At 35.3% G+C, this 72,089-nt stretch overlaps 2 protein-coding genes across 2 annotated transcripts; both read left to right on the top strand.

The window, feature by feature from the left end:
• Positions 1 to 58,573: 58,573 nt before the first annotated feature.
• Positions 58,574 to 63,521, top strand: LOC141692502 (wee1-like protein kinase). The gene is made up of 10 exons (XM_074497369.1): positions 58,574 to 58,999; positions 59,425 to 59,485; positions 59,582 to 59,645; positions 60,499 to 60,765; positions 61,167 to 61,234; positions 61,330 to 61,439; positions 61,537 to 61,577; positions 61,653 to 61,801; positions 62,336 to 62,689; positions 63,112 to 63,521. The coding sequence occupies exons 1-10, from the start codon at positions 58,689 to 58,691 to the stop codon at positions 63,208 to 63,210; spliced, it is 1,524 nt and encodes a 507-aa protein (XP_074353470.1). The 5' UTR covers positions 58,574 to 58,688; the 3' UTR covers positions 63,211 to 63,521.
• Positions 63,522 to 66,722: 3,201 nt separating this feature from the next.
• LOC141691689 (nuclear transcription factor Y subunit B-5-like) lies at positions 66,723 to 67,160 on the top strand. The gene has a single exon (XM_074496451.1). The coding sequence runs from the start codon at positions 66,723 to 66,725 to the stop codon at positions 67,158 to 67,160; it is 438 nt and encodes a 145-aa protein (XP_074352552.1).
• Positions 67,161 to 72,089: the final 4,929 nt, after the last annotated feature.

Raw genomic sequence — 72,089 nt, 5'->3', positions numbered from 1 at the left:
CCTTCATTTTGCTTAAAACCCTCAGCTACCAGTCTAGATTTGTACTTATCTATTGAGCCGTCAGGGTTCAACTTCCTTTTAAAGACCCATTTGTACCCGATAGTAGAACACCCAGAAGGGAGATCAACCAACTCCCATGTTCCATTAGAAATAATAGAGTCAATTTCACTCTTCACAGCGCCCTTCCAATGCCTAGACTCCGAAGAATCCTTAGCTTTTAGGAAAGTTAAAGGTTCATCCTCAACATTGTAAGTGATAAAATCACTTCCAAAATCCTTAACTACCTTTGCACGCTTACTTCTCCTTGGTTACTCTACTTCCTTAGGAATAGAGCTACTACTAGGTCCCGCCCCCATATTTGTCATCTTTTCCACATGATCAGGAATAGAACTCGATATGTAAGTAGGATCTTCCTCAGAAGTCGTTTAAGGTATTCCAGTCTTCATAGGGTAGACATCCTCAAAGAATGTAGCATCTCGAAATTCAACTATCGTGTTTTCCACTATACCATCTATGTCAGATTTTAATACCAAAAATCTCATAGCAGTATTGGTTTCAAGATAGCCCAGAAAGATACAGTCAACAGTTTTCAGACCTAGTTTCTTTCTCTTGTGTTTAGGAATAAGCACCTTAGCAAGGCACCCCCACACACAAAGATACTTAAGACTAGTCATCCTGCCTTTCCATAACTCCAAGGGTGTCTTATCCATGTGTTTCTGAGGGACTCTATTCAAAATATGGCACACCGTATTTAGAGCCTCTCCTCACATGTATTTAGGCAACCCAGAGTTAATAAACATACTATTAATTATATCTTTAAATGTTCTGTTCTTTCGCTCAGCAACCCCATTGGACTCAGGTGTGTATGGTGGAGTAACTTCATGAACTATACCATTGTTTGCACAAAATTCATTAAAAGCGTTACTCGTATACTCACCACCTCTATCAGATCTCAATCATTTAAGTACCTTACTAGTTTATTTTTCTACTTCAATTTTATATATAATGAATTTACTAAGTGCTTCATCCTTATGTCTAAGTAAATAAACATAACAATATCTACTACTATCATCTATAAAAGTAATAAAGTATCTAAATTGGTCATTGGTCAACACACCACCAAATTCACAAATATCAGTGTGTACTAAATCTAACAAGTCTGAATCCCCAACAATGTTATGAAAAGGTTTCCTTATTTGTTTAGTAGACACACATACTTGATATTTAGAATTCTTTTCTATGGTATGTTTTGGAATCAACTCTAAGTTAATCATATTCTTAAGAGCACCAAAGTTTAAGTGACCTAGTCTAGCATGCCATATATTCGAGGATTCAATACAGTTAACAGAAGGAATAATATTATTATTCAAATTCCCCAAAACGGGTTCAGCATTAATAACAAATAAACCATTTGACTAGTAACCCTTGCCAAAAAATGTACAAGTATGAATAAGAACTACTTTATTATATTTCAAAACCACTAGAAACTAAATAGCTTCCACTTATTATATTTCTACGCATGTCGGGAACATGATGCACTCTAGTCAGATATAGTATATGTCCTGAAGGGAACTTCAGATCCACGTTTCCTACTCCAAGTACTTGAGCAGCACTAATACTCCCCATCTTTACAGTCGAGCTATGACTCTGTTGGTAAGATACAAATAAACTAATATCAGCACAAATATGCACATTAGCTCTAGTATCTATCAACCGTTCATTTGACATATAGGTAGAAAATATTACAGGGTTGTAGGATATATACTGGTCACGTCGATTTTAGAAGCCGAAGCCTCACCAACGACCCTATTCGCTATGGGCCCACTTACAGTTCCAAGCACAACATTCGCTTGTGCTACCACCTCGGTTTTTTTTTGCTTTCTTTGTAGGGTAGCCCTTACTCCAGTGCCCAACCTGCCCACAAGACAAACATGGTTTATTTGCCTTGGGCTTCTTGGCCTTATCCTTGTCACTCTTAGGTTTATTACTATTAACTTTCATAACAACAGCCTTCCTTTTCTGTCCTACAGTTGTTACGTTTACCTTCGAGGTATCGTGCTCAGTTGGCATCACATGTCCCTGTTTGGACTTGTGTTATTCTTGGACCGATATGTCAATCATAAGGTTGGTCCAGGTGATCTCTCATTTTCGTCTTTTCAGGGAGAGAGAGAACTCTTCCCAAGACTTCAGGAGCTTTTCAATCACGCTCATAACCTTGAACTTCTCAGGGAGGTCCATTCCAGACTCCTTCAAAGTATGCACTATCATCTCGAACTCATGCACTTGCTCAGTCATGGACTTATTGTCCACCGGCTTGAATTCAAGGAATAGAAAGTTGACTTATTTTCATATAATGACTTTTTTTTATATGTTAAATATTGATCAAAGTTATTATCTTAATTGCAACTTTAATTATTTAAAAATATATAGATAACTAAATCAATATATACATAAGAAAAAACATGACAAAAAGTGTTATTTCATAAAGTGTAATAGAAAGTTGAAATTTTATTTTTTAGCAACACATACATATATTAAGTGTTTGATTAGAAACATAAAAGACATATAGTAGCATAGTGGTATTGTAGTGTGAGAACTAATTGGTAAACTATGGTTCGATTCCCACCAACTAGCATGATAATCCATGCAAGGCACGAGTTAGTTTCTAGATTTTTTATGTACCTTACAATTACTATATTCTTATTGATTAATATTATGCACCGTCTCATGCTTATCAAATACAAGTTGATTATTTATAAATGTGTATGATTTTCTGTCGGGTAATCTGTATTTATTGAAGAAAAAAAGAAGCAGAGTCAAGAAACATAAATTGCCTTATTTTATTATGTTTTATTTTCAATTTCATGACTGTAAGATAGTTTTATGGTGTATTGTTTTCAATGTCATGGCTATAAAATAAGTTTTTATTGCTACTCTATTACTGCTAGCTTATATAATTAAATTAAGGGAAAAAATTTCAGAAGCGATCCTAGGTGAAATTTATTCACTGGCTCCGCCCTTGGATATTATTGTTGGAAATATTAACTATTACAGCAATATAGAGGCAGTTATATATCATATTTAACAAGCCAAGGCCAATATAGCAATTAACGAAATAAAACATGTAGGTAAACAACATGCATATCAGTAACTGTAAGAACGAATAAAGAAAAGAAAGCTTACTAGTAACCATAGCTTAAACTGAATGGAAAAAACAGAAAGCAGTGGTAGCCAACAGGTACAATGCAACAAAAAAATAATCAGCAGAGTTGCCTGGCCTTGCTCGAAGCCCTAACCGCTCTTAAAGAGATAATTTCCCCCACCTGTTGTGTTGGGATGCTTGCAATGCATGCTCCAGGATAAAACAGCTTCGAGCTTAGTGTTCACAGCAACAACAAACTCCACTTCGACTAGCACCTTAGTCACCGAAAAAATAGCACTTCAGAATTGTGTTTGGGAGAGAAAAGAATGTAGGGTGTGGTGTATAAAACTCAGCACCTTAGTCCTCTATTTATACTAGAGGCTAAGTATAAATGATCACCCCTTTAATTACAAAATTAAACTGCACAATTATTAAAAAAATCAAAATTGATGATTTTGACTTTAAATAAAATTGTAACAATGGCTTATTCATTATCTCTCACATTATGGTCAGCACTAATGTTTTAATTTGAATTATAAAATCAGTTACAAGTTCTTTTCTTATGTCCAGGTTCATTGAATCTGACTCAACCCATTTGCAAAGTGACTCAGCCCAATTCAGAAACCAAACCCAGACCAATAGTAATAACCCAGTCCAAACTGATAAATAAATTCTAATTAAAATATTAAATCACAAATAAATAAAATCCTCGCCCAGGTCACCTCGCGTACGCGAGATGCCGAGACATTCCCCCAAATTGCCCTTCAACCCGACCCGGTTCGGTCCGGTGCGGTGCGGTGAAATGCGGTGCGGTCCGTGGCGGGGCGGCGGGGTGTGCGTGTGTGTGTGTCTGTGTGCGCGTAAAGTACACAAGAATACAATGAACCATCACACACCTTAGTAGTTGTACACTACCCATGTGTGTGATATAATATAAAGCCTACACCCCCTTTATTTATTTCCAATGTGGGATAAAACACATTCTCCATTTTTTCACTCTTTCAAGCTAACTTCAACTTTAACTCAATATGGATTTCATTAAGAAAAATTCTTTAAACCATACATGAAACTTTAAGTTCACATATCATGGAACAACTTCCAATCATTAGATTTTAGGATTATCATCAAGAACATAATAAAAATTATGATCTAAAATCTATTTTTCTAACAATTATATCATTGTCAATGTCATGATTTTTAACTAAAATTGACACACCATCCTTAATTTTTACTATATCGAATAAAGTTTATCCATAATTTTATAAAGCTAATTTTATAATTGTCAATGTTATAATTTATCAATTAAAATTGGCCTAATTCACCTAATTTTTAACACATTTAATCTGAAAATTGGTATAATCCACCTAATTTCTACCACATTGAATCTCATATTCAATAGACCATTTGCACTTTCACAACATATAAAACTTGTGTTGTTATTTTTTAATGTATCGAAGAATCCAAATACTACATTAACATTTATTTTTTTATAGTTAGTAAAGATAAAGTAATGTGTGTGTGTACGTATGTAAATTATTCTTCGTTATATTTTTCAGTAAATTACGTTGATCTCTTTTTTAGTTATGTGATATCTTACTCGTGCATATGTTTAATGTGACGCCCCCAAATCTGGGGTCGGGGATTTAGGAGGACACGCCATCTTGAATCCTGAACACTTATCTTTGCACAACATTATAAATATTCACGCATCTACAACCACACACACACACTTACAAGTTATTATCTTGGAAACGAAAAAAATATTACTAGAGTTATTAAATCCACAAGGTGATAGTTATTACAGACCAAAAGTAATTATGTCTTACCACGGGTGTAACCTTAACTTAAGGTTAGACCGGCGGCCAAATATATATTTCTTCATTACTACCTTACATAAGTCTTACTTGTATATAAGCCGAACTAAAAATAACTGAAAACTAATACAGCTCATGTGGTCTACCTGTGGCACTGCACCAAACAACCTACGGAAAAGCTGGACATTTCCCACTCACTTCCGGGCTGTTAAATTTCTGACCGGCATCTTGGTTCACTATTGTGTTGTGTCATTTTAAAAAAATAAGTGTGAGCTATATTGTCCAGCATAATAATTGACAGTATGAAAAGACTGTACAAGAATTTATATCTGAATCCGTATATGGGTAAAAGTTTAATTAAAGTAATTTTTCTTGGTGATACACACCTCTTTCAAAATAATTATTTGATTGACTTTGCAAATACCTTGCAGGTAAACCCAACACCTAAGCTTGAGTTACGGTATTGCATCTCAATTCCAATTGGAAGAATATGACATTTATCGGAGCCCCCGAGATACGATGATCAGTCGTATAACTGTAAATATTTATTATTCTCTACATGTAGAAGGACGACTCCCATACATCCAGTTGTTACCCTTGCCGCATTCGGGCATATTATGTGTGGCCCATACATCCAGACTTTCCACACACTTCACATGTTTACATGTGGCACACGAGTAGTCGCTCTAATACATAAAGTACTAAAGTTTACCCCTCCTTGTCCTTTGAAGAATCCTGTTATATCCCAAGAACTCGAACTGCATCGAAATTCCCCAAGAGTACTAAGATAATATGAGTTGACTGTTGTCAACAGATAAATAAATAAGGGGAGTTTCTTTTGACACTATAGTCAAAATATTTAAAATACGTCGAGATGATATTTTTTGACAATCCGAAAGTATTAGAATGATTTTATGGAATTCAGAAAATATTTTAAAATAGGTTTTATGATTTTTTAAATCATATTAAATTATTTAGTAAATATTAATAATTAAATAATAATTATTAAATAATTAAATCTCGAATAATTCTATTTTAAAAAAATATTTTGAATAATATTTCTCAACTACTTTATGTTTAAAAAAATAACTTAATCTTTAATAAATACTAAATAATTGAATTTAAAGTAAAATAATCATCGGAGCATACTTCTCTTTTTTAAATGAATATCTGAAATAATATTCATCGTTCGAATAATTAAATATAAGTTGAGGTAGTATGAGATTTGAAAATTGTTTTAAATAAATTCGAGGTAAATGATACTTCGCAAAAGGACATCGAGTCCCTTGTAGCAGTTTACTCTCTGTAAAATTTACTCTCTGTAAAATTTTCATGATTTTTCAGTAATTTACTCTCTGTAAAATTTACTCTCTGTAAAATTTTCATGATTTTTCAGTAATTTTTAGTCGATCAATTTAAACTTCCAAAATTAATAATTTGTAGCAGTTTTTGTTTAGTAAATTATTTTTACTAAAACGGACCTAACTTTTGAACCATAAATCGAAATTAAGCGATTCAAGCGCATAAATGATCTTTACAACAAGATCAATCATTATCAAGTCTTATTTTTCAATAAAACTGTTGCCCAGTGAAGATGCAATTGTTTAAGGGGGGTTGGATATAATTGTATAAATGTTTCAAACAAGTAATAAAATATAACAACTTTTTATATATCTGATAAAAACTATTACAAAACTCTCTCAAGAAATACTGATGTTCTTGAGAGCTGCTATGTCGAATGATACTCAAGATCGATACACTACGTGATGACCTAAACTGTGTTTATATACTACATAGCTACAACAAATCAATCTAAGATATGCATTATCAAAAGCTAACCGAAACTGATACATATCTTCAACTGAATAGATAAAGTCCTATAACTCAGACGTAAAAGATATCTACTCCACAATACAAGGAACAGAACAAATCTTCTAAGCTGACTGTCTTCAAATACTGATGACATCCAAATGCCGATGATGTGTCAAATCCTGACGACACATCAAATATTGATGACACCAAACAGCCGGATCCTGAGCTCCTTCTGATCATTGAGAATTCAATATGTAACAATCTCTCCCAATTTATGCTTAATGTAATGAAGCACAAATTCCATTCTCAATGATGCCAAAACCAATCTACAAAATGTACAAGGAGTAAAGCTTACTTCAGTATCTTCAGATAACTGACAATTATTTCCAGAAAGTTTTTCAGTCTTTCTTCCTCCTTGTCTCGTAGGATTTTAACAAGCTTTTTCTTCAACTCTCTCTTCACTTTAGTGTCTTCTCCAAGCTGATAGATAGCTGATCTCAACTTAAAAATTGAGTTTTTGCGTATCTAAAGATCACCAATCAACATGTAGCTTAAACTGACATCTTCATGATCAGGACTGAAGGATAACTGAGGACTATTGAGAAAAACTTGTAGCACTGCAGCTCCCTTTTTCATCTTCATTTCTTGACCAATATAAGTTCTGTACTCAGGAACATAATCACCATTATATTTATCATCTTTTGTCATGACTCTTCTTCTGATGACTTCAAGTATTATAGAAGACCAATTTCTGGTGATACTGTTCTCAACTCTAAGAAGATAGTGAATGTATTTCAATTCTGACACAGTCTTCATTAAGAGTTGCTGCAACGTAAAACTCTTTACTTTACCATCTCTGAAAAAGTACAAAATCTCTTCTCTAACATCATTATCATTTATCTTTCTATAGACGATCTTCACAGCTTCAACTTTCTCAAGATGTGAAGGAGAAACTCTTTCATCAAGATTCTCTGTTAGAGTATTTGTATCTAGCATATCAGGTCTTAGAATCTCCATATCAGAATGACCAATGCCTCCTCTGGTTCGAGATTTGACAAGTTTCAGTTTTTCATTGTATTGCACCCAAGAAGGTTTCTTGATGGACTTATCAACATCTTCCTGTTCTGGAATAGAATCTCTTAACCCTGTTAACACAAATTCAACATGCTTGAACCCTTTAGGATAATCAAATGTATAAATATCTTTCCATCTTCTATCCTTCTTGCTGAGAAGAGCATAACTTGTAGACAGATCATGAATCTTCCCTTTTGTTTTATGCCATAGATCCCTCTTTGATTTTAAAACTCTCTGCAAATATTCTTTACATGCTTGATCAGCTTTCCTTCTATCAACCTTTTCTTTTTCATTAACCTCTGAAATATGAGAAGTGACTAATGGAGTAAGGGCTGAATCATTTAATACTTCGATCACTTTTTCATCAGAGTCAAAATCAGCTATCAGGTTCTTAGCATCAAGTTTTTCTTTTACCTCAGGATTTGTGTCTACATCAGGAGTTACATTCTGATTTGATGTATCAGCCTGATCAATATCAGTGGTTGATCTTTTCTTCCTTGGTATAATCAACTCTTCCGGCTTCTGAACTTCTTCATCTCCTTCATGTCCTTCATGTCCTTGTACAGGAACATACCCTTCTCTGGATAGAAAATTCAGAAAAGTAGAGTTAAATGCAGTCATTTGACTTGATTTAGAAGTTCTTCCTCCTCTTCCTCTTCCTCTAACTCTTGTAGATCTTCCACCTCTTTTTCCTCTTCATTTAGAAGTGTTAGCTTCAGCTTCAATTTGAGCCATTAGCTCCTTTTGTTGCATAACTGCTTCTTCAGGTGTTAGATCAGGAAATTCTTCAGTTATATACCCAAGAGCACTCCTAGCATTCTTTTGCTCAAACCTCTTGTCTTTGTAGTACAAGACAATCTTTTCACTTGTTTCCTTATGCCTGTAAGGAAAGAATAATCCCTTAACATCTGCTAAATTAGAGATTGTAACATCATCATCCTCAGGAGCACCAGCAGTAGTCTTGTGCTTGGCTTTGTGAGCACCAGTAGACTTCATTTGTCCTGAAGGATGAGTCTTCTTGGAATGTTGAGGCTGTTGAGCAGTAGAAGCAATTTGAACATCTGTAACTTGATTATTCTTATCATCATCATCATCAATATCTTTATCCTTTGTCTGGATAGAATCTGGTGTACATTTAGTAGCAACTATCTTCTCCCCCTTTTTGGCATCAGTATTTGAAAGAAGAGAAAACAGAGCATCAAGTTTGTCACCTATAGAAGAGACCTTATCTTTTAAGGAGGAAATTCGAGAGGTCATGCTGTGTTGAGATTCAACAACATCTATGATAGTATTTTTCACACTTTTGAATTTAGCTGAGGTAGGTTTGTGAAGCAAAAATCCATCAATTTTCTCCTTGACAGCAGCATGAGACTTCTTCATTTCATCAGGGTTAGAGTGAATGCCTTTAACAGAAATAGTGGAGGCCTTAAGATGCAACTTCAGATCAGGAGTTTGAATTTCATCATAGGCACGATGAATATGTTGCATGCCAACAACAGATGAGATAGAATATTTGCAAGTTTCCATTTATAATCCCATTCTGTCTATCAAAATGTTCAGCATCAGCATTGTAATAAGAAGGATTTTCATTGAATTGCGAAGAAGAACCAACATTGGACTTCTTAGATGCATCAATTACAGACTTAAGATGAGCTGTGTCAGAAGTATCCTTATCACTTTCATTATCGGAATTAGATAACCCACTAGGAGAATTTGCAGAATCAGACATAATTTCCTTGCCTTTATCCAAATACTTTGCAAGAGATGCTTGTGGCTAATGAAATCCTGAAACAGATACATGGTAATACCTAAATCTCTCTGTTCTTTTCAAGTGATCTCATCACTTCTCACACAATATATTACTTTTAAGAGTAATATTGTTCTCACAGAAGAAACTTTACAAGTGAAAAGAAAACTTATAAAATTCTTGTCTCAAAGCTACCTCTCCTTTTGCCAGTACAGGAGACTGCCACTCCAAAAAAATTTTATTTTATTTATATGATATTTTCACACAGTCTCACAGAAAGGCTCAATCACACATTTAGCAAAGAAATAAGAGATGGCTGAGAAGAGTTGTATGCTTGTCATATAAATAGAGGTAACCTCAAAGAAGAGACTATTTATAATCATACAAACATGAAAATATATGAGGAAGTTAGCAATACCTGAAGGTGAGTCCTCAAGTGGAAGTGAGGATAGTGGAGGAATAAACAGCACATCAGGATGCTTTTGCAAACTAGCAATCAGTAGGGGATCATCAATAGTAGCTAGTTCAGTTGAAGGATAAGTCTGAGTAGGAACTATTGTAACATCAGGATTTGATCTGTCAGGAGAATGTGAGAGACCAGCATCAGTAATTTGAACTGATGGTTCTTGTGGAGTCTGAGAAATGTGAGCTGCTTCAGCAATGCTTGGTGAAGGTTCTTGTGTGCTCTTCTCAAAAATAGGATCATTTATGATTGCATCCACCTTTGACAGTATTTCCTGATGAGTTTGTTTTTCCTGTAGTAGTTGAACAGAGTCATCAAGAAGATCACTCTGAGCAATATTAACAATGATTTGCGCAGCCTCGGTGTCTGCATCTTCCCTTTGAGAAGATGGTTCTTGTGTGACTGGATGTGTTGCAGTTGCTAAATCCCATTGAGACTTAGGTTCTTGTGTACTGATATCCTTGGCAAGAGGCTGAGTCTTTTTTTCTTTCTAATGTATCCAACTACTTCTTCACTTTTTCTTTTCAACTGGCTCTTTGCAGTTTTCTTGTGTTCAGTAGTTGCTTCAATTACTAGAAGCTTGTCGAGCAGAGCACTAGCATCAGTAGTTGGCTCCTTGGTTCTAGTAGTGTCAACAGAGTCAGCAGGATGTTGATCAATGGATTTCTTGATTTTTTTTGATAAAGACCCTATTGGCATCTGATCATCTGAGTCAGAATCATCTTGTATGATCAGTCTTCTTTTCCTGACTGGAAAACAGTTTTTTTTCTTCTCACTCTCACTCAGTGAGGCTTGTTTAGCTTTCTGTCCAGATGTGACAGGTTTCTTAAACAGCCTTTTCTTTGTTACAACTGATGTCTTTTGAGAGACAGCAGAGGAGGCTAATTTAGAAGCTGGGTGTGTTTGCTGTTTGGAAGAAGAAGTGCTTGGGTTAGAAACAAGATGGGTGGTTTCTTGATTCTCAGCATCAGAAACTGTGACGGAGGTGCCAGTATCAGGATTTACAGGCACCTGTGTAGGAGTATGTCTATTTTTTAACAGAAATTGCCTGACCTCTCTAGGAAGAAAGGGAGGTCCTGAAAATTTATTCTTTTCATCCCTTTTAATATGATCAGTAATAGCCTTTTCAAAAATTTGAAAAATAGGGAGTAATTCATCATCATCAAAAATAACATTAGGGCATAGAAAATTTAAAATCAGTTGTAGAAATATAGTAATTACTCCTGAAGTATCTGCTCTCCGAGCAATTATGAATAGTTGTATAGTATTACCATAATCAAAATTACCAGAGTAAAGAAGAGAGTACCCAATTTTCAGAGAAGTGGATGGAAGAGCATCAAAATTTGTTATCTTATTCAAGAAACATCTACTGATGTAATCAAAGAAAAAGTTTCATTCTCTTTTCAGTTTATTCCTTGCCAGTTTTCCAATGGTTGTGATTTCTCCTTGATATCCTAAAGTCCTTAGTATATCAAACAGCTGCTCAGTGGTATGAGTATCAGGAGCACCATCAAGGGCAGGCAATCTCAAGGCTTGAAATAGAATATCAGCATCAACTTCATATCTTTGGCCCTCTTGTTCAAAAGAAAAACCTGTGTTTTTTTAATTTACCAAAGTTGTATTCCATACATGCATGACAGCCCTGTATGACACCTTGAAAGGATTCGTAAGAGCATACCCGATTGGATATTGAAGTAGAAAATCATGAATATCATGAAAAGATGATGGTAGTTGCTGATGTGTAAGCAGAGCTAAGTAATTGTTAGTACCAATTGTATTTCCATGAATGATTATGGTTTGGCTGAAAAGTGGTGAAACTTCAGATGGTGTCATGATGTGTATAGTTTATGAGAGAGAGTATAAGTGAGATGTACACAATGAAACTATGTGTATGATGAATTGTGTCACAGAATTTCTTCTGGTTTTATAACTTTACTACTCTAGAGTATAACACATTCATATGAAGAAGGTAATTTTGTGAATTTGACTTCGGACAGGTAACAATTACTGAGTAATAGAATTTGACGGTGGAGTAATTTGTGGAAGTAAAGACAAAATACATACAGATATGTCAAGACACAACTGTAGAAATTTGTTTATCAGATAATCCACCATTAAGCAATAATTAAGTGAGACACTTAATTACAGCAAGAAAACTACTCAGAAATTAATTAAGACTAATAATATGAATTAGAACGTGTTGACCTATCGTCAGTATTTGAGACCTCGTTTCTTTCAGGATTTGACAAACTCTGGATATATCGATTCGAATTCAACAGTTGTTTGTCAAAGCATTACCAATTATTAGCAAACCACAATTTTAATCAAAACAATCATCAAGATATACATTTTAAGTGGATGATGTAAAGATTAACAGGCTTCAATAAGAACATTCACATGCATACATAGCAAAAGAATCATAGACTAAATCTTGCAATCAAATTTTTATTTAATTAATATATCAAAAGAGTACATTTCATGAAATTTGTAGATTACATGCAAAAAGATTACAAGATAGTCCTAGTCTAAGAAGATGAACATCAACAGTCTTAATCAAAGAACTAAGGTTGTTGATGTTGATTAGTTCCTCCTACTATTGACAAATAGCACGGCAAGACGGATGATCCATTCTTGCTGAAGAAGAGCCTCTCGCCGTGCTTCTTCCAAGCGATCAAGATGGAGATGATAGTACATCTTAAAGAACAGGAGATTTGTCTGAATCTCTTGTGGAACCAAGTTCCACACCTCATCGGGAATGGCAGTGATGTGCCATTCCTGCTCTCAGTCATCACAACTGAACTCTACGTTAAAGTTTTCAAAGTTCATGAACATGTTTACAAGAACCATTTTTGTGATATGAGAAATTAGTGAGAAATAAGAGAGAGAAGATCATTTTGTGTGAGAATAGGAGATGATATGACTGAGCTGAAATGACGGTTAAATAGCTAAAGGAATATCAAGGGACTAGGATACTAACCAATTATTAAGTGAAGAGTTAACTTAATGAATTAACCAAAAGATGTCTTGTTAAGGCGCGTCTCCCTAGACTGATTTGTAATGATGACAATGATATATTTATTCATACATGCACATTTAGCAAATAAATTCACTTAATTTCTTATACATAAAATAAAATACATCACATATTCCTGGCTTAATATTTAAAAACAACATTTAGGACATATCAGGATTTGATCAATATACATCAGGATTTGACCAAATATAAATTGAAATGAATTAATTTGTTCCAACTAACCATACCAAGTTCATTTACAAGCTTTGTAAACGTTGCTTCAGGTAATGGCTTTGTGAAGATATCAGCCAGCTACTGATCCAGTAGGAACAAAATGAAGTTCTATGGTTCCTTCCATGACATGCTCTCTTATGAAGTGATATCTGATACTGATGTGTTTTGTAAGAGAGCGTTGCACCGGATTTCCTGTCATAGCAATAGCACTTTGATTATCACAATAAATAGGAATTTTTGAAAATGATAATCCATAGTCCATGAGCTGATTTCTCATCCATAATAACTGAGCACAGCAACTCCCAGCTGTAATGTATTCAGCCTCAGCAGTTGAAATAGAAATAGATTTCTACTTCTTGCTGAACCATGAGACTGATCTGCCTCCCAAAAACTGTCAGCTTCCTGATGTACTCTTCCTGTCTATTTTGTATCCAGCAAAATCAGCATCTGAATAACCACATAATGCAAAATCAGCTTCCCTTGCATACTAAAGTCCAAGTGAAACAGTACCCTTGAGGTATCTGAAAATTCTCTTTACTGCAATTAGATGTGGCTCCCTTGGATTTTCCTGAAATCTTGCACACAAACAAGTGGCAAACATAATGTCTGGCCTACTAGCAGTTAGGTATAAAAGAGAACCAATCATACCTCTGTAGGTTGTGACATCAATTGTTATACCTTCATGAGGATCAAGTTTTGTAGCGGTTGTCATAGGAGTACTTGCAGTTACACTTTCTTGCATATTAAACATCTTCAGTAGATTCCTTGTGTACTTGGACTGATTAATATAGATGCCATTATCAGTCTGTTTAATTTGCAAGCCTAGGAAATATCTCATCTCTCCCATCATACTCATTTGATATCTTGATTGCATCAACTTTAAAAACTTATCACGCAGTGTTTGATTAGTTGATCCAAAAATGATATCATCCACATAAATTTGAACTAAAAACAAATCTTTACCTTTATTCAGATAAAATAAAGTTTTATCTATTGTACCTCTTTTGAATCCACTTTCAAGTAGAAACTGAGAAAGGGTTTCATACCATGCTCTAGGTGCTTGCTTCAGTCCATAGAGTGCTTTATCAAGTCTGTAAACATAGTCAGGATGTTTAGGATCCACAAATCCTGGTGGTTGTTCAACATAGACTTCCTCTTCAAGTTCTCCATTGAGAAATGCACTCTTGATATCCATCTGGAAGACTTTAAACTTCTTGTGAGAAGCATATGCCAAGAAGATTATGATTGCTTCCAGCCTAGCAATAGGAGCAAATATCTCATTATAGTCAATACCTTCATGTTGGGAGTAACCTTTAGCCACCAATCTTGCCTTGTTTCTGATGATTGTTCCATTAGAATCAGTCTTATTTCTAAAGACCCACTTTGTGCCTAAAATTGACATGTTCTTAGGTCTAGGCACCAGCTTCCATACTTCATTTCTTTCAAACTCATTCAATTCTTTTTGCATAGCCATGACCTAATATGCATCCTTAAGTGCATCTTCTACTTTCTTTGGCTCTTCTTTTGAAAGTAGATTATGATATAAACATTCATTCTGAGTTGCACTTCTTGTTTTTACACCATCATCAGGATTTCCAATGATCAGATCAAGAGTATGATCTTTAGTCCATTTTCTGGCACTAGGAAGTGTCCTTCTAGAGCTAGATGCTACCCCTGAATTGTATGCCTCATCAAATGCATTTGAGGCTCCCCCTGAATCTGTTATGCTATCTCCTGATGAGATATGGGACTTGACTCATGTTCATCTGATGTTGAATCAGCATTGGATTCTGAGAGATTAGATTGAGAAGAACCTTAAGATGATGTTGTGGATATGTTGTGAACTTGATGATTTCATTAACAAAACACCTTAGTAGATTTTACTTAGTGAAAAATGTAGCACTCGATGGATAAGGAATATAGTCCCAATAGATGACTCAATATAGTCCCGACGGATGATGATTTATTATCCATCAAGTGAGTAGCTTGTGTAATAATGAGTCTGTAGCACATTTCTGCATACACCTTGTTTAGATTCTGTAGTAGCACTCAAGTAATGTTGACTTTAATTAGATATGCAAAATAGGTTGATTAATTGTACATAGATGATGTCTTGTAATTATGCATAAATGAAATGAAGTCAAGTGTCAGATAGCTACCCGACGGATAAACAACAGTGCCACTCGACAGATGATCAACAAGGCAACCCGACGGATGATCATGTACCCGACGGATAATCAATTCAAACATCTATTGAGAGTGAAAACACAGTCACATGCGTCGAGTGTATGCAAAAGGAATGTGGAAACCTATTCAACTGGGTTTTAGAGAACAAAGAAGCATTGCCATTTCCATGCTATTATGAATATATTCAAAGATGCTGGAATAGAGTAATGAAGCAGCATAGTATTAGACTTGATAGATTTTGTTTTATTATCTTGTCTTATTACTTTGTAATCTTGGTGATATATAAACCAAGAAGTAGCAAATAGAACAAGAACAAGACTAAGAACATTATCTCAGAGAAACAATTGTAAGCTGCATCCTTAGCATTTCTCTGTAAACTTAGTTGTTCATATTTGTAAGCAGCTGTGAGCTAATCTTGCTACACAGAGTTCTCTTGATATAATATATATCTCTGGTGGATACATTCAAATCCACCAGAAAGTTTTTAAAGACTTGTGTTTTGATTTTACTAACTTCTTATTCCGCACTTTGCAAATCAAACACATATATATTATTAAGATAGAACATTATAATTATTTTTTTTTGAAAAAGGTTCAAGAATTCTATTCAACCCCCCTTCTGTAATTCTTGTTGCATTGTTAGGGACTAACAATTGGTATCAGAGCAAGCTCTTGAAGAACAAAGAGTTTAAAGATCACAACAAATAACAAGATGAACAAGAAGGATGTAGGAGTCAAGATTCCTTTTCTGGACAAAGTTAATTACCATCACTCGAAGGTAAAAATGCATCTTCACTTACTTTCTCAAGATGAGGCTTATGTAGATTGCATAGAGAGAGGCCCTCATGTACCAATCAGAGCTGCAACTGGAAATGAGCCATCAGTTCCCAAGCCAAGACATGAATGGTCAGATCCTGATATTGAACAAGTCAAGAAGGATAAGAAGGCCATGAATATTCTGTTCAATGGAGTTGATGGTGACATGTTTGACAACATCATCAATTACAAAATTGCCAAGGAAGTTTGGGATATAATACAGATTATCTGTGATGGCACTGAACAATTCAGGGAAAATAAGATGCAGCTATTAATTCAGCAATATGAGCACTTTCATAGTGAAGATAGTGAGTCTCTCACTGACATTTTTAGTAGATTTCAAAAACTACTAAATGCTGTGAAGTTGCATGGAAGGGTCTATCAGACAAAAGACTCCAATCTTAAGTTCCTTAGATCTCTTCCAAAGGAATGGAAACCTATGACAGTCTCATTGAGAAACTCTCAAGATTACAAGGAGTTTACTTTGGAGAGACTGTATGGCATCCTGAAAACATATGAGCTTGACATAGAGCAAGATGAGAGGATGGAGAGAGGAAAGAAGAAAGGAGGATCCATTGCACTAGTTGCTGAGTTAGAGAAAGAGAAGGAGATGAAGATGAAAGCTGTTGAATCAACTTCAAAGGTCTGTGAAAACAAGGGCAAGGGGCTGGTAGCAGAAAATGAAGATTCTTTGAGCCAAGATGATATGGAGGATATTGATGAACATCTTGCATTTCTTTCCAGAAGATATGCCAAGCTCAAGTTCAAGAAGAACTTTGGAGCAGCTAAGCCAAATAGAAACATGATGGATAAATCAAAATTCAAATGTTTCAAATATGGCTTACCAAGGCACTTTGCCAGTGAATGTAGAAAGTCAGATTCCAGGAAAAAGAAGTTTGAGCCTGTGGATTATAAACAGAAATACTTTGAGTTTCTCAAACAAAAGGAAAGGGCTTTCATTTCACAGGAAAATGACTGGGCAACAGATGGTCTGGATGAAGATGAAGATGTCAGCTATGTCAATCTAGCCCTAATGGCCAAGTCTGATAAAACAGAGACAAGTTCTTCAAGTAATCAGGTAATCACTATAAACCTTGCACATTTATCTAAAGCTGAGTGTAATGATGCTATAAATGACATGTCTACAGAGTTATATCATTTGCGTGTTACACTTAAGTCTCTTACTAAAGAAAATGCTAAAATCAAATAAAACAATTTGTTTTTAAGTGAGAGGAATAATGTGCTAGAGTCTCAGTTCATTGATTTTGAAAATTAAGAATTGAGTGTAAGATTGCCAAAGAGGAATTAAATGAGTCCTTGAAGAAAGAAGAAATTTTAAAGAAGCAGCTTGATCGTGAACAGGAAGTGATTAAGGCATGGAAAACATCTAGAGATGTTCATGCTCGAATCACCAAAGTTTAAGGGATCGAGTCCTTTTGTGATGCAGCCTGGAAGAAGAACAAGGAGAAGCTAGATTCAAATTTGGTGGAAGGAGTGCTAACATATGTAGACTCGACGGATGATGAGGGTCATCCGTCGAATAAAAAAAAGGGTTATCCGTCGAGTGATGTAAATCCTCATCCGTCGACTGTGAGCAAGCCTATCAGTAAAGCCAAACTCGTTAGGTTAAATGAAAAGTATGGATCAGTTTCCAAGAATTTTGTTACAGGAGAATCGAGTCATGTTAAGAAAGGGAAAAAGGCTAATGTTGGTCATATGGCTATCAAGCAATTGAGCGACAGACTTGAAAAGATTGAGGTTAAAACAGAGGCTAAAAAGAAGAATAATAGAAATGGTAAAGTAGGGATTAACAAACACAATAACTACACACCTGATAAATATGTTCCAAGAAAAATCTGTGTCAAGTGTGGTAGTGTAAATCATTTGTCTGTTAATTGCAAATCTGCCATGCCTACTTCCATATCTGTGCCACCTCACTTTCCCAACATGAATGCCATGCCTCCTATGCCTATGAATGTTATGTCTACACAGAATATGAATGCACAGTTTGCTAATATGCCATTTGTACCTAATCCCTATTATGCTGCATTTAGTATGCCACAAATGCCATTTAGCATGCCTTACTGGAATAACATGTTCACTAATAGCATGCCATTCCCTGTTAATCAAAGTATGCATGATATTCTGTTATGATGAATGGTTTTAAAGGCCCAACTCAAATGACTAAGGATGAATATGATATCCCCAAGTCAAATGAGATAAAGCTTAAAAAACAGAAAAAGAAAGCTAACAAGGCAGGACCCAAGGAAACTTGGGTACCAAAATCAACTTGATTTGATTTTGATGTGTGCAGGGAAACAGAAAGAATCTATGGTACTTGGATAGTGGTTGTTCAAGACACATGACTGGTGATTCTACCCTGCTCACAGAGTTCAAGGAGAGAGCTGGCCCAAGTATTACTTTTGGAGATGACAGCAAGGGTTATACTGTGGGATATGGCTTGATTTCAAAAGACAATGTCATCATTGAGTAGGTTGCCTTAGTGGATGGTCTCAAGCATAATTTGTTGAGTATCAGCCATCTATGTGATAAAGGCAATTCAGTAAACTTCAACTCTGAAGCCTGTGTTGTGACAAACAAAAGGAGCAACAAAGTGGTTCTCACTGGAGTGAGAAAAGGAAATGTGTACCTAGCTGACTTCAACTCATCAAATGCAGAATCTGTTACTTGTCTTCTCAGCAAAGCAAGTCAGGATGAAAGTTGGTTATGGCACAAGAAGCTATCCCATTTAAACTTCAAGACCATGAATGAACTTGTAAAGAAAGAACTGGTTAGAGGTATTCCTCAAGTTGAGTTTTCTAAGGATGGATAGTGTGATGCCTGCCAAAAAGGAAAGCAGATCAAAGCATCATTCAGAAAGAAGCTTGATTCAACAATTGAAAAACCTTTGCAACTGCTACACATGGATTTGTTTGGACCAGTCAATGTGTTGTCCATCTCAAGGAAAAGATTTTGCCTAGTAATTGTAGATGATTTCTCAAAGTTCTCCTGGACATATTTCCTAAAGTCTAAAGATGAGGCTAGTGAAATCATCATCAATCACATAAGGCAGGTAATAATCATCCTAATTTCAAAGTTAGAAGAATCAGGAGTGACAATGGAACTGAGTTTAAGAATTCTGTCATGAGAGCATTTTATGAAGAAAATGGGATTTTGCATGATTATTCAGCAATAAGAACTCCACAACAAAATGGAGTAGTAGAAAGGAAGAACAGATCACTTATTGAAGCTGCAAGGACAATGCTTGAAGAGTCTAAGTTACCAACATATTTATGGGCTGAAGCTGTAAATACTGCATGCTACACTCAGAATATTTCTCTGGTTAATCAAGCAAAATGCATGACTCCCTATCAATTGTTCAAGAACAAGAAGCCAACTCTAAATTTTCTTCATATCTTTGGCTGCAAATGTTATATCTTGAGAAATCAAACTGATCAGAATGGGAAGTTTGATGCTAAAGCAGATGAAGGAATTTTTGTTGGATATGCTATTGGTAAAGCATATAGAGTCTACAATCTAAGAACCAACATTGTTGTGGAATTAATACATGTTGTGTTTGATGATAAAAAGATTGAAGGACTGCAAGATGGAGATTACCATGGGAGCCTCAAATTTGACAATATGGAGATGGTTAGTGATGACAGTGATGATGAAAGTGATCAAGAAACAGTATCAAAGGATAATGCAGAAAAATCCACTACCAATGAAGCACGAAATTCAACATCTGTCGAGTTGCATAATGCTTCATCTGTCGGGAGACAATCTGCTTTATCCGTTGGGAGACAACCAGCTTTATCCGTCGGTACTCAAAATTCACCATCCGTCGGGTCATCAAAAGAAGCTGGAGGTCGAAATATATCACTTACAGAAAGTTCCCCTTTCTCAAATTAAAGATCCATTAACTCAGGGGGGTTTCTAATAATCTAAACTCAATCACACATCAAGACAACAATGAGGCCTCTTCATCTAGAGCTAATCTACCTCAATAAAGGAAATGGACAAAGGATCATCCCTTTGAGCTCATCATTGGTGATGTATCTTCTAGAGTTCAAACAAGGAGAGCAACTCAAGAAGAATGTCTATATAGCAGCTTTCTTTCTAAGGAAGAACCAAAGAAGGTAGAAGAAGCTTTGTTGGATCTTGATTGGATTTTAGCTATGCAGGAGGAGCTAAACCAATTTGAGAGGAATAAGGTAAGGAAGCTGGTGCCCAAGCCTAAAGGAAAGAATCCAATAGACACCAAATGGGTATTCAGAAACAAGATGGATGAAAATGGCATAGTAGTCAGGAACAAAGCTAGATTGGTTGCTAAGGGCTATTGTCAACAAGAAGGAATAGATTTTGATGAAACATTTGCTCCTGTTGCAAGACTTGAAGCCATCAGAATCTTCTTAGCCTATGCAGCCCATGCCAATTTCAAAGTCTATCAAATGGATGTCAAAAGTGCCTTTCTGAATGGAGATTTGGAGGAGGAAGTCTATGTCAGTCAGCCTCCTGGCTTTGAAGATCCAAACTTTCCAGAATATGTTTACTATCTTTTGAAAGCACTTTATGGACTGAAGCAAGCACCTAGAGCCTGGTATGACACTTTGTCAAAGTTTCTTTTAGAGAATCACTTCACTAGAGGTACTGTAGACAAAACTCTTTTTTTAGAAATGTTAATGGCACTAGTATACTTGTTCAAATTTATGTAGATGACATTATTTTTGTCTCTACAGATGAAAAACTTTGCAAAAAGTTTGCCAAATTAATGCAAAGTAAGTATGAAATGAGTATGATGGGAGAACTAACTTACTTTCTGGTTTGCAAGTTAAGCAAGTTAGTGATGGAATATTCATTAGTCAAACTAAATACATTTATGATCTTTTAAAGAAGTTTGATCTAATGTATTGCACATCTGCAAAAACATCTCCCCCTAAGTTCATGCTTCCATCCAAAGAAATAGAGTCATCATCATTAGAGTTTACTTCAAATTCTTCAGATGGCTCACCAGCTTGAGAAGGAATCCTATTAACAGCAGCTTTATCTCTTTGAATAGATTCTGAAGTGTGCACTATGTTCAAAGTCTGCTCTGCCTAGATCAGAGAATTCCTTGATGTCACATATGTACATGATATCTTCCTTGTTGACTTTGGTTTGAGCTTTGGTTAGGGATTTGGATCTGAGAGTTGAGGGCTTCACTTTGTTGACTGCTCTGGTCTTTATTTTCTTTGGCTTCATGAAATGAGGTAGATTGAGTTCAGGAATTGGTAGACTATCCCAGTCTATTGGCTCATCCTTTGGAATGATAGGTTCACCGTGGAAATTCTTGGATGGATCTATCTTGAATTCTTCATGTGCCATAGAGGGTATGGATGTTTGAGTTGTTGTAGAAGTAGACTCTTTGGGAAAGTAGTCTTCCATCTCCTCATCAATGAAATCCAATTTTCTCTTGATTCTTTGCTTGTACCTTGGTTTCTTTGTCTGTAGAGGTTCATCTTGCACTACTTGATCTTGATATTCAGCAATTATAGATGGTTGTGCAGAAATTTGTTGTGTGGATTTCACAGCTTGCAACTTGGCCAAGATAGCAGCTTGCTCCTTCTTTTGTTTGAGCTTTTTAGCATCTAGAGCATCTTGCTTCTTTTCTTACTTCAATCTTGCCTTTTCTTCCCTTTTTGCTTCAACAAATTGAGGGTGTCCAGCCACCACACAAATTTTCTTTCCATTTCTCCTTTTTAGAGATGAATTGCAGGATCTTTGTAGAGTGCTATATACCTGGCCAACAGCTTCTTCCCATCAGGTTTTGGTGTCTCATACACTGTGTCCAAAGGGTTCTTGAGTGAATACTTTGGGTAGTTCACCTTTGACTTCATGATTAGATCTGCCTTTGGGGATTTGATGCAGGATGTATGGCCCCTCTCCAGATAGTTCATGCTCATATCATTCACAGAAATTTGCCTGACTTGAGAGTGATGAATGACTGATTTTTCCGGCTTCTTTGCTAGACCAAATTTCTTTTGAATATCCTCATCAATTTTCTCCCAGTTGATTGGACTTCTCAGCTGCTCTCAAAGTGGCTGCTGCTTCATTTATCAGATCAATGCTATCTTTAGCTGGTGGCTTTGTGAAAGCAATTGTTGGCACAATTGCTTTACTTACTTGAATGTTAAGCACTTTTTGCTCCCCCTCACTCCTAGAACTCTCTTTTGCCCCCTTTTTGTTATCAGCAAGTTGAGTAGAAGTGGAGGTTTGTGCTGCCACTAGCCTTTAAAGCAAGTCTTTTTGTTGTGCTTGGGGGAGATGAATTGCTGTTAGAGAGGCTTCCATTGCTGTCATTCTTGTATCCAAGGCATCTATCTTTGTGGTAAGATCAGAATTCTTCCTGAGTTGTCTCTTAATGTCAATCATTGTAGCTTCTGGAAGTTTAGAATCCAATATTTCAGAAATGTCCCTTTTCATTTGATCAATTTCACATTTGATAGTAGTGACATCCTGAGTATGTTGAAAACCTTGGATTTGTTGTAGTTGCAGAGAAGCAAGGTGTGATTGCAGAAGCTTCTTGGTGCTAGCATTTGTGGTTGATTGAAGTGCATAATGTGTTTGGCTGATAAGTTGGATGAGTGTGGTCTTGAAATGGTGATCATCACATTTATTGGAGAAGGCCCATGATGGTATGCTTGATCTGGAACTAGGGCCTACTTCCCCCCTATGTCCAATGGCTCTTCTTCACTATCTCCATCCTCACCTCCAAAGAATTCTTCTGAACCACCAGTCTCATAATTAACATCACCAGCTATTGAGGGCAAAGTTGTGATGACATCCTTAGCTCTTTGCATGGACTGTGTGATGTGCACCAAATTGAGCATTCTTTCTGCATTGTCATTGCCCTGTCCAGCTAGAAGTTGATATGCTGGAACAGGGTGAGTAAATGTCTCAGAATCCAAGGAGGTAGAATCTATAACAGCTTGAGTTTGCTGAGATAGTCCCTCCCCGTTTGCATCCTGGACATTCCTTAACTCACTTAATATGACATCCACCCTTATATCTCTAGTACATGCATTTCTCTCATTTTCTCTCTTTTCTTGCATCAAGGTCTCACCTTGGCTCCCCACCCTCACACCCTCACCTTCACCATCTAAGGTGGGACTCCTCACACTCACTTTTGCCAGTCCTGAAGAAATAGACTGCATTGGATCACTCTTTTCCTCTCCTTTTTCCTGGGAGCAACCCAGACTCTCACTCAAGTCACTACATTCCCTCAATCCTAATAGTGATTGGACAATTACTAAGTCATCTGTACTTGTAACTATAGTTGAACTTTGGAGTTGTGCAGAGATACCCGACGGATGAGAAATATCCATCGGTTAGTAATTTGACTATCCGACGGATGACTATTGTTAGGCACATCCGTCGGGATACAATCACTACTCGACGGATGAACAATATCCATCGAGTGAGTAGAAATGAATGAGTGTGGAGTGGAGACTATTGTAGATTCTGTGCAGATTGATGAAAATTTTGGCATTGATGTTTCAATAGTCTCAAAAAGAAATGGCAAGTGAGCCAACAAATCATCTATAAGATGATGCTCACTTGCATGGATTTTTGGCTTCTCCATTAGAATTAAAGATGGAGAATATGGTTGAGATGTTTGAATCATGTCAATATCCAAAGAGTGTGTGGGAGAATTTGGTGTTTGAGGTGTTTCAATTTGTATAGATTTTGCCTGTGACTCCACATTTGTTGGAGAAACATCAATTTGACTTTGAGATGGTGGAGTGACTGGGTCTTTAGTTCCAGTTTACACTGTGTGTGTACCCTGTGCATCCCCAAGGGTTTTAGTTTTCTTCTTTCTTGTGTAAGCTTGTGGTGAACTTGTGTCCCTACCCCTTTTGTTATGTGCTCCTGGTTGAGAGCTTGTTTCAATAGTTACATCCTTTTGGGAGGATGAAACTAGAATTGAGCTTTTATCCTTATTAACAACCACAGTTTGTTGGGAAAATATGGTGTGGCTTGGTTTGGGTACACTATGCTCACCATCCTTATCCTTAGGGCTTCTTTAATTTTCACCCTGTCCCTCACCTGTCTTTCCCACCTTCACACTCCCCTCTTTGTGTTTAGTGGATTTTACAACTGACATCTTTTGAGAGACACCAGAGGGGGCTTTTTTTGTCTTTGGTTTTAAAAGTTTGGTTTTGGTAGCTTGGGTAGGCATCTGTCTGGTCATTGTCACAGATGCCACTGCTACACTAGAAGGCAAAGAAATGTTTGAGGTTGGAAGAGTAGAGACAGTTAAAATTACCTCACTTACCTGAGGTGCCTCCATTACTGGAAAGTAGGAGAGTGGCACCTCTTTGTGGTGATCTGCTCTATTGAGATATGCAATAATTCTTCTTTCTTGAACCCAACAATTTAACTTGTTGGTTGGGTTTTCAATCACAATGTCTTCAGAGAGGTGGTTAGCAAGCATCATAAAAAATCTAGCATAATAAACACTCTCACCCCTCTTATTAAGCTCCCCTACCTTAAACCCCAACTCAAATAAGACTAGATCACTAAAATTGAAGTATTTATCAGTTACTAGCATGTAAAGCATGTTGAGCATATAGATATTAACAGAATCAAAATTGCTAATTTTTCCAGAAAATACTTTAGTAACTACATCACACGGGAAATTCCATTCTTTCCTAAGACCCAATCTCCTAATTTCACTTAATTTAGAGATGGTGAGTGCATAACCCATGGAGTTTAACATGTTAACAATATCAGTGTCTGTGTGTGGAGTAGAGACAGTATTATCAGGAATTTTAAAGCATGCTTTAACAATGTCACTATTAACACAAAATTCCTTACCTTTAATAGTGAAAGTGATGGTCTTGACAGTTGAGTTGTACACTGCAGTTGTCCATATTTCCTTCACAACCTCACAGTAGATAGTGGAAGACTATAGCATGGCCTATTTGAGCTTACAGCCTTGCACAAAATCCATCATTTTGTGGTAGTCACCGGAATGTTGAATCCCCTTGTTCACTAGAGCTGTGAAATTGTTCTTCTCATAGATAAAGCCAGTTTTGAGACATGATTTTGACGACTGGTGCCATTGTTAGAGAGTAAAAATTACAGAGAGAGAGTGGGGGTAATTGTTTTTGAGAAAGAAAGAAGTTAGAGCAGATGAATTGAGAATGATAAAAGAAAAGTAATGAAAATGAATTTTGCTTTTATACTTTCTCAAAAAATAACTGTCAAAAAAAATAATAAAGTAAAATAAAGTGACCAACAAAAATTGCCCAAAATAGCCGTTTAAAAATAAACTTTAAAAATTCCATCACTTATTCGTCGTGTAATGCTTACAAACTGTAAGTATACTCGATGGATAATGTTCAGAGAATTAACGGCTAGGGTTGAGACAATTCGCCGGATGAGGATAAATTATTAAAATAATCCAGAAAAATAATTGATTTTTAGATATTCTATTCCGACGGATGATCAAACTCGATGGATAATGATCATCCGTCGGGATGTAAATTTTGACTTAGCCAAAATTTCATCCAAGGCAGAAAAATCAATTAAATTTCTGGTTGCATTACAACTTGCAAAAATATCTGAAATAATTCAAGAATAATTAAGCATGCCTAACTCACTTACCAACCTTGAAAAGGTGGATTCATCCAGTGGCTTGGTAAATATATGTAACGACCGAGAATTTTGCGTCATAATTAAGAAAGTAAAGTATGTGTTATGTGATGAGATTATAATTATGAGATTAAGTAGTGATTATTTGTCTTATCTGTATACTAGAGTTAAGGATCGTGGATAAAAACGTTCCAATTTAAAGAATCAGCTTAGAAATTAAGCTTGGTGTCGGGCCGTCAGGTAGAACGGAACTCGTCCTAATATGGAATTAAATAATAAAAAATATGAATTATATGTGAAGTGAATGAATAAAGTATTTTGTCTTAAGAGACGTGTTGATTGGCAAAGATAATGAGAAGCGTAATCGAAACGCTGAGCGTCGGGCCGTCAGGCTGAACGTGACCTGGTACGCGTAAAAGATGATAAAGATTAAAAAGGATAGATCTATGATCAGACCTAAGTCGTTATGTGACTATATGTGTGTGATTGCTTGACTGTATGAATGACTATGTGTTCTATGTTAATTTTGTGAATTTTAAAGGAATTACGTGATTTAAGAAAAGGTTTAATTAACCTTCGCGCATTTTTATAAAATCATCCGAGAAGGATAAAAACATGGGATTTGTTCTGTTATCTTCGTAAAGGTCTTAGAGACTTTTTAAAAATAATAAGTGAGTTTGATTGTTGATCTTTGCATTTTTAAATCGATTTTATGTGGAAAATGTATTTATTAAATCAAGTTTGCGAATTCATATAAAATCAACCGTTCGCTCAAATTCTTATTATGAGTAATGGGTAAAAAGCTAATTTCGAGGCCTACGCGTTAAAAATGTCATTTTCAATAATTCTTGACTTCCCGAGAGAGATATATTTTATATTTAGTCCTTGTTTTATTTTAGTAAAAAGATGGACAAGTAAGAATGAAAAAGGAATTAGAAGTTTACCAAAGTGTCCTTGTTTTTTAGTGCTATATTACCTCACTCCCTTCTTTTTCTTTCTTCTTCTTGTTCCTGTGACATCATTTCTCTCTTCTCCATTTTCTCTCCTTCTCTCACTCGAACCTTCTCACTCTCTCTCTCGGCTTTCTTCAATCTCTCTCGGTATACCTCTCTTTTCTTTGATCAAACACACCAATCATCCCTAAATCTTCTTGTTAAACACTTATTTGTAGGTAGAAGTGTGTGCATGTGTGTATACCCACTTGCATGTCGATGTGTGTGTGTGTTGTGGGTGCTCGGTGTGTGTGTTGACCCGAGAACCACATGGTTCTTGCTATTTGTTGTTGATGTCATCTTGTTAAGCTTGATTCTTTGTAAACAAATGATAGAGAAGATGTGCATGTTAATTCTTTTGTGTAATTGATGGAATCGGGGGCTTCATGGTGGGACACCCTCGAATGAGGGCACCACCGAGATGCCACCGCCACCGGTGATGAACTCCGGTGAACCGGTGGTGAGCTATGATGTTAAAAACTGAGCTCTAGAACCTTAAGACCATATATTTGAGTTGCATGTGATGTTTTGATTAAAAAGGGCCGAATGGCCATTATTATTTTTAAAGAAATCAAGTTGATTGTGGTGAAATGCATGATTTAATGATTTGATGTTAAAAAAATAGGACGATTTGTGATTCAAGGAGTAAGAATATCAAGTTGCATGTTTTGTTTTTGAAAAAGGCCGAATGGTTTTAATCTTTAAAGTTGTTTGATTTGAGTAAACTTGTTTAAAGTGATGATGGATTGTTATTAGATTGAAAAGGAATGAAATTATTGATGCATGCTAAGTTAGGTTCGAATTTTTGTGTTAAGAAGAAAGGAAATCGATTTTTGTAAGATAATCTTGGTAAACACTAATTATAAATAGCCTAAAAGTGACTGCATGTTAGTTTTAAAGAGGATCAAGATATGCATGTCATTGATTTGTCCTTGAGATGTGAATTTGAGTTATTGCCGAATGAAATTGAGTTAAAAGGGACTAATTTGATGAATGAATGGATGCATGTTGTAATTTAGGTGAAAATCAATTGTGTTAAGGAACTTAGTTGGCTTACTTGATAAGGATAAAGTGTTTGATATTGTGATAAGTTGAAATTGAATTGTATGCGCGCAAGTATGTATGATTTGGTTCGGATTTTTATGAAGAAGGATGATACTTTAATAGCTTTGAATGAGTTGTGTGTATGTATGTGAGTTAAAGTGAGAATTTGATTAATTCTGTGTGATAAGGCCGAATAGGCCATAAGGAATGAAAGTCAAATTACTTGGTTTTTTATGATTAAAAGGATGATTGGAAGTGTATAAGTAAATATTTATGAATTTGTTGCTTGATTATAGTATGTGGCTCGAATTAAGGAGCAAAAGAAAAGGGAACTAAGTTGATTGATATAAGTGATAGTTATAAACGTAAATGTTTGGTTGTAAATAGGTCTTGTACTCGTAAAAGAGTCGTGTTAGTTTGATTTGAGAAATAGCCAAGGTCAAGCGAGTACGCTTTGATTGCTAAGTATATAAGGATATAAAAGCTACGAGAAAGGAATATGCTATGTGCTATGTGCTAAGTGTTATGTGCTTATATGTATAAGCTATATTCGTATGCTCGAGTCAAGGATATAATCGAGTTATCGTATAGTGTGATCGTTCCGGGAACGAGAGTTGAGAATCTGATTAAGATTTTGGTTTTATTGTAGATTCGGAGCGTGAGGGCATTCAGGCTAGGAAAGGAAAGGATTTACTAGGTGGCAGTAGTTCAACCCTCAGGAAAGCAAATTCAGGCAAGTAACTCTGATTACTTGTGTAAATGATTATAAAGGAAATGTTGCTCATACCATGTTGAGTATTGAACTATTAAAATATGAAACCCTTGCTTTATGAAACCCTGATAATGATTTGAAGTACCCTTATTCTTGATAACCTGTTATTGATAATCCTATTGATTTCACCCTTTGATAATCTGTCTTTCTGTTCAAGTTACCTATAATGCCATGAATCATATTGAACCTATTGATTATCTTGGTTAACTCTGTTTAATGATACCCTGTTTCTCTTGATCACCCTCTTGATCCCTAATTTAATGCTGATTCTTCTAATTTATTGCCTTGTAGTCCCTGATACAGAATTCTTGCGAATTGTTCCTTGCGTATCTTTGATTCACTCCCTGAACCTTATTTCTTTAAAATCTGATTTAAGAATGAGTTTCGACTTGAAAGAGTCCGAATGATTTCAAATGCTTGGTAATGATAAAAATGGATTTTTGAAAACCTATTTGCTTTTCCAACTCAAGGTTTTCCAAATGAATTCCTGATGGATTGGATTGAGACGTAAGAGGCTAGTGGGACTAGTCCAGTCATGGTAAGAGGCTAATGGGACTAGTCCAATTTAAGGCTGAAATTATGCCGATTGGTACCTTAAAGACCGGAATGGAGGCCGATACGGGCTAATCACCCGTATATAATGAAATGGAAAGATAAAGTGATCCAATCAAGGGTTCTAATTGAATATTTAAAAGGGAACTGAAACTTTTATTCAGTAAATTGATTTTGGAAATGAAAATGGTTTATATTGCTTTGAAAAGAGTTGATTATGTCATTGTGGAGCTTAAGGCTCGAGAACCCTGATTTTTGAAATTATTGATCATATGATTGATTCTATATCTTGAAATACTGTTGCTTTCCTCTATTGAAAGATCTATTTTGATCCTATAATGATTTGTGATAAATGTCGGCTCTCGTCCTGCTTCGAGCCTTGTTCCTTGAAAGCCCCTACTATTCTTCAGATACCTTTCCTTATCCAAAAAAAAATGGAAATCTGCCACCTAGATTAATTAAAGTAGAATGCCCTAGTCTGTTCAAGCATATTGAGATTTGATATTGTAGAACTGCTATATAGTTACTTGCTGAGTTTTATACTCATTTGTTTTGTCTTAATCTAACCGTGGCAGTTAAGCAAGAAGATGGCCAGCGTAGGCGCACTGCTCGTAAAAGCGTACCTGGTGGTCCCTACCGTGTTGAGGGCTTCCGGTTGCCAGAGCGGGTAGTGGTTATTATGAGTGAGCTCGCGCCTAGAAGGAGGTGTATAAAGTTACAATGGGTTATCTGTCGGTTCCCAGCCGGAATCGATGTTGTTTATTTAATAATATTTTGGGTTTATAAGTTATATTTTATGATTGGTAGTTGTAATCTTGTCTCATACTTTATCCTGTTGATCCTGTTAGTAGTTAATCGGGGTTTATGCATATTTAATTATTAGAATAGAGGTGTGTGAGTCCTCATTTCCTAACCCCGAGATTGAGGGCGTCACAAGTTGGTATCAGAGCTACAGGATCTAGTCCCTGAGACAAGTTAGGTTTTAAAAAGGGGTATTTTGGGAATATATCTATATCGCGAGAGAGTTCGACTCATGTAGAGTTGAGTTAGACTATTAGGTATAGTCTAAGGAAAGTGTTGATTGGTAAAGTGGAAACTAGAGTTAGGGTGTGAGTTAGCTGGAAGCTTTATTTAACCCTAACATTGTTTCTTGGTTGTTGTTTTGTGTTTTCTCTCAGGATCCTAGTAGTGGTAGTGACTCAGACTCAGAGATTAGCTTGACTGGTACCCCTGTGGACCCTATTCCATCCTCTCCAGAGGAGCCTCTATATGTTAGTTCAGACCCGGAGGAGGACCCTTCTGAGAGTAGTGAGATCCCTATGCAGATTTCACCCTTGAGGCCTGATTCAGAGACCCCTGCCCCTGAGCCAGAGTCGGAGATGCCTAAGACTGTTCCTGCCAGTGTTGGTGGCAAGTTAGCCCAGGACCGAGACTTTGTGTACTCCCGCATTCCTGAGTTGGGAGCTTTGGTAGATAGGTTGATTCGAGACTCTAGGCAGAGGACTTCAGTAGTGATGGAGGGGTGGAGAGCTAGGATTCAGTTGGTGGAGCAGGTTGCCCGGAAGAGATTGGATGAGGGACCATCCACTAGTGATGCTGATGCTGAGGCCCGGAGGCTACATAAGATCATTCGCTGGATGTTGGTTGTGTTGAGAGAGATTCTAGATGATTAGACGGGACTGTTGGTTGAGCCCAAAGATTGTTGATGTTATTTTCAGCGCCGGTAGGCTTTGGGATACTTGGTCAGATGCCGGGATCCCTTTTCATTTATCTTGTTGTATTTCAGACCAGTGTAGTAGTAGTAGTTGGAAGTTAGGGGTAAATAGGGGGATGTTTTCCAGTTTTTCCTCTGTTTAACCCTGCTATTTATTGTACCTTGTTTCAGAACCTTAAAATCCAGAATATTCTCTATGTAACCTTTGATTAAATAAATCCTATTATTTTGCTTTCCTTTGTGCACCTTGACTATCTTATAAAATGTTCTCAATGCCATGTTTTAATACAACCATGTTTTCATATAACCATGTTTAAAGATCATAAAACCCTATTCTGTGCCATGATAAAACAACACTGATATGAGAATTATGTAGTAATAGGATTACATGCGCAAATTGGGTAAAACTTAAAACCCACAAAAGAGATTTCATAAAAAAAAATTGTTGTTATATACATGCCATGCTGTCGTATTGCTAAATAATTGCTCAATCAGGTTTGTAAGAAATGGCCAACTCACCAGATCACCAAGAAGAAGAAATTCCCACCCAAGACCCAGAAATAAACCCATAAACCACTATGATGAGCAGACTTGCTCAGCTTTTGCAACAACCTGTGGCCCCAAAAGTTGGAAATTTCAAGCACTTTCAATCTGTTCATCCTCCAGAGTTCTTAGGTTTGCCAGATCCGATTAAAGCGCAGTCATGGTTGAGAGAGATGGAAAAAGCCTTTGAGTTAGCAGAAGTTAAAAATGATAAGAAAGCTCAGTACGCAAGTTATTATCTGAAAGATGAAGCAAATTTCTGGTGAGAGTCTTCTAAGGCGTTGTTGGAAGGCAAAGACTCATCTTGGGAGAAGTTCACTGAGATGTTTCTGGAAAAGTATTTGCCAAGTTATATGCAAGATCAGTTGGAGATGAAATTTTTGGATCTTAGACACGAGGAAATGTCGGTAGCAGAATATGAGGTGAAGTTTTCGGAATTGTCAAGGTTCGTACCAGAGTACGTGAATACTGAAGCGAAGAAGGCTAAGAGGTTCCAGCAGGGACTTACGCCGTGGATTAGGAGTCAAATAGCAACGTTGGAAATCAAGAACTATGCCGCTTTGGTACAGAAAGCAATGATAGTAGAAGGTGAGAGGGAAGCTGCTCGAAGAGAAAATGAAGGAAGAAAGAGGAAGTTTGAAAGCTCTGAGCAAGAGCAAGGAAGTTCAAAGTTCAGAGGAAAGTTTGGGAAGAATGGTGGAGGTCAGAACCAAAAGTTCCAGAAGTTTAGACCCGGGAATGGAGCTCAGAAGAACCGTTTCCATAAAGATGGACAATCGAGAAAGGATAGCAGACCCCAGATGCAAAAATGCAGGAACTATGGAAAGAGACACCCGGGGAGGTGTAATAAGCTGGACATAACATGTTATAAGTGCAACCAGAAGGGGCATCATTCTTCAGAATGTTCAAATGGAGTAAGGAAACATGATTTGGCTTGTTTCAAGTGTGGCAAAGTGGGCCATATGGCTAGAAATTGCAAGAAGCCTGTGCAGAAGGCTAATGTTCTCAGAATTGCTGGACCGCCGTCTTTCCCAACACCATCAGCTCAACCCAGAGCTAGAACCTTTAACCTGTCAATGAAAGATGCGGTGCAAGTTGTGGACGTGGTAGCAGGTATGCTTGTTATAAACTCAGTAGAAGTAAAAGTTTTGATGGATTCTGGAGCAACCAGATCTTTCGTCTCTGAAAGTATTCTTGATAAGTTAAATTGTGTTGCGTACCCTCTAGAGCCTAATTTGATTATAGAGGTAGAAAATCAAGAGAAAGTTGTTGTTAGTAAGATTTGTCCAGACTGTGATGTGACTATAGAAGGTCGGCACTTTTCTGCTGACTTAATTCCTTTTAAGTTAGGAGAATTTGAGGTTATACTAGGAATGGATTGGTTGTCAAACCATGAGGCGCAAATAGAGTGTAAAAGTAAGAAAGTGAAGTTAAGAACCAAGAATGGTGAGGAAGTGATATTTAAAGGAAAGAGGCAAGAGAAGAAATTTCTAACGGTTATTGAGGCGAGAAGATTAATACGTCAAGGATGCGAAGTTTATTTGGCTCATGTCGTGGACGTGGAAAAAGAATCTGTAAAGATCGACGATATTCCGGTAGTAAGAGATTTTCCGGACGTGTTTCCTGATGAATTGCCTGGACTACCTCCAGACAGAGAGATTGAGTTTACGATTGACTTGGCTCATGGTACAGAACCAGTGTCGAAAGCTCCCTATCGCATGGCGCCGGTTAAAATGAAGGAATTGGCAGCTCAGTTGCAAGAGTTGTTGGACAAAGGAGTAATCCGACCGAGTGTATCCCCGTGGGGCGCACCGGTGTTGTTTGTAAAGAAAAAGGATGGAAGCATGCGATTGTGTATCGATTACCGTGAGCTGAATAAGTTGACGATCAAGAATAAGTACCCTCTACCGCGGATCGACGACTTGTTTGACCAATTAAAAGGAGCTTCGTGCTTTTCAAAGATTGATTTAAGGTCTGGGTATCATCAATTAAAGATCAAAGCGGAAGATATACCCAAGACAGCATTCCGAACAAGATACGGACACTATGAGTTTTTAGTGATGGCATTTGGCTTGACGAATGCGCCAGCTGCATTTATGGATCTTATGAACATAATGTTCAAGCAGTATTTGGACAAGTTCGTGATTGTGTTTATCGACGATATACTGATTTACTCCAAGACAGAAGAAGATCATAAGGAGCATTTGAGGATTTCCTTGGAAATTCTGCGAAAAGAGAAGCTATATGCAAAGTTTTCAAAGTGTGAATTTTGGCTAAAGGAAGTGCAATTTCTTGGTCATGTAGTCAATAAAGAAGGAATTAAAGTGGACCCAGCCAAGATAGAAGCTGTAATGAGTTGGGAAAGACCCAAGACTCCGACGGAAGTCAGAAGTTTTCTGGGATTAGCCGGATACTATAGAAGATTTGTGCAAGATTTCTCAAAGATTGTCGTTCCATTGACAAAGTTGACAAGAAAGAATGAAAAGTTTGTTTGGACAGAAAAGTGTGAGGAAAGTTTTCAAGAGTTAAAGAAGAGATTGGTAACCGCCCCAGTGTTGGTATTACCTGATGATAAAAGGGAATTTATGATATTCAGTGATGCTTCCTATAAAAGACTTGGATGCGTGTTAATGCAACACGGGAAGGTAATAGCATATGCATCAAGGCAACTCAAACTGCATGAGTAAAAGTATCCAACGCATGATTTGGAATTGGCAGCAATTGTATTTGCCCTTAAGATTTGGAGGCATTATTTGTACGGAGAAAAATGCGAGATTTATACGGACCATAAGAGCTTAAAGTATATCTTTACTCAGAAAGAATTGAATATGCGACAAAGAAGGTAGTTGGAATTGATCAAAGATTATGATTATGCGATAAACTATCATCCTGGAAAGGCAAATGTGATAGCTGATGCTTTAAGTCGAAAGGAAAGGTTGAATATGTTAACGTCATCGGAAGAATTAATCAAGGACTTGGACAAAATGGAAATAGAGGTGCAGACTCCAGAACGTGGAGATGAAGCTATTTATGCAATGCTGTTTCAACCTGAAATTTTGGAAAAGATTCAATGCTGTCAAGAGCAAGTGATGCATCGCGAAAAGGATAAGTTGATGGGAGAAGAAATTAAAGCTCAAAAGGATGGGAAAGGGATATACCGTGTTAACTCACGTATTTGGATACCTAATGTTGTGGAACTAAAGTACGAGATTTTGCAAGAAGCGCATAACTCGAGATTTTCAATTCACCCTGGAAGTACGAAGATGTACCAGGATTTGAAAGAAAATTTTTGGTGGCCAAACATGAAAAAGGAAATTACGGAATGGATAAGTAAATGTTACACGTGCCAAAGAGTTAAAGCGGAACATCAAAGGCCAAGCGGATTGCTTCAGCCACTGGACATACCTGAATGGAAATGGGAACATATCGCGATGGATTTCATGGTAGGATTACCTAAAACCAAGTCAAATCATGATGTGATTTGGGTGGTAATTGATCGATTGACAAAGTCAGCACATTTCTTGCCGATAAACGAAAGGTTTTCATTAGAGAAGCTGGTCAAATTGTATCTGGATGAAATCGTGATGCGTCATGGAGTTCCTGTATCTATCGTGTCTGATAGAGATCCAAGGTTTAATTCGAGATTTTGGCGACAATTCCATGATCATTTGGGAACGAAATTGAAAATGAGTACGGCATATCATTCGCAGACAGACGGACAAAGTGAAAGGACAATTCAGATGATTGAGGATATGTTGCGAACCCGCGCAATAGATTTCAAAGGAAATTGGGACGATCATTTGCCCTTAATTGAGTTTTTCTACAACAACAGTCATCACGCAAGTATTGGCATGCCGCCTTATGAAGCGTTGTATGGAAGAAAGTGTAGATCCCTTACCTATTGGGACGAAGTTGGTGAGCGCAAGTTAATTGGCCAGAGCTAGTTCAACAAACGAAGGAAAAGGTTGAAATGATTCGAAATAGATTAATTGCAGCTCAAGACCGACAGGCAAAGTATGCGAATCAAGAGCGGAAAGATGTGCAATTCGAAACTGGAGACAAAGTTTTGTTGAAGATATCTCCATGGAAAGGTTTAACTCAATTTGGAAAGAAAAGAAAGCTAAGTCCAAGGTACATTGGACCATTTGAAGTATTGTGATAAGTTGGGAAAGTGGCGTATGAATTGGCGCTGCCGCCGCAAATGCAACATCTGCACAATGTGTTTCATGTATCTCTCCTGAAGAAGTATAATGCTGATGCGAACCATGTGATTGAGTTGGAACCACTGGAAATCCAACCAGATTTATCCTATATAGAACAGCCAGTACGAATTTTGGATCGAAAAGAAAGGACACTTAGAAATAAAATTGTACCTTTAGTTAGAGTATTGTGGAGAAATCCACTAGTCGAGGAATTGACTTGGGAATTAGAAAGTGAAATGAAAGATAAGTATCCCCATCTGTTTGCTTAGATTAGATTCTGGGGACAGAATCCTTTTAAGGAGGGTAGATTGTAACGACCGAGAATTTTGCATCGTAATTAAGAAAGTAAAGTATGTGTTATGTGATGAGATTATAATTATGAAATTAAGTGGTGATTATTTGTCTTATCTGTATACTAGAGTTAAAGATCGTGGATAAAAACGTTCCAATTTAAAGAGTCAGCTTAGAAATTAAGCTTGGTGTCGGGCCGTCAGGTAGAACGAAACCCGTCCTAATATGGAATTAAATAATATAAAATGTGAATTATATGTGAAGTGAATGAATAAAGTATTTTGTCTTAAGAGACGTGTTGATTGGCAAAGATAATGAGAAGCGTAATCGAAACGCTGAGCGTCGGGCCGTCAGGCTGAACGTGACCCGGTACGCATAAAAGATGATAAAGATTAAAGAGGGATAGATCTATGATCAGACCTGAGTCGTTATGTGACTATATGTGTGTGATTGCTTGACTGTATGCATGGCTATGTGTTCTATGTTAATTTTGTGAATTTTAAAGGAATTACGTGATTTAAGAAAAGGTTTAATTAACCTTCGCGCATTTTTATAAAATCATTCGAGAAGGATAAAAATATGGGATTTGTTCTGTTATCTTCGTAAAGGTCTTAGAGACTTTTTAAAAATAATAAGTGAGTTTGATTGTTGATCTTTGCATTTTTAAATTGATTTTATGTGGAAAATGTATTTATTAAATCAAGTTTGCGAAATTCATATAAAATCAACCGTTCGCTCAAATTCTTATTATGAGTAATGGGTAAAAAGCTAATTTCAAGGCCTACGCGTTAAAAATGTCATTTTCAATAATTCTTGACTTCCCGAGAGAGATATATTTTATATTTAGTCTTTGTTTTATTTTAGTAAAAAGATGGACAAGTAAGAATGAAAAAGGAATTAGAAGTTTACCAAAGTGCCCTTGTTTTTGAGTGCTATATAACCTCACTCCCTTCTTTTTCTTTCTTCTTCTTGCTCCCGTGACATCATTTCTCTCTTCTCTCTTTTCTCTCCTTCTCTCACTCGAACCCTCTCACTCTCTCTCTCGGCTTTCTTCAATCTCTCTCGGTATACCTCTCTTTTCTTTGATCAAACACACTAATCATCCCTAAATCTTCTTGTTAAACACTTATTTGTAGGTAGAAGTGTGTGCATGTGTGTATACCCACTTGCATGTCGATGTGTGTGTGTGTTGTGGGTGCTCGGTGTGTGTGTTCACCCGAGAACAACATGGTTCTTGCTATTTGTTGTTAATGTCATCTTGTTAAGCTTGATTCTTTGTAAACAAATGATAGAGAATATGTGCATGTTAATTCTTTTGTGTAATTGATGGAATCGGGGGCTTCGTGGTTCGACACCCTCGAATGAGGGCACCACCAAGATGCCACCGCCACCGGTGATGAACTCCGGTGAACCGGTGGTGAGCTATGATGTTAAAAACTGAGCTCTAGAACCTTAAGACCATATATTTGAGTTGCATGTGATGTTTTGATTAAAAAGGGCCGAATGGCCATTATTATTTTTAAGGAAATCAAGTTGATTGTGGTGAAATGCATGATTTAATGATTTGATGTTAAAAAAAATAGGATGATTTGTGATTCAAGGAGTAAGAATATCAAGTTGCATGTTTTGTTTTTGAAAAAGGCCGAATGGTTTTAATCTTCAAAGTTGTTTGATTTGAGTAAACTTGTTTAAAGTGATGATGGATTGTTATTAGATTGAAAAGGAATGAAATTATTGATGCATGCTAAGTTAGGTTCGAATTTTTGTGTTAATAAGAAAGGAAATCAATTTTTGTAAGATAATCTTGGTAAACACTAATTATAAATAGCCTAAAAGTGACTGCATGTTAGTTTTAAAGAGGATCAAGATATGCATGTCATTGATTTGTCCTTGAGATGTGAATTTGAGTTATTGCTGAATGAAATTGAGTTAAAAGGGACTAATTTGATGAATGAATGGATGCATGTTGTAATTTAGGTGAAAATCAATTGTGTTAAGGAACTTAGTTGCCTTACTTGATAAGGATAAAGTGTTTGATATTGTGATAAGTTGAAATTGAATTGTATGCGCGCAAGTATGTATGATTTGGTTCGGATTTTTATGAAGAAGGATGATACTTTAATAGCTTTGAATGAGTTGTGTGTATGTATGTGAGTTAAAGTGAGATTTTGATTAATTTTGTGTGATAAAGCCGAATAGGCCATAAGGAATGAAAGTCAAATTACTTGGTTTTTATGATTAAAAGGATGATTGGAAGTGTATAAGTAAATATTTATGAATTTGTTGCTTGATTATAGTATGTGGCTCGAATTAAGGAGCAAAAGAAAAGGGAACTAAGTTGATTGATATAAGTGATAGTTATAAACGTAAATGTTTGGTTGTAAATAGGTCTTGTACTCGTAAAAGAGTCGTGTTAGTTTGATTTGAGAAATAGCCAAGGTCAAGCGAGTACGCTTTGATTGCTAAGTATATAAGGATATAAAAGCTACGAGAAAGGAATATGCTATGTGCTATGTGCTAAGTGTTATGTGCTTATATGTATAATCTATATTCGTATGCTCGAGTCAAGGATATAATCAAGTTATCGTAAAGTGTGATCGTTCCGGGAACGAGAGTTGAGAATCTGATTAAGATTTTGGTTTTATTGTAGATTCGGAGCGTGAGGGAATTCAGACTAGAAAAGGAAAGGATTTACTAGGTGGCAGTAGTTCAACCCTCAGGAAAGCAAATTCAGGCAAGTAACTCTGATTACTTGTGTAAATGATTATAAAGGAAATGTTGTTCATACCATGTAGAGTATTGAACTGTTAAAATATGAAACCCTTGCTTTATGAAACCCTGATAATGATTTGAAGTACCCTTGTTCTTGATAACCTGTTATTGATAATCCTATTGATTTCACCCTTTGATAATCTGTCTTTCTGTTCAAGTTACCTATAATGCCATGAATCATATTGAACCTATTGATTATCTTGGTTAACTCTGTTTAATGATACCCTGTTTCTCTTGATCACCCTATTGATCCCTAATTCAATACTGATCCTTCTAATTTAGTGCCTTGTTGTCCCTGATACAGAATTCTTGCGAATTGTTCCTTGCGTATCTTTGATTCACTCCCTGAACCTTGTTTCTTTAAAATCTGATTTAAGAATGAGTTTTGACTTGAAAGAGTCCGAATGATTTCAAATGCTTGGTAATGATAAAAATGGATTTTTGAAAACCTATTTGCTTTTCCAACTCAAGGTTTTCCAAATGAATTCCTGATGGATTGGATTGAGACGTAAGAGGCTAGTGGGACTAGTCCAGTCATGGTAAGAGGCTAGTGGGACTAGTCCAATTTAAGGCTGAAATTATGCCGATTGGTACCTTAAAGACCGGAATGGAGGTCGATACGGGTTGATCACCTGTATATAATGAAATGGAAAGATAAAGTGATCCAATCAAGGTTCTAATTGAATATTTAAAAGGGAACTGAAACTTTTATTCAGTAAATTGATTTTGGAAATGAAAATGGTTTATATTGCTTTGAAAAGAGTTGATTATGTCATTGTGGAGCTTAAGGCTCGAGAACCCTGATTCTTGAAATTATTGATCATATGATTGATTCTATATCTTGAAATACTGTTGCTTTCCTCTATCGAAAGATCTATTTTGATCCTATAATGATTTGTGATGAATGTCGGCTCTCGTCCTGCTTCGAGCCTTGTTCCTTGAAAGCCCCTACTATTCTTCAGATACCTTTCCTTATCCAAAAAAAAAATGGAAATCTGCCACCTAGATTAATTAAAGTAGAATGCCCTAGTCTGTTCAAGCATATTGAGATTTGATATTGTAGAACTGCTATATAGTTACTTGCTGAGTTTTATACTCATTTGTTTTGTCTTAATCTAACCATGGCAGTTAAGCAAGAAGATGGCCAGGCTTAGGCGCACTGCTCGTAAGAGCGTACCTGGTGGTCCCTACCGTGTTGAGGGCTTCCAGTTGCCAGAGCAGGTAGTGGTTATTATGAGTGAGTTCGCGCCTAGAAGGAGGTGTATAAAATTACAATGGGTTATCTGTCGGTTCCCAGCCGGAATCGATGTTATTTATTTAATAATATTTTGGGTTTGTAAGTTATATTTTATGATTGGTAGTTGTAATCTTGTCTCATACTTTATCATGTTGATCCTGTTAGTAGTTAATCGGGGTTTATGCATATTTAATTATTAGAATAGAGGTGTGTGAGTCCTCATTTCCTAACCCCGAGATTGAGGGCGTCACAAGTTGGTATCAGAGCTACAAGATCTAGTCCCTGAGACAAGTTAGGTTTTAAAAAGGGGTATTTTGGGAATATATCTATATCGCGAGAGAGTTCGACTTATGTAGAGTTGAGTTAGACTATTAGGTATAGTCTAAGGAAAATGTTGATTGGTAAAGCGGAAACTAGAGTTAGGGTGTGAGTTAGTTGGAAGCTTTATTTAACCCTAACATTGTTTATTGGTTGTTGTTTTGTGTTTTCTCTCAGGATCCTAGTAGTGGTAGTGACTCAGACTCAGAGATTAGCTTGACTGGTACCCCTGTGGACCCTATTCCATCCTCTCCAGAGGAGCCCGTATATGTTAGTTCAGACCCAGAGGAGGACCCTTCTGAGAGTAGTGAGATCCCCATGCAGATTTCACCCTTGAGGCCTGATTCAGAGACCCCTGCCCCTGAGCCAGAGTCGGAGATGCCTAAGACTGTTCCTGCCAGTGTTGGTGGCAAGTTAGCCCAACAATTGCACTTGTGTTATCACAAAAAATAGGAATTCTTTACACTTGTAGGCCACAGTCTAGCAATTGGTTTTTCATCCACAAAATCTGTGCACAGCAACTTCCAGCAGCAATATATTCAGCTTCTGCTGTAGAAGTAGAAACTGATTTTTTTTTACTGAACCAGTACACAAGCTTATTTCCTAGAAACTGACAGGTTCCTGTTGTACTTTTTCTGTCTATTTTACAACCTGATAATCTGCATCTAAATAACCAGTTAGAACAAAACCAGAATCTCTAGGGTACCAAATGCCAAGTTTTGGTATTCCCTTGAGATATCTGAAAATTCTCTTAATAGCTACTAAATGAGATTCTCTAGGATCAGCCTGAAATCTAGCACAAAGACAAATAGAAAACATTATATCTGGCCTACTAGCTGTTAAGTACAGAAGTGAACCAACCATGCCCCTATAACTTGAAATATCCCCAGATTTTTAAGTAGTGTTTAATTCAAACTTAGTTTTAGTGGCCGTGGGAGTTTTTGTAGATGTGCAATCCATTAGATTAAACTTATTTAAAAGATCATGAATATATTTAGTTTGACTAATGAATATTCCATCACTAACTTGCTTAACTTGTAAACCAAGAAAGTAAGTTAGTTCTCCCATCATGCTCATTTCATACTTACTTTGCATCAATTTGGCAAACTTTTTGCAAAGTTTTTCATCTGTAGAGCCAAATATAATATCATCTACATATATTTGAACAAGTATACTAGAGCCATTAACATTTTTAAAGAATAAAGTTTTATCCACAGTACCTCTTGTGAAGTGATTTTCCAAAAGAAACTTTGATAAAGTGTCATACCAGGCTCTAGGTGTTTGCTTTAGTCCATAGAGTGCTTTCAAAAGATAGTAGACATGATTTGGGAAATTTGGGTCTTCAAAACCAGGAGGCTGACTCACATAGACTTCCTCCTCCAAATCTCCATTTAGAAAAGCACTCTTGACATCCATTTGATAGACTTTGAAATTGGCATGAGCTGCATAGGCTAGGAAAATTCTGATGGCTTCCAGTCTTGCAACAGGAGCAAAGGTCTCATCAAAATCAATTCTTCTTTGTTGACAATAGCCCTTGGCAACCAATCTAGCTTTGTTCCTTATAACTATGCAATTTTCATCCATCTTGTTTCTGTATACCCACTTGGTGTCAATTGGATTCTTTCCTTTAGGTTTGGGTACCAGCTTCCAAACATAGTTCCTTTCAAATTGGTTTAGCTCTTCCTGCATAGCTAAAATCCAATCAGGATCCAACAGAGCTTCTTCTACCTTCTTTGGTTCTTTCTTAGAAAGGAAACTGCTGTATAGACATTCATCTTGAGTTGCTTTCCTTGTCTGAACTCTAGAAGATGCATCACCAATAATTAGCTCATAGGGGTGATCTCTTGTCCATTTTCTCTGTTGAGGTAGATTTGCTCTAGATGAAGAGGCCTCATTGTTGTCTTGATGTGTGACTGAGTTTTGATTATGAGAAACTCCCCCTGAGTTAGTGAGTCTTTGATTTGAGAAAGGGGAACTTTCTGTGAGTGATCTACCTTGACTTTCAGCTTCTCTCAATGACCCGACGGATGAAAAACTTTGAGTTCCGACGGATGAGGCTGATTGTCTCCCGATGGATGATACAGATTGTCTCCCGACGGATGAAGCATTTTGTAACTCGATGGATGTTGAGTTATTAGCTTCATTAGTTGTAGATTTTTTTGCACTATCCTTAGTTGTAGTTTCTTGATCACTTTCATCATCGTTGTCATCACTAACCATGTACACATTGTCAAATTTGAGGTTCTCATGGAAATCTCCATCTTGTAGTCCTTCAATCTTTTTATCATCAAACACAACATGTATTGATTCCACAACAATGTTTGTTCTTAGATTGTAGACTATATATACTTTTCCCACATCATATCCAACAAAAATTCTTTCATCTGCTTTAACATCAAACTTCCCATGTTGATCAATTTGATTCTTCAAGATATAACATTTGCAACCAAAGACATGAAGAAAATTTAGAGTTGGTTTCATGTTCTTGAACAATTGATAGGGAGTCATGTATTTTGCTTGATTCACCAAAGAGATATTTTGAGTGTAGCAGGCAGTGTTCACAGCTTCAGCCCAAAAGTATGTTGGTAACGTTGATTCTTCAAGCATTGTCCTTGCAGCTTCAATAAGGGATCTGTTCTTTCTTTCTACCACTCCATTTTGTTGTGGAGTCCCTATTGCAGAAAATTCATGCATAATCCCAGTTTCTTCACAAAATGATCTTATCACAGAATTCTTGAACTCAGTTCCATTTTCACTCCTGATTCTTCTTACTTTAAAATTAGGATGATTGTTGACTTGCCTTATGTGATTGATGATGATTTCACTAGCTTCATCTTTAGACTTTAGGAAATATGTCCAAGAGAACTTTGAGAAATCATCCACAATTACTAGGCAAAATCTTTTCCTTGAGATGGACAACACATTGACTGGTCCAAACAAATCCATGTTCGCAATTGCAAAGGTTCTTCAATTGTTGAATCAAGCTTCTTTCTGAATGATGCTTTGATTTGCTTTCCCTTTTGGCAAGCATCACACGGTCCATCTTTTGTAAACTCCACTTGAGGAATACCTCTAACCAGTTCTTTCTTGACAAGCTCATTCATGGTCTTGAAGTTTAGATGGGATAGCTTCTTGTGCCATATCCAACTTTCATCTTGACTTGCTTTACTGAGAAAACAAGTAACAGATTCTGCATTTGATGAGTTAAAGTCAGCTAGGTACACATTTCCTTTTCTCACTCCAGTGAGAACCACTTTGTTGCTCCTCTTATTTGTCACAACACAGACTTCTGAATTGAAGGTTACTGAATTTCCCTTGTCACAAAGCTGGCTAATACTCAGCAAATTATGCTTGAGACCATCCAATAGGGCAACCTCCTCAATGATGACATTGTCTTTAGAAATGAAGCCATATCCCACAGTATAACCCTTGCTGTCATCTCCAAAAGTAATACTTGGGTCAGCTCTCTCCTTGAACTCTGTGAGCAGGGTAGAATCTCCAGTCATGTGTCTTGAACAACCACTATCCAAGTAAGATTCATTTTGTTTCCCTGCACACATCAAAACCAAATCAAGTTGATTTTGGTACCCAAGTTTCCTTGGATCCTGCCTTGTTAGCTTTCTTATTTTGTTTCTTAGGTTTTATCTCATTTGACTTGGGGATATCAGATTCATCCTTAGTCATCTGAGTTGGACCTTTGAAACCAGTCATTAAAACAGAATTATCATGCACATTTTGATTAACAGGAAATGACATGCTATTTGCACATGTTATTTTCAGTAGGGCATGCTAAATGGCATTTGAGGCATACTAAATGCAGCATAATAAGAATTAGGTGTAAATGGCATATTAGCAAATTGTGCATTCATATTCTATGCAGACATAACATTCATAGGCATAGAAGGCATAGCACTCATGTTGGGAAAAGAAGGTGGTACAAATATTTGTAGTTGTTATATTTGTTAATTCCTACTTTCCCATTTCTATTTTTTTTCTTTTTAGCTTCTGTTTTAACCTCAATCTTTTTTAATTTGTCATTCAATTGCTTGATGGACAGATGACCAACATTCACTTTCTTCTCCTTCTTCACTTGACTTGATTCTCCTAAAATAAAGTTTTTGGAAACTAATCCATATTTTTCATTTAACTTGGCAAGTTTGGCTTTACTCACAGGTTTGCTCACAACCGACGGATGAGGATTTATGTCACTCGACGGATAACCTTTTTGATTATCCGACAGATGACTCTCATCATCCGTCGAGTCTACATCTGTTAGCAATCCTTCAACCAAATTGGATTACAGCTTCTCTTTACTTTTTTTCCAGGCTGCATCACAGAAGGACTCAATACCTTGAACTTTGGTGATTTGAGCATGGATATCTCTAGATGATTTCCATACCTTAATCACCTCATGTTCTCGTTCAAGCTGCTTCTTCAAAATCTCTTCTTTCTTCAAGGACTCAGTTAATTCATCCTTAGCAATCTTATATTATATTCTCAATTTTTCAAATTCAATAAACTGAGACTCTAACACATTATTCCTCTCACTTAAAAACAAATTATTTTCTTTGATTTTAGCATTTTCCTTAGTGAGGGACTTAAGTGTAACACGCAAATGATATAGTTCTATAGACATGTCATTTATTGCATCATTACACTCAACTTTAGATAAACGTGCAAGGTTAGTGGTGATTACCTGATTATTTGAAGAACTTATCTTTGTTTCATCAGACTTGGCCATTAGGGCTAGATTGACATAGCTGACATCTTCATCCTCATCCAGACCATCTGTTGCCCAGTATTTTCTTGTGTAATAAAAGCCCTTTCCTTTTGTTTGAGCAACTCAAAATACTTCTGTTTATAATCCACAGACTCAAACTTCTTCTTGCTAGAATCTGACTTTCCACACTCACTGGCAAAGTGCCCTGCCAAGCCACATTTGAAACACTTGAATTTTGATTTATCCACCATGTTTCTATTTGGCTTAGCTGCTCCAAAGTTCTTCTTGAACTTGAGCTTGGAAAATCTTCTGGAAAGAAATGCAAGATGTTCATCAATATCATCCATATCATCTTGGCTCAAAGAATCTTCATTTTCTGCTACCAGCCCCTTGCCCTTATTTTCACAGACCTTTGAAGTAGACTCAACAACTTCTATCTTCATCTCCTTCTCTTTCTCTAACTCAACAACCAGTGTAATGGACCCTCCTTTCTTCCTCCCTTTCTCCATTCTTTCATCTTGCTCTATTTCAAGCTCATAAGTCTTTAGAATACCATACAGTCTCTCTAGTGTAAACTCCTTGTATTCTTGTGAATTTCTCAAGGAGACTGTCATTGGTTTCCATTCTTTTAGAAGGGATCTCAGGAATTTGACGTTAGAATCTTTGGTTTGGTAGACTCTTCCATGCAGCTTCAGAGCATTTAGTAGCTTTTGAAATCTACTAAAGATACCAGTGAGAGTTTCACCTTCTTCACAGTGGAAATGCTCATATTGCTGAATTAGTAACTGCATCTTGTTTTCTCTAACTTGTTCAGTGCCATCACAGATTATTTGAATGGTATCCCAAACTTCATTGGTTGTCTTGCAGTTAATGATGTTATCAAACATGTCACCATCAATTCCATTGAACAGAATATTCATGGTCTTCTTTTCTTTCTAGACTTGTTCAATATCAGGATCTGACCATTAATTCCTTGGCTTGGGAACTGATGGCTCATTTCCAGTTGCAGCTCTCATTGGTACATGAGGACCTCTCTCTATACAATCCACATAGGCCTCATCTTGAGAAAGTAAATGGAGATGCATCTTTACCTTCTAGTGATGGTAATTATCTTTGTCCAGAAAAGGAATCTTGACTCCAACATCCTTTTTGTTCATCTTGTTGTTTGTTGTGATCTTTAAACTCTTTGTGCTTCAAGAGCTTGCTCTGATACCAATTGTTAGTCCCTAACAATGCAACAAGAATTACAGAAGGGGGGTTGAATGTAATTCTAGTAAACTTTTTCTTGAACTATAAAATGTTCTAACTCAAACTATATATATATAAGTGTTTTGATTTGCAAGGTGCGGAATCACAAGTTAAATAAATCAAAAACACAAGTCTTTAAAACTTTCTGGTGGATTTGAAAGTATCCACCATATATATATATATATATATATATATATATAGAGAGAGAGAGAGAGAGAGAGAGAATTAAGAACTCTGTGAAGAACAAATTGTCTCACAGCTGTTGTACAAGTGAACAAACAAACTACAGAGAAATTCTTAACAGTTACAGCTTTTTCTATTTCTCTTCTAAAAGTGTTTGTTTAGTTGTTTGTTCTACTAGCTACACTTGGTTTATATACCACCAAGTTTACATGGTAATAAGACAGGATAATAAAATAAAACTATTAAGTCAAACTCTATGCTGCTTCACTACTCTATTCCAGCATCTTTAAAAATCTTATTAATCTTGCATGGAAATGGTAATGCTCCTTTGTTCTTCATTTCCTGTTAAACAAGCTGCCACATTCCTTTTGTAAACACCCAACGCATGTGATTGTGTTGTCACTGTCAACAGATGTTTGAATTGATCATTCGTCGGGTACATGCTTGTCATCCGTCGGGTTGCCTTGTTGATCATCCGTCAGGTAGCTTTGTTGATCATCCGTCGGGTAGCTATTTGACACTTGACTTCATTTCACTTATGCAGAATTACAAGACATCTTATATTTACAATTAATCAACCTATTCGGCATATCTAATTAAAGTCAACATGACTTATATGCTACTACATAATATATACAAAGATGTTTGCAGAAATGTGCTACATGACTTATTGTTACATAAGCTACTCACCCGATGGATATCAGTTAGTCATTCGTCGGGACTATATTGAATCATCCACCGAGACTATAATTGATCATTCGTCGGGTGCTACATTTTTCACTAAGTTAAATCTACTAAGGTTTTTTGTTAATGTAATCATCAAGTTCACAACATATTCCTAACATATACTGATTTCACAGTATGAGGGTTTCATGGCTAAGCCAAAGGAAAGCATTATTGATGTGTTTGAAAGATTCAATAAGCTGATAAATGACTTGCAACTTGACAAATACTATGAAGCTGAAGAAGTGAATCTAAAGTTCTTGCTTACTCTTCCTGATCATTTAGAATAGAAATCTCAGTAATCAGGGAAGGGAGAGACTTGAACAGAATAACACTGGAAGTTCTATATGGAATTCTCAAAACATATGAACTAGAGATGATTCAAAGACAATCATTGAGATCTGGTCAAGGACATGTTGTCAATGGCTCAATTGATTTAATTATAAATGAAGGTCAAACATCCAATGATAAAACAAGATCTCAAACTCCAGTTGCCTCAACAAGTGAGAAAGGAACAAATGATTCACAGGAACAAGTCATTCTAGAACTGGAAAAAAGATGAGTTCTATACTCTTGAAGAACTGGATGAGCTAGATCAGTCAATGGCCTATTTGGCTAGGAAATTCTCTAATATTAGAGTAAAGAAGCCAAGATACTTCAAGAATAAAGGACAGTCTTTCAACCAAGACAGTAGCTGGAAGGAAAAAAGGAAAGTACAATTCTGATAGCAAGAATGACTACAAAACTAGATCTGTTGACAGATCTAAGATAAGGTGCTTCAATTATGATGAACTGGGCCACTTTGCTACAAAATGCAGGAAACCCAAGAAGGCAACAAAGATAAAGCTTATCTTGAACTTGAAGCAAAGTATTAAGCTCTTCTGAAGAAACAGCAAAGCAAAGCTTATATTGCAGAAGGTAAAGTTGGGATGACTATGAAATTGATGAAGATGAAGAACTTGGAAAATATGCACTCATGGCCTTGGAGCAAGGAGAATCATCCTCATCTAAATCACATGTAGCAACTTTTACCACCACTGATTTAAATGTGAATCAATATAAGGAAACTATTGAGAAGATGAGCACATAAATGTTTCTTATCCACACAAGCATGGTTGCTGCTAATGAAGAAGTTAGCAGATTAACAAAGTTGAATGAGAAGCTTGAGAATGAAAAACAAGGAACTAAATTGTTGATAATGGAGCTTGAAGCTTTGAAACAAGAAAATGGTTATCTGAAGAACAAGCTCAAGTGTGCAAATGAGATTGAGGTTGTGCTAAGGGAAAAACTGGAGAAAAATGAAGTAAAGTCGAAGTCCTTCAATAATGTATCTGAAATGGTTGGTTAGTATCATGAGAAAATCAAACCATGTGCAAACATTGCTAATGTTCTTGATTATAATGCCTTGAACAACAAAAAGAAGAACATAAGGGATAAAGAAAAAGCAACGGATAATGAAAATGTTCCAGCAATGCTGAAAAAGGTTGGGTCACCTGTGTTCAAAGCTTGTGAAGTAGACTTCAGTAAAGAAGAATTGATTATCAAGCAAGAAATTGCAGATGAGGATAATGAAAAGAAAAATGCAAACTCAATTCAATCTTCTATGGTTGAAAAAAATCTCATGGACAATCAAAGCACCAAGACTTCTGTCAAAGGAATAAAAATTGAAGATGCAAGAAAGAAGAAGAAAAATAGAAATGAGAAAATAGGGATAAACAAAATCAATAATCTGGATTATGTTGCAGATGCTCCTGGAAAGAAGTGTGAAAAATGTGGCTTTGCAAATCATCTAACTCACCTTTGTAAAAAGGTTGTTAGTAAGCCAACTGAAGGAGATTGCAAATACAATGAAGTAGATTTAAATGATCCCTACTCATTCTATGATAAGTTTGACTACATCCCTTGCAACTTGAAAGTAATGAAGAGTTGCCACAATCATTGAACTCTATTTTGTCTACATCAGAAAGGGAAATTGCACAACAATCATTGAACTCTATTTTATCTGAAACAACTCACTCTACTTCTGCTAAATCTGTTAACAAGAAGAAAGTACCCAACACTGCTTGGGTCACTAAACATACCTGAATCTCATTGTGTGCAGGGCAAAGTGAAGAAAGTCATATGGATCATTGACAATGGATGTTCCAGATATATGACAGGTGATAAGGCCGTACTATCACAGTTTGAGGAGAAAGTTGGCCCATTGGTGACCTTTGGAGATAACAACAAAGGATTCACAATGGGATATGGCAAGAATTGTTTCTGAAAATGTTATCATTGATGTAGCACTAGTAGCTGGTCTTGAAGTGAATCTTCTCAGTGTTAGCCAATTTGCAGACAGAGGCTTTAAAGTCTTATTCAACAAAGAAGAATGCACTTTTATCAGCAAGAGAACTGGTGAAGTTGATCTGAAAGGAGCAAGGAAAGGAAGCTTGTTTGTTGCAGACTTGGACTCAAATAAGGATGGCATTTGTTGCTTCTACACCAAGGCATCAGAAGAACAAAGCAAGCTATGTCATAAGAAGTTGTCTCACTTAAATTTCAAGGCAATTAACAACTTAGTCAAAAAGGAGTTAGTAAGAGACATACCCAAACTGGAATTTGCTCAAGTTGAAGTTTGTGAAGCTTGTCAGAAAGGAAAAATGAAAAGATCTGTCACAAGTCAAAAATCGTCAATTCTATAAGTGCACCTTTGCAACTTATTCACATGGACTTATTTGTGCCAGTGAATGTCTTATCAATTTCAAGGAACAAATATGCACTTGTGATGGTGGATGATTTCTCAAGATACACCTGGGTAGAGTTCATGTACTAGAAAGATGAAACTCCACACATCATAATTGAGCACATCAAGAAGATGAAAAAAACATGCTGAAGATTATAATTGTGTGAAAAGATTGAGAAGTGACAATGGAACAGAATTCAGAAATGCTACATTAAGTGAATTCTGTAAAGGCAAAGGCATTGTTCAAAAATTCTCAGTTGCCAGTACACCTCAACAAAATGGAGTAGTTGAGAGAAAGAGTAGACATTGGTTGAAGCTTCCAGGACAATGCTGCACGATGCCAAGTTGCCAACAAGTTTCTGGGAAGAGGTTGTTAACACTGCATGTTATACTCAGAATAAATATCTCACTAATAAGGCACATGACAAGTCACCCTACTCAATCATGTCTAAGAGAAAGCCTACTATAAAACATCTTCATGTGTTCGGAAGTAAGTGTTACATTTTGAAAGACAATCTGAATATGTGGGACAATCTAACTCAAAGGTTTTCGAAGCAATTTTTCTGGGATATTCACTAGAAAGAATAACCTACAAAGTTTATGTGATTGATCAAAAGAAGATTATGGAAAGCACAAATGTGACTTTTGATGATGACAAATGTTCAGGCTTGAAATGCCTTGATGATAATAAAGTTGAAGCCCTGACATATGAAAACCTCAACATTGATAGTGAATCTGATGGAGAAGATGGAGTTGATGCACAACATACATTAAATGAAGAGACTACTCAACAGGAAAATCATGAAAATGGAAACTCATCTCAAACACCTGAATTTAAGAGCATAAACTTAGGGGGAGAAAGAGAAGAAGGATCCAACAATCATACCAACAATGAAAAAAATAATGAAGGCACAAGTCAACAAACTCATACAAGGAAGTGGGATAAGAGTCACACTAGAGATGCAACTATTGGCGATCCTACTGCTGGTGTGAGGACTAGAAGTGCAACTGCTAATGAGTGCCTACATGCATGTTTTCTGTCTCAAGTAGAACCTAAGAAAATTGATGAAACTCTTCTAGATCCTGCCTGGATATCTGCCATGCAGGAAGAACTGAATCAGGTTGAAAGAAGCAAAGTCTGGAAATTAGTTCTTGCACCAAAGAATAGAAGTATTATTGGAACAAAAGGGTGTTCAAGAATAAAATGGATGAAAATGGTATAGTTACCAGAAACAAAGTAAGGTTGGTTGCAAAAGGCTACTCACAAGAAGAAGGAATTGATTATGATGAAACTTTTGCTCCAGTTGTAAGACTTGAAGCTATAAGAATTTTCCTAGCATTTGCTGCACATTCTAACTTCAAAGTGTATCAAATGAATGTCAAAAGTGCCTTTCTGAATGGTGAGCTAGAAGAAGAAGTTTACGTGGAACAGCCTCCTGGCTTTGAGGATCCAAAATTTCCAAATTTTGTGTACAAGTTACTCATGGCTCTATATGGACTAAAATATGCACCTAGATCTTGGTATGACACACTATCAGATTTCCTACTGAAACATGGTTTTACTAGAGGAATCATAGACAAGACTCTCTTTTACAAGAAATATGGTGAAGATATGATCCTAGTTCAGATTTATGTGGATGATATCATCTTTGACTCTACTAATGAGAAGCTTTGCCAAAGATTTTCCAAGCTTATGCAAAGTGAATATAAAATGAGTATGATGGGGGAACTGAGTTACTTTCTTGGACTTTAAGTCAGTCAAAGAAGTGATGGTATCTTCATCAGCCAAACTAAGTATGTCAAGGATCTATTGAAGAAGTTTGGTATGGTTGAATGTTCACCTGCATCTACACCTATATCTACTGCAACAAAGTTGGATGAAGATAAAAAGGGCAAAAGTGTAGACATCTCAAGCTACATAGGGATGATTGGATCATTGCTTTACTTAACAGCAAGTAGACCAGATATCATGTTTGCAACATGTCTATGTGGAAGATTTCAAGCAAATCTAAAAGAATCACATTTGATGGCTCTGGAGAGAATTTTCTGATACTTGAAGGGGATTCCAAACATGGGATTAGGCATCCTAAGGGAACTGGTTTTGAAGTTGTTGGTTACACAAATGCAGATTTTGCTGGATGCAGGGTTGACAGAAAGAGTACCAGTGGAAGCTGTCAATTTCTAGGACAAAGACTTGTATCTTGGTATAGCAAGAAACAACAATCTGTATCAACCTCTACAGCTGAAGCTGAATACATAGCTGCAGGGAGTTGTTGTGCTCAAGTGCTTTGGATTAGAAATCAGCTAATGGATTATGGCCTAGTGTTACACAAAATTCCTATTATGTTTGACAATACTAGTGCTATATCTATAGTCGCTAATCCAGTTAATCATTATAGGACAAAACATATTGATGTAAGGTACCATTTTATTTTAGAGCATGCTACAAATGGTACCATTGAGCTCATGTTTGTACCAACAGAAAAGCAATTGGCTAACATTTTTACTAAACCTTTGGATGAAGCAACTTTCACTAGACTTGTAGGTGAAATTGAAATGCTTAATTCTTCATCCTAAGGCAAGAACTCAGCTACTATTTTGCAGCAGATTAATCTCCAGTAAATCAATACTAATTTGATTTAATTGGAAGTTAACTGAAATATGAATTATAAATATTTCAGAAATCTATATATATTTATATTTCAAATTCAACTTGGAATTTTTCAAATTATAAGTAAACTGCTCAGTTGTTAATTTACATTCTTAATATGTAAAATTATCACAAGGCAAAATTATAAAAACCAAAAGTATATAGAGAACTGAGTTCTCGATAAGTCAAATTAACTTCTCGACAAATCATTTTAGGACTTCTCGAGTGAGTCATCGATAAGTCAATTACTGACTTCTCGAGTGACTTCTCGATAGGCTTAATATGACTTATCGATAAGTATTTGTAGAGTTCTCCAGTAGTGTTAATTCACCGAGTTCTCTACAAGTGTAATTTTTGACTTATCAATAACTCATAACTAAAATAATTTAATTTAATAAATTATTTTGGTAAAATACTTTTGGAAAATTTATTCTAATTTTATTTTGAACTTGTTCAAATAAAAGTTGGAATTAAGTCAGTCCACCTGTTGGACAAACTGGGTATTTATTTGACATCTCGATAAGTCAATTTTGAGTTATTTAAAAGAATAATTTAAAATGACTTCTCGATATGTACTTCATTTCTTAAAATGACTTCTCGATAGACAAACTCCAAATGTCTATTTTTGAGTTCTCGACAAGTCACTTACTTTTAATATAAATACCCAGACTTCTCGATACATTTTTTTAAACTTGGAATTTCTCAAAATTCTAAGCAAACTGAATATTTATTAATTCATATCCTAAATATGAAGTTAATAAAAAACAGATAAAAATAAGCAAAAAGTATGAACAACTGAAATAATTTAATTCATAAATTATGTTCAGCAAAATACTTTTGACATACTTTGTCTATAATTACTCAGACTTATTGACACATTTACGTGCTTATGTGCATTTTTTTGTGGAATATGTTAGTCTGATGTAAGTAGACTAGTACATTATATGTGATGTTTTGAGAATGCTGATAATAGTTAAATTTATTTGACTATATGTTAATTATGTGTTTTGAATTTATTCAAAATAACTCCTTATCAGTATTTGTTTTGATGAGTTAACTAGTGAATACTTTTTGTATCGGAAGTACTTGTTTATTTGCATGGGGAATAGTTAACCTAGAAAGTGAACTAAGATTCTCGAGTACTTGCATGGGGAATAGTAACTAGTCACTTCTAACTATCTAGATACTCGTAAAGTATGTTTGTGTGATTATTACACTTATTAACCGGACAACTCAAGAGTCTCTTGGTTTCTTTCTTTTCTCCTTCTATAAATTCAAACTCTTCGCCTTTCATTATTCATCACTACTTTCTCATCAAATATCCTAACCTCAAAACTCACTTATTGTTCATCTCTCTCCAATGACTGCCCCTTTTTTTCACACACTCAACAATAGTGTTTATCTTCCAGCGCATCACTTGACTGACAATAAGGTCTATTATGACCCTTTTGGACTTCAAGTCCGCATCAAAGGAATTGTATGCAGCCCCTTTGATGTTCCACTTGACGTCTTTGACGAACTCTCGTAGGACGATCAGATAAACTTTCTTTTCTTTGAGGGAGAAGTCTCTCTGGAGCAGGAGAGACGTGCCATGGTGGCTGAGCAGCAATATCTTGCTGCTCTGGAGTTGCAGGAGAGAATCATTTCTCTTGCAGACTCCATGCCTAGAGCTTACCAGCATCGGGAAAGGAGGATAGAGGCCGAGAAGAAGAAGCAGAAACTAGAGTAGTTAGGATTATGATTTACTTGTTGAAATCTATGTATTAAAGTATTCTGTTTCCATTATCAATAAAAATTATAATTCTTCTCTAGCATTCTTTTGTTTGTGTAATGATTGCTATGTGTTTATATCTGAATAGATTATTGTCTTTTCTGTAATAATGCTTGCAACTAAATATCTTACAATGCATTTGTCTAATCAAACTCCAAAAAGATACATATGTTCAATGCATTACAGGTCCAGCACAATGTATTCAGACAACAACAGGAAATTCAGATAATCAATCCACATGTATTAGTGCTAAAACTGCAGCTAAAACATTTCAAAACCAAACTGCAGTTCACCCGGGCACAGCATCACAAACACAAACTCAAACACAATCCCAATCAGGTGACTCTCAAAAGAAACATGTTTTACAAAAGGACAAAAATTTCAAAATGTTCTTCAGTTATTTTGTTGTTTGAGAAAAGAACCACCACAAATATGGGAAATCCATCAGTTTTCACTTAAGATCCCATGAATATCTCTATTATACCTTCATGTGCAAAACAGTCTTCACAGGCTGAAAGGTTTTAGGGCACTACTCATGAGGGGAGCTATATAAATCCTCTCCAATTCAATTGGAGGTTCCTCAAGAAGGGACAACTCCCCTCACAACTCTAGCTGAAGTTGCCTTAGCAGTCAAAACTAGAAGTACAATTGCCTATGACAATGTCATGAGGAAGGCAAGTATAACACAATTAAGTGCCAGTGTGTTGTAAGACACACAAGGGTTTGAAGCTGGAGTACATGACAGTAACCCAATCAAATCCCCTCTAATTTAATTGGAGGTTTCCACTTTAAGTGGAGGACAATACACTGTCAAAACCACAGTGCATTCTGTGAGTTAAACTGTGATCCTAGTCACAGGTGTTTATGATGGACCATCCATCTCACAATCTCAAACTGGTATTCACCCTTCTGATGAAATGAGTATGATTAGACCTATATGAGTTATCCCTAATCATATGATCACAGACAACTCTTCTCAGCCACCTCTTATTTCTGTACGTCAAACAACAATTGAGCCTTTCATGCGAGGATGAGAGAAAAGATTGAGAGAAAAACAGAAAATAAGAAAGGCATGATCCTTCCTGGCAAAAGGAGAGTTAGATGAGTGTATGGATTTAGTAATCCTTGTGAGGTTACTCTGACTCTTAAAAGTCATAAGACTAGTGCAGTGAGAAGTAGTGAGACTACTTATTCAAAAGAACAGAGTGTTACTGACAGACTTCTTCTACAAATCTAAGTAAAATTCTTATTCTACTTGATGGACTCATCACTACAGATATCACTAAAGCTTGAAGCTGCAAATATTGTTTTAAATGGACAATGACAAAAGTTTGAACAATGTGCATCTAAATGGATCTTTCTACCTGGAGATAATGTCAAAAAGGGGGAAAATATATCACTATGCAGAAATAGAGAAACAATTGGATGGATGTTGAGAGAAGAGTAAATCTAAATGCAACTCACAAAAGAAGACAAGTTGGGGAGATTACTTCTGCATTTAGTTAGAGTTTTGACATTATCTATCAAAACTTGTGCATCATTTCATAATGAACAAGTTGGGGGAGATTGTAATATATAAGTGATGATGTCAAAGATCACTGAAGATAACAATACCATTAGTGTCCCTGATCAAAGTATGAAGCAAGACAAATGGACATCTGATCTAAGGAGGAGATTAATGAACCATTATTTTTGGTAATCAGCTAAACTTGGGGCCAACCCTAAGGAAATTGTGTTGTTATCTTAATATGTATTTTGTACTTATAACACTTAAAGTATGTAAAAATGCAAAGGAGCAGACTGGAGTCTTTAACCTAAAACAGTATCAAGCCTAAGGATTCTATCTGGAAGAAAATTAAGAAGATCATGCCTCAAAATAATTTTGAAGAAGCTTGGAGTTGAATAAATCTGTTTGGAGAAAAATACTCTAAGTCAAGATCTCTATAAGTCAGAGATTTAATGTTATAAAGAAGTCATTCGAGAACTACAGAATGACTTATCGAGAAGTCGGGATAGCTACTAGAGAACTCAGAAAGATATCGACAAGCCAAATTGAAGACATGTAGATTGGAGATATCGACAAATCATTTCTTCACTAAAGAACTCAGAGTTATCGACAAGTCTACATTCATTGGAGAACTCTGAGTTATCGATAAGTCAAGTTCTACTAGATAACTCAGAGATATCGATGAATCAAAATTCACTAGAGAACTCAGAGATATCGATAAGTTAAAATTCACTAGAGGACTCTGAGATTTCGACAAGTTAATTTGACTAGAGAACTCTGAGAAATCGACAAGTCAAGAAGCCACTAGAGGACTAAGAGTTATCGATAAGTCAAAATGAAGATGTGAAGACTAGAGATCTCGACAAGCCAAAATTCTCTTATAGAGAACTGAAGACCTCTACAAGCCAAACTAAATATAGAGTACTAGAGATCTCGATAAACCAATATAATTATCGAGATGTCAAGTCAAGTCAACAAAAAGCAGTTTGAAGAATGTGCAAGATCAATGATAAGATTAACTGACAAAGGAAGATTAAAATGAACACGGGATGCTAAAGATATGCTAATCCAGAAATGGAAGATCTGCTTTTCTATAAATAGAAATGACAAGTGACAGTTTAGAAAAGCTAATAGCATGTCTTATTACACACTGTGTAAACCAGCAATTAACAGAGTTATAAAGTTAACACTGGTTCTTAGTCAGTTGTAACAATTTAGATCAAATTTCTTGTAACACTCTCAAGAAGAAGCTAAACTCTTTATCAACAAAGAGTCTAGAAATTTTGTAGCAAAATAGTCTTAATTTTAATATAAAATTAAGTGAGTTTTGAAGATCCGTGTTCTTTATTTTTCTGCAAGTTTAAATTCTACATGAACACATTTCACTATAAGAATTAATTTACTTTGTTCAACCATAAACATTCAAGAAAAGCTCAAAAACAGTAAAACACATTCACCCCCTATGTGTGTTATTCATTTCCTAATAATTATTATTAGTATTAGTATTAGTATTATATTTTTCCTCATTTTTATGTTTTATAGGATTGATGTACTCAAAATTTTTTAAAAGATAATCGCTCGGAGTTCACATCTTGCCGTGTTAATCACAATATTTCATAATTTTTCGGTTCTAGTAATGATTTTGAAAAAAAATACTTTATATTTTTTGTCAAAATACTTTTAAATTTATTTAAATTATTTGTTTTTTAATTTTGAATTATAATAGTTTATTATTATTATTATTATTATTATTATTATATTTCTTCATATTTTTTATGTTTTATAAAATTTATGTACTCTAACGACAATTCGTAATTTTCTCCTTTTACAAAATGAAACAAAACACCTATAATATTTATACCTAAATATAATCTAAATGTGTTTCTTATTTTATATGATAAAAATTAAATTTATCTTGTTATAATTTTTTTTAATCAAACTTATTCATTCCAATAATTTTTTTGAAAAATGATCGACTTTAAACCGATTAACAAATAATATGTTAGTTCCCACAAAAATCCTAGTATAATAAAATAAATAAAATAAATAATTATACCTACACTTTAGCATCTTTTACACCAATTATATATTTACTCTCTATTTTCTCATTTCTTAGTTAAATATAGCTTAAATTATAGGAGTATAAGCTAACAACAAATTTTTATTTTGGCCCACTCAAAATATCACAAAATTAATAAAATTGGGAATTTCATTTTTTTTCTTTCGAAAAAACAGATATAGACTATATTTTTTTTTTCTAAAAATTTAGATCACGCGCTCTTACAATTTGAATTTTAAATTTAATTTCTTGGATAAAAAATGGCCTACGACGTTTTAATTTTCTATTTTTGGTAAATTCTAGAACTAAAAGTAATAAAATATAGAATTTTTTGGGCCCCAACAGAGCTACCAGGGCCCAGGCTACTTAGGATAAATGGGCCTGCCTTTTGTTAAACTCTAAATATAATAATGCTGGTGGACCATAGAACATGAAGCTTGCTCAACACAACCCCAAAACAAACCAATATATTACACCTTATTTATTTGGAAACCAATAAATTAAACATTTTTGCCCAATATTTTAACCCTCCAAAACAAATCCCGCGCAAAAATTAAACTTAAAATTTTAATTTGTCTCCGATTTCCAAAAAAAACACACCCAAATTCCGATATATATACACACACAACCCTCTTGTATCTATAATCCCAATTCCAACCCAGCCTATACACACAAACACACACACACACTGTATCTATAATCACCTCCTCCTCAATTAGGCCATCAAAATGCCGAGAAAAGCCCTAAAAACGACCAAAATGAACACCAAGGAGACTAAGAGGTGTAAATTAGGGCTTAATAAAGGCTCATTAGCGGCGCATTTATCGGTGCAATTAGGTCAAGTTTCGTTGTTTGTGCGTAATCAGCAATCTCCGACGCTTAATTTGGCGAGTAAGTCGCGGTTTCAAGAGATGATTGACGCGGAGGCGGAGAGATTGAAGGGAGATGAGGTGGAGATGGAGGCGGAGGCGACTGGGTTTGAGTTTGGAGTTGGAGAGAGAGATGAGAAGGAGTTTATACTCAGTCAGGATTTTTTTTGGTGGGTTTTGTGGTTCAAGTTTTTATTTTTATTGGGTTTGGTGTGTGTGAGTGTGTGTGTGTGAGAGAGGCGGAGATGGTTAAAGGTTTGGTTTTGTTGTGTTTTAGCTGATTTGGTAAGTGAGAGGGAGAGAGAGAGAGAATTGGCTATAAAGTGTTTTAGCTGATTTAGTGAGAGAGTGAGACTTACAGTTTTGGCTCTCAAGTGTTTTAGCTGATTTAGAGAGAGAGAGAGAGACTTAAAGTTCTGGCTATCAAGTGTTTTAGCTGATTTAGAGAGAGAGAGAGAGTTTTAGCTGATGTGTGTGTATAGTGATTGTAAGATATGGTGATGGTTAAGTTTTGATTTTGATGTGTTTTTGGCTTTTAGCCAATTCAGCGAAAATGATGTGTATTTTTAACAATTTTGTTTTATGTTGGATGCAGTACACCGGATTATATTACTCCGACCGAGGCGCAAATTCCAAATACTTTGGATTATGATAAGGTGGGTTTGAATTTGATTGAGTTGAGTCTTTTCTTTCTTTTTTTGTTGGTTCTGGAGATATGAACGAGCTGTTGATTTTGTGGGGTTTGTTTGCAGGAAAATGAGTGTCCGAAGTCACCGGAGAAAATAAAGACTGGTAAAGCTATGAAACATAGGCAGGGTAAGATTCATTATATATGTCTTTATCCTGAGATTTTGAAGTTGCAACTGTATTAAAGCTATTATTTGTGATGTTAAAGTTTATTATGAAGCAACTTTTTATTAATTTGGGGACTAAGGTTATCTGGCTATGAAATCACCAATTCGTTTTAGAGTATTTCTAGAAACCTTTTATTGGAAGTGTTAGTGAAGCTTAGTTATGTAGAATTGAGGGCTATGTTTGTTTGAACTTTAAAGTGATTTTACGGCAAAATTTTTGCAGAGTTTAATTAATGATTGAAAGTTCAGACAGTTCCACTCACACAGCCAGTCAGACACAAATCAATGGCAAAATAAGGCCGGTGATCACAATTAATGTATTCTGTAGAGATCTTGATTCATGAAAATAAATTTGGAATGGACAACATTAACTTATATGTGGAGTAGATTACTGAATTTTCAATGCAACATATCTAATTAAAAGATTGAAGTAGGTTACATAAATACACCTTAATAGCCCAACTCAAATTAACTATGTACAAAACTAAGACCCCATTATCTATTGTGGAAGCTGTAAAACCCTTGTGATTTTGAAGCATCCTCAAAGATTTGTAAACAAGTTGATTCTTCTGAAAGTTCTACAAGCTTACTTTTTTGATGCTATTGCAATTACTCCATCATCGTTGTCTTGTCACTACTAGGCACATTTTGATCATTACTATCTTGTCTTGCACATATCTCTAATAGTCCTAATATGATCATCTTGCATATATATCATTATAATTTATATTTGTCATAACTCATAATGCTATTTGTAGTTCTTTTACATGCATTCAATTTTATATTTGCCTGATTGTGTATAATAAACTTTACAGATGGAGCACTGGTAAACGTAATTGGATCTGGATTTTCTTTCAATCGACCAGTATTGGAACTTGCAGATAATGAATCTGCAATTCCAAATAGCAAAATTGTACAACCAATGAATACTGATTTGCAAAAAAACCACGGTTACGTTTCGCAGTCTGCAGTGGCGTTACGTTGTCGAGTGATGCCTCCCCCTTGCATGAAGAATCCTTACCTTATGGATGATTTAGGTGTTGATATAGACCCATTTGGCAGCAGCAGATCTAAATGTGAAGGTATACTGATTTTGTTGGGATAAATTAGCCTTAGTTTATTATTGAGGAATGAAGAACCCTGAAAGGCAATTTCCGTGGTGTATGAACCCGTAGTTGCTACACGAGATTTATTTTCTGAACACCACTAGTGTTTCATGGTTTAGTGCTATTTATGAGACATATGACACATGATTTAATCCTTTTGAAATTTCAACAACATACAGTAGATGTTTTAGCTGGTGCTGCAAATACATTCAGAACAAATATCACACTATATAATGGGACAGATGGAGAACGCTGCTGTTCTCAGCTACTACCAAATGTATTTGGTGGACCATGTATTTATTAAATAATTGGTGCCACGTAGTAGTTATCAGTTTTTTGGTCAATTCCTTAATCATGTTATTTATGCCAACATTCAGGCCTTTTTCCTTCAGCCATTGGCGGTGACGGTCTTTCACGCTACCGCACAGATTTTCATGAAATAGAGGTATATCTTTTATTTTTAAGCAAGTTCTGTGTAATTTTTACATATTCTGGGATCAAATGTTCTATGATGGTTTTAATGAGTTTCTTATTCCTCAGCAAATTGGTTACGGAAACTTTAGCCGAGTTTTTAAAGCTTTGAAGAGAATTGATGGTTGCACTTATGCGGTTAAACATAGCACGAGACAACTACAGCTAGGCACGGAAAGGTAACACCAAAATGCTTTGTCTTCAAGCTTCAAGGATTCATGAAATTTTGTATCTTGTATTAAGTAACTAAGTAACTTGCTAATGGCATTATTGCAGGCGTAAAGCTTTGATGGAAGTTCAAGCCCTGGCTGCTTTAGGTTCGCGTCTTACTTTGTCTCCCCACATCTACTAATACTCATATGTGATACTGTCCTAACTATTTCCTTATGCAGGATCACATGAAAATATTGTTGGCTATTATACTTCTTGGTTCGAGAATGAGAAGCTCTACATTCAGATGGAACTTTGCGAGCGTAGCCTTGCCATCAATGGAAAATCTAAATTATACACGGAAGGAGAGGTCTTAGAAGCAATGCACCAGGTTAGCCTTTTTACTGAAATATGTAGGAACTGAACAGGGGCTTATGGTTCAATATTTGATTTCAAACATAATATGACTGTGAGACAGCAAAAGAACAATGTAGTGACCTGGTAGCATTTTCATGTGTTTATAGTCATAGCAAACTAGCAGTGGACTTAGCTAGTAAATGTTGGACTGTAGTATAGGGACACATGCAGTCGTAACATATGCAAGTATCTATTAGGACTTTAGAGATTTTCTGTACCTTCTATTAAAATACTAATAACACAAAATTAGATGTCATATTATAATTGGAAAAAATTGATTTTGAAGGCCTTGTCAAGCTTGAAATAGTAACCTCTTATAATTGAACGGGTAGAAAATGTAGCTAACATATAGGATGAAGGTTGTCTATAGATATATACTCAAACCAAAAGCTTGACTCTTAAATCGAAAAGCATGCTAGCACGCAATGCACATTTGGGCATTTCTTTTCTATATGTTGAAGATTTTTTTGTTCCACATGTTCTAATGATCGATGTAAATTTTTTACAGATAGCCAAGGCATTGCAATATATACATGAGAAAGGGGTTGCCCACTTGGATGTGAAGCCTGATAATATTTATGTCAAGAATGGCAAATATAAACTCGGTGATTTTGGATGTGCAACTCTTTTGGACACGAGCCTGCCAATTGAAGAAGGCGATGCGCGTTATATGCCTCAAGAAATACTAAATGAAAAGTATGATCATCTTGATAAGGTCGACATCTTCTCGCTAGGAGCTACTATATATGAGCTTGTTAGAGGGTCAACTTTGCCAGAGTCTGGTCCTCACTTTCTACATCTAAGGGAAGGAAAACTGCCTCTTCTTCCTGGACATAGTGTCCAATTTCAAAATCTACTCAAGGTAAATCCTGTGTTTCGTTTTCCACATTACCCAACCTTTTTGTACACTAGGTAATATATCACCAAATATAATATTTTTAGAAAACCTTTGATATTGAAAAATATTATTCTGAACATTTCGTTTAAAAAAACTGTAAGTTTCTTTCCTAAACAGAAGAAATATAAAGATAGACACCTATCTGCCCATTGTGAAAAGCAATTGAAAGTGTGGTATACTTGTGACCATATTTTCCATCTGTTTTGTTGAGTTGGCAATATAGTACTTGTGGGTGTATATTTTTGTTTTGTTGCTAACTTCTACCTGCAATGCAATATTTTATATCTGCATCTGTCTTTTACAGAAAATGTAGTGCAGAAGTAATCTTTTTTGTACTTGCGAATTGCGATGTCATTTTTCATTTTTCTATGTTGTCAATAAATCAGGGGATGATGGACCCAGATCCAGTGCGGCGACCTTCTGCAAAAGAAGTAGTTGAAAACCCACTTTTTGATCGAATCCTCAGAACTTCGAAAACCAAGTAAGGTCATTTTCTACATGAACATATTAGGACTAGGGAGCTGGAGATCAACAGCTATTTATGTTCATTAACCAAGTTTGATCTTCAATATCAACAAGAAGAAAATGGCTCTGTAATGCTTACACAGTCATTATACTGTAATTATTATCTTCAGTGTTTTGCACCATAATTTTGCTCGAGTTACATGGTGCTCATTTTGTAAAAGGACAATCATACTGGAGAAATGTTCAGTAATGTATTGTGTTGATGCCAGGCGGCCATTAATATTAATGTAGAGCTAATGCAATATTGCCTTCCTCAAGTCTATTTTCTTATATAAATAGAGTACATTGATAATATTTTTTGAAAGTCATCAGTTTTTCTTATGTTAAAATTGAATCTCGTCTGCTACTACTTTGGCACTATTCAAGTTTTTGCTGGATCTGATTATAATACACTGACAGCATCATGTGCTTTCATTTTGATTGCTGGATTCATTTTAGTTTTTGATTGACTTTTGTCCTGATGCCATTGCTAGAGGAATGTCATTCGCAGTTGATACACCTCTTTATGTATGATATTCGTAGGAAGTCGTTATCAGAAATCCTTTGTTGTCTACTGTTGAATGCAAAATAAACAATTCAACCCTGTTGCAAGCTCCTAAGGCTAGGGAACACTTCAGTTTAAGGAGTTTAATTATTTTATTTGCAGTTTTTTTACATTTACTGGCTTTTGTCTGGTTATTTCCTTTAAGAAAACTTGTGGATTTCTAGGATTTATTTATTTCTCATTATTCAAAAATCTTACCATTATATTAGGATCTATCTGTCTTTAGTGCATTTTCTGCAGCGCGATATACCAGGATATAGTTTTTCTGTAATCGGATTACCCTAAAAATTATTGTTATGTTCTTGATTTCATCGAGTATACCATCCGATTGTATATAGTTATGTTTATTTCGTACTTGATAATTTGGAATTATTTTCGATAAGAAGAAATTACTTCAAATGGCAGCTACATGGCTGAATCTGCAGATAGCTTTGGATTTATTATGCTGTTGAAGGAATTCATTAAAATACCAAAGCACCCAGATTTTTCTATTCTTTTGCAATTCATTTTTAAATTAGTGGTCCTAAGAACAACATCAAGGCCTTTAAATAATTCAAAGATGAGATCATATGCTTTTTAAAGGCATATGTGTGTGTGATATTGATGCGTATACATTGTAGGACTTGGGAGTTAAAAATTTAGAATCTGAAAGAAAGGGGGAATGTGAATTATAATTCTTGTTTCTTCTTTTTTGTCGGAAATTATAATTTCAAATGAATTAAAGATCTTAAATAAGAAAGTATTCTCTAAAGTTTTTGAGTCTTTTTCATGAATAAAGTGTCTGCATCCACTGCCAGGTGAAGTTGATTAGTTTATTACCACTTACTTGTAATGGAATCCTCAAGATTATCCATTCCTTCACTCTACATTTCTAACTAATGTAGGTGGTCATGTCACTGGCCGCCATTAATATAGTCTCTAGAAGAATGCTTCATCTTATTCGTGTCGGAACTAGAAATCCAAAACAGATGAAGCTAAAATGACACGTTTGACACTATTTTAATGCTAATCGAGGCTTATTATAGTTTTACTGATTTTTAACTGAAAATGGGGTTTGAAAAAAATAACTACTAAAAATTTTCGACTCAGGCTTAGGTTCGCCTCTCATCTCTTCATTAGTCATATTACATTCACACAATCACATAAAAGTGATATTGGATCACATGACTATTTTTTTAAAAATGATCATAATCTCTGTAAAATTAATACTCACACAGTCGTGTTTTTGAGGAGTCGCGACTTTGAACCCCCGAATAAAGTGACATGCTAACCCAAGAATTTACAGAAGTCATGTGTAGATTACAGGGGAAGTACGAACAATGTCTCCATCAGAAATGTCAAACATGTAAATATCTCTACTAGCCACCATATAGTCCCTATAGTTGGCAATCAATCACCATCGAAATCTTTTTACATATATAATTCATCCGATGTAAATATGGTTAAAATTTATCGCAGAAAAATACATATGGAAAATTAGGGCTTTTCCTATTTCGTGATGTTGTTGCATCAGAATTTATAGAGTTTCATACTTATTTCACTTGCATTAGATAGAGAGTAACCTTTTACACAGATATGTTGTCAGTTACGGAATCAGAGGAGGGAGGCTGGTCTAGATTACAGTCTCGGCTTTTCCAATTCTTGATTATCTGGGAAAAAATTAGTAAATTTTTCTTTAACTCCGTCTGACTTCCAAAATTGTTCTTAACATGTTTTAAGCCGGGTATTGACCCTTACCTTACTATCACAATTTTAACTCAAATAACCCAAAATATCATAACCCAGCAGAAATGGCCCAAACTATCAATCTGTAATGCAAGAACACGATGCGTTTTGAAAATTATACAAGTCACGCATTCTGAAAATGTGTTTCCAGATTATATTATGCAGCACATCTCACAGTTGCGTTTTTAGTACATTTTATCCTGAAACACATTTTCTAGATGCGTTTTTAAAAACACAAGTAAAAAAAAACGTGTTTTAAATGATAAAAAGGTCATTTTTGTTAATTGATATTTTGGGTCATTTTGTTTCAAATTGTGGGAAAAAGGGCATTTTTTCTTTTAAGCCTCAGTTATCATAGAATACTGATTCGAATTACTGATCTGTTGTCTTACTCGGACTTTTCATTTTGACTCTATGTCGAACTCTCAACACTAAACATTGGACAATTATTTCAAGGCAAAAACATGTAATTTTTCCAAAATATTGCCCAGTCCGCACTTGGACACGCTTGTCATGCTTCGAGCCGAGCCCCGAGTAACGATGTTTATCTGACACTAATATTTGCTTCTTCTGCTTCTATGACTATAGCTGCAGAGGGATTATGTCATATATTTCGTCCTGATTTTAGTTATGAGTTATCCTGACCTTTAAGTGGTTCAGCAGGCAGATGATACTACAAAACTCTTGCATATATACAAAGAGTAGCCTTAAGATTAGCTAAAAGGTTTACAGTAATTATGACAAATGACAAACTCTTCTCCTACACACACATGTGTGTACGTGTGCGCATCTGTCGGCAAACTCTCCCAAGCAGGCAGATGTAGTCCACAGCTTAACTCAGGTTTATTAACTTTTTAATATTTGATTAAAATATCACTAATCAACAGTACTAATGATCAACTTGGGTGGGGAGGGGGACCATTTTGATACATATATTTAATTCTTCAGTTTTTAATTTATTAGGGTTTTTCGCATCCTTGATTACATAACTAGTAAAGTAATTAACCTAACTTGTACGATCAAGCAAACTTGCCTGCCACTGTCTCCTCTTAAGGCAATGACATGGTGCCTATGAATATTTACACACATGATGATATCTATTTTTATGTATATAATTTCCTAATTTTGGGTGATTAATCGATACAAGGAGAGCAACGTGTCGGTGTTTAAGACGGTAAACATCGATCTTTCATTTAAAGAAAAATGGATAATAATAGTAGAGTTGTTAAGTACAATTTTGCTGCAGCAGGTGCTAGTTCTACAAACGCCTCAGGAGATCATCAAGAGGATATAAAGGAGCAAGATCGATTGTTACCGATAGCTAATGTGGGTCGTATCATGAAGCAAATCTTACCAAGTAATGCGAAAATATCAAAAGAAGGAAAAGAGACTATGCAAGAATGTGTATCTGAGTTTATTAGCTTTGTTACTAGTGAAGCATCCGAAAAGTGTCACAAGGAGAAGAGAAAGACTGTTAATGGCGACGATATTTGCTGGGCTCTTGGAAGTCTAGGGTTTGATGATTATGTGGAGCCACTAAAGAGGTATTTGTGTAGATTTAGGGAATTAGAAGTAGAGAAAGCAAATCATCATAAGGTCAGCAACAGAACCGAAGAAAATGAGGAATTAAGGTTTAATTGAAGACTTAATTGATCAAAAAACTTCCCTAAAATGTTCAATAAATCAAACATATGGATAAGATTAAGGTTCATATATCATGTGCTGTTTAATTTAATGATTTGCTTCGATGCAATGAGAGAATAAGACGATGCTGGCTAGGTTTGGATTGGTTTTCGGTATCTTTAAGTACTGCAGGCATAAGAACAACACATAGGAGTTCTTAATCTTGTAATTGAATGTTAGTGTTGGATTTTCAATTTACTAATTTCTATCCTTGGAAGGGTGAAGCCGATGTTAATTAATCCGGCTATAAGCTTATCGACTTGTTTTTGGGCAAACGAGGAAGCTTCAGTTTTTTGTGAGTTCCAGGTAGTTGCGTAACTTTGTTTATTGCCCTATTTTGATTTCCTTCCCCTATATTGTTTTTCTTGATGTTAATTCAAGCTCATATATTGATATCACAATTCTTAAGCCTTCCTGGTTCTGCAGTTGCATTGCATATGGTCATGATAGAAAAGACCTATCAAAGTAATTAAGCATTTTGGTAGGACTAATCATCCCATGAACTTTTTTTCTGTAAAATTAAAACTCATGTTGCTAGTTAACACTTGATTGATGCAAAAGCTCGCTATAAGATCACACTGAAAATATTATCACCCTTCTGTATATGATTAAAATCAATTCCCCTAGCTATATCTAGCGGAATCAAGAAGGACTAATCTAGACCGAAGAAGCCCACACACACATGTGTATTGATTAATTACTCAATTTTTCGATATTTCCTATCAAGGAGCTGAATCAATTTTTTGCTAAAATTGAAACTGTACATGCATGCATGTCGTCTATATCTGCATTAATTAGCACACTAATCCTCCAGTATAAACAGTTCCATTTTTTGTTGTGTTTGCTATGTGTGTGTCTCATACTCTCATGACTTGAGTATGTAGTTCAATTATAGAACAGCCAAGTACAAAATTGATGTCTCTAGCTAGCTAGTTAGCCTAAACTTCCTGATTAAATTAATTCACATCTCGAAAATCTCAATCTGCAGAAAAAGTATATATATCTTGCACATTTGATTCGCAATGTATAGAACTGGAGTCAACATTAATGCTTGTTAACCGTACATGTTTAAGGGTTTTAATATACATATCGTATGCTCGTCAACATTAGCTTTAATTTAAGCCCCTATAATATGGAGTAATTAGAAGTTTGCAGGACCACAAGATAAATAGTATTAGTAGCTAGGTAGCTCCCAGAAATGCTTGGTTTAGTGTGATCTAAACCCTCCCTTGAGCTCTCTATATTATGCTACATAGCATGTACTTACTTTATATAATTAAAACACATATATGCGAATGCGATTGATAAATCGAGGACATCTTCCAACTACTGAGGAAGATTGATCACATGCATGGCTTCTAAGTCATTAGCCGACGGGTCATGCCACGGCTTTTAATTTAAACCGTATAGTTACGAGTAGATATTTTACAAATAGTATTTTTTGAATATCATAAGAAAAATGGACTTTTTCAACCGATTTCTAAATCAAAAGACATTTTCCTGTTCATAAAGTGTTTCCTTAGTAAAAAATAAATACAGGCTAACACTTTATATTTGTGAGCACATACTATCTGTGAGCACATTTTAACACATAGAAAATTATAGTCATATTGCTCATCTCCAATTTAACCCGCGGTCAGTTTTGTGTGTATTATTCTCAAAATTCGGGTTGAATGGATATAAATTTTTACCGTTGAATTATGTAGAATGGGGGAAACAAAATTTAGAAACAGGTATGACACTTGTTGACACTATTTTACTTTCACAAATATTGTAATTAAGGATATAAAATGGAATAAGAATATTATAATGATTGTAATAACAAGTATTGAATAATTTTTTTTATTAATCGCCAAGATATTTTCTAACAGCGAGAAACCATGCAACAAGTAACAAATAATAAAGTAAATCTCATGTGAATAATATTATGAGTTAAGGTTTGTTTTGACGTTTTTCAATTTAAGTGATCAAATTTTTGTGTTTGTTTGATATTTGTATTGATTCTTGTGTATATGTTAAAATTATTAGTTTCACTTTTTACATATTTTGATACACACAAGTCGGGGTATTTCGGGAAACAACTTCTTCATTCTTATGAACGAGGGGAAGACTGCGTACATCATACTGAGACCATGCATTAAGCGGGCTATAGTGGGTATGCTTGATTTCGTTTGATATATTTTCTAACATTTAATTTGGGCCTTAACTATACAAATTTTGAACTCAAAGGCCCAACTTCTATTTTTTTTTTAGTAAAAAGAAGCCCCTTTAGAAGAACTGTAATGGCTATTGATCTCTTTTATTATTCGGCCCGGTTTCGAAGGCCCATTCTACAGATGTTTGCCCCCATTTATTTATCACGTCATATTTTTATTGTTGTAAACAAAATTTAAAAAAATTCACTATATAAAATTCATGACATATTTTATTTATGTATTGAAATGACTAAATTATCCTTATTTTTAAATATTTATACAAAAATGTTGTTTGTGGAAATCAAACTTGAATCTTTTCATTCAGTTATACATGTATGTACCACTACACCAACATTGTCACATGTGATTTTCATGATACACATAATGTTCCACTGTCGTAAATATTGAACATTTTATTTAATTTCAAGCAAAGTTAATGGCTCATATTTGTAGAGTTAAATTTAAATAATTGTACTTAAAAATAAGGTTAAGTATAGGACATGAAAAGATCATTAGATTATTTATTAATCAATTTTAGTTTAAAAATATATCACGTGCCTTTCTAATAAAAAAAGAAATTAAAATGTACATACAATAATTTTTAAATAAAATATATTTTTAAGATATTGAACCAATATTCGCTTAATAAATAAATTATCTATATGTGTACTATATATTTAGATCAATTAGAATTATAAAGAGTCGACATATTTTGGTTTATTTCGAATTCAAAATCAGAATTTGACTCATTTTTAAATAATACTCGAAATTTAACAACATGATCTAGCAGAAATACATCATCACTGTCTAATTTTTGTAAATTTAAATTATAATCTCGACGAGAACATTATACTAATAAGGTCAAATATTTATAATATCTTATACTTATAAACAAATGCATTTGACGTCTCAAGTCAATTGATAAAATGCATTTAACCTACTAACTTTACCGGTAGTATATTATCATTTTTGGGTCTTGACTTAATTTTAAAAATATTTGAAATTTTACATGAACTCTCATCAGATTTGCTAAAACTACGAAAATATGTTGAATTGATTTACTTTTCAAATTTTATTTTAAAAAATAACAAAATTTTATAATACGTGTTCGATGATGATGAATTTGTAAATAGTTAATCCGAAAGTACAACTTCATTTCATTTTTTTTTTTTAAAAAAATAACCTATAATAATAAAATTAAATTTAGATTTTTTTATTATTTTTACGATAAAAATGGTAATGAAGTTGATGATTTTTTTAAAAAATATAAATGATTTCTTGTATAATTTAATTAAAAATCTATTTGTATTCAAATATTTGTGAACAAAATTTTAAAATTTTTATGATTGTTAAATTTGATATGGTTATTAAAAGTAATCATTAGAAAAATAATAATATTAAATCTTTTTAATTCTGGAAATTAACATACAAATACTTTGAATTACTTAAATATTTTGAATTGTTTAAATAAAAGTTAAAACTATACTATATTGTGTCATTTGATTTAATCCATTTTATTATAAGTTTAACTAATATTTATAAAATTCTATCGGACTGAAAAGTTTTAAATTATAGGAATATATTATACAATGTTTCACATTATCATTATAGGAATGATTAGAACCATTAATGAAAGAAATTTGAAAACAATTTGAATGACGAATTTAGTACAAATTTTCCTTCGAATTCTTAACTGTGAATATCAATAGTTAGTTTATACTATATATAAATTATTTTTTATTTCATAACCATGATTAATGGTCGGTCAAGTAAAATTAGATATGATTTTTTGTTAGCGTTACTACGACTACAATATATAAATAATTGTAATTTATTTATTTGATAATTGTAATTTTTGAATAATTTTAAATGCATGTTATTCGAGTACTCAATTGATTTAATAGATGTAAATAGTAATGATTAAATGTAATAATTCGAATTTTCGGGACTTTATAAAACATTCGATGAATAGTAACCCTGACGATTGGGGAAAACTTTTTAGCCCACACTATGTTATGTGTGGTAAATTGAATTTCCGAGTTTATATTGTGGTTATACTTACCAAATGAGTGTATGTAAAAGTCATTAGTTTTTTTAAAAAAACCAACTTTTTACATCAACCTTATCTTACGAACTACCAAGAAATACGAGAATCACGTCACGATCGTGAATTTAAAATCCTACGAATAAAATCTAAGTACAAGATTACAAAGTATAAAAGATTTATAAGAAAATGATTACCCCGTGAATCGTTTACGAGGATTGATCACAATAACGAATAAGCGACCAAGCGAATACGTAAGCGAATAAATAAACGTATCAAACCCATGCAACTTCCCATGCAAGCCATGCAAAGTAATTAGTACAAAATGCAACCAAGGATTGGTAATCAAATAGTAAGCCATCCCAGAAGCATAGTAACCTAGTTGTAGTGAATAGTGAGAAGCATGTAGTAGTAGTACTTGGCTAGGTTTTAGACTTTGACAAAGGCCTTGCTACTTGATTTGTTCAAAGATTACATATCCAAGATATCACACAAAATCAAATAACACTCAAAGTACCAAATCAAGCAATCAAGAAACTCTCCCCCTCCCAACAAGCTTCCATTCGACTTTTTAAAGAAAAACAAGAAATCAAATTCAAATCATCCACTTATAGCCATGGATAAATGCTACAATTAATTCTCAAGCTT

The sequence above is a fragment of the Apium graveolens genome, chromosome 10, assembly GCF_009905375.1.
Source record: "Apium graveolens cultivar Ventura chromosome 10, ASM990537v1, whole genome shotgun sequence".
NCBI classification, from domain to species: domain Eukaryota; kingdom Viridiplantae; phylum Streptophyta; class Magnoliopsida; order Apiales; family Apiaceae; genus Apium; species Apium graveolens.
The sequence above is the reverse complement of the archived record's forward strand: the minus strand, read 5'-3'. Positions and strand labels throughout refer to the sequence as shown.

Bases quoted from the DNA above. Each gene is read 5' to 3' on its own strand.
- LOC141692502 (XM_074497369.1), top strand. From the start codon at position 58,689: ATGCCGAGAAAAGCCCTAAAAACGACCAAAATGAACACCAAGGAGACT. The intron at 59,646-60,498 runs GTAAGATTCATT...TAAACTTTACAG, and splicing joins AGCTATGAAACATAGGCAGG to ATGGAGCACTGGTAAACGTA. The intron at 61,802-62,335 runs GTTAGCCTTTTT...AATTTTTTACAG, and splicing joins TCTTAGAAGCAATGCACCAG to ATAGCCAAGGCATTGCAATA.
- LOC141691689 (XM_074496451.1), top strand. From the start codon at position 66,723: ATGGATAATAATAGTAGAGTTGTTAAGTACAATTTTGCTGCAGCAGGT.